Source organism: Pelophylax lessonae (genome assembly GCF_965119305.1).
Source record: "Pelophylax lessonae genome assembly, contig: HAP1_SCAFFOLD_486, whole genome shotgun sequence".
Lineage (NCBI taxonomy): Eukaryota > Metazoa > Chordata > Amphibia > Anura > Ranidae > Pelophylax > Pelophylax lessonae.
This window is the reverse complement of record NW_028119858.1, coordinates 45577-106779: the sequence shown is the minus strand read 5'-3', so window position 1 is coordinate 106779 and position 61203 is coordinate 45577. Positions and strand designations below refer to the sequence as shown.

Below are 61203 nucleotides of genomic sequence, written 5' to 3'. Positions count from 1 at the left end.
TATCCACTAACCAACCTCTCTCCCCTCCACTAACCCGAGAACCCCTCCCCCCAGGACAGAGACAAGGGGTGGGCAGGAGGGTCGGTTACCCCGGATGAATGGTTTATTACAGGGATGGGGGCGCCCCGACCCTGAGAGAAGAAAAGGGGGGAGATGCAATTTAGCATCTTTACCCCAACGCTGCCCTCCCCCCCCCTCCAATAATCATCAATATTCCCTCCCCCCCAACATAGACCCTCCCTCTACAACCCACCCCCCCCCCCCCCACTGACTGACCTACCGCTCTCCCTCCCCCGGCAGATTACATAGAAATGGTGGGTGTATAATTTTATCATCAGTGTATTTTATATGATGGAGACAGAAAATTACCCAAAAATCCAGAAAAATCACATGATACAAATGTTATAAAAGGAGTTCAGGGAGTAAAATAAGTATTTCATCCCCAAGCAGAAAATCCGGGAGGGTGAGAGATCTATAGATGGCGGGACGGTGAGAGGTCTATAGATGGGGGGACGGTGAGAGGTCTATAGATGGAGGGACGGTGAGAGGTCTATAGATGGAGGGACGGTGAGAGGTCTATAGATGGAGGGACGGTGAGAGGTCTATAGATGGGGGGACGGTGAGAGGTCTATAGATGGGGGGACGGTGAGAGGTCTATAGATGGAGGGACGGTGAGAGGTCTATAGATGGAGGGACGGTGAGAGGTCTATAGATGGAGGGACGGTGAGAGGTCTATAGATGGGGGACGGTGAGAGGTCTATAGATGGGGGGACGGTGAGAGGTCTATAGATGGAGGGACGGTGAGAGGTCTATAGATGGGGGGACGGTGAGAGGTGTATAGATGGGGGGACGGTGAGAGGTCTATAGATGGGGGACGGTGAGAGGTGTATAGATGGAGGGACGGTGAGAGGTGTATAGATGGAGGGACGGTGAGAGGTCTATAGATGGAGGGACGGTGAGAGGTCTATAGATGGGGGGACGGTGAGAGGTGTATAGATGGAGGGACGGTGAGAGGTGTATAGATGGGGGGACGGTGAGAGGTGTATAGATGGAGGGACGGTGAGAGGTGTATAGATGGAGGGACGGTGAGAGGTCTATAGATGGAGGGACGGTGAGAGGTCTATAGATGGGGGGACGGTGAGAGGTGTATAGATGGGGGGACGGTGAGAGGTCTATAGATGGAGGGACGGTGAGAGGTGTATAGATGGGGGGACGGTGAGAGGTGTATAGATGGAGGGACGGTGAGAGGTGTATAGATGGAGGGACGGTGAGAGGTCTATAGATGGAGGGACGGTGAGAGGTCTATAGATGGGGGGACGGTGAGAGGTGTATAGATGGGGGGACGGTGAGAGGTCTATAGATGGAGGGACGGTGAGAGGTCTATAGATGGAGGGACGGTGAGAGGTGTATAGATGGGGGACGGTGAGAGGTCTATAGATGGAGGGACGGTGAGAGGTCTATAGATGGAGGGACGGTGAGAGGTCTATAGATGGGGGGACGGTGAGAGGTCTATAGATGGAGGGATGGTGAGGGGTCTATAGATGGGGGGACGGTGAGAGGTCTATAGATGGGGGGACGGTGAGAGGTCTATAGATGGGGGGACGGTGAGAGGTCTATAGATGGGGGGACGGTGAGAGGTCTATAGATGGGGGGACGGTGAGAGGTCTATAGATGGAGGGATGGTGAGGGGTCTATAGATGGGGGACGGTGAGAGGTCTATAGATGGGGGGACGGTGAGAGGTGTATAGATGGAGGGACGGTGAGAGGTCTATAGATGGAGGGACGGTGAGAGGTCTATAGATGGGGGGACGGTGAGAGGTCTATAGATGGGGGGACGGTGAGAGGTCTATAGATGGGGGGACGGTGAGAGGTCTATAGATGGAGGGACGGTGAGAGGTCTATAGATGGGGGGACGGTGAGAGGTCTATAGATGGAGGGACGGTGAGAGGTCTATAGATGGAGGGACGGTAAGAGGTGTATAGATGGAGGGACGGTGAGAGGTGTATAGATGGGGGGACGGTGAGAGGTGTATAGATGGAGGGATGGTGAGAGGTGTATAGATGGGGGGACGGTGAGAGGTGTATAGATGGAGGGACGGTGAGAGGTGTATAGATGGAGGGACGGTGAGAGGTCTATAGATGGAGGGACGGTGAGAGGTCTATAGATGGGGGGACGGTGAGAGGTGTATAGATGGGGGGACGGTGAGAGGTCTATAGATGGAGGGACGGTGAGAGGTCTATAGATGGAGGGACGGTGAGAGGTGTATAGATGGGGGGACGGTGAGAGGTCTATAGATGGAGGGACGGTGAGAGGTCTATAGATGGAGGGACGGTGAGAGGTCTATAGATGGGGGGACGGTGAGAGGTCTATAGATGGAGGGATGGTGAGGGGTCTATAGATGGGGGGACGGTGAGAGGTCTATAGATGGGGGGACGGTGAGAGGTCTATAGATGGGGGGACGGTGAGAGGTCTATAGATGGGGGGACGGTGAGAGGTCTATAGATGGGGGGACGGTGAGAGGTCTATAGATGGAGGGACGGTGAGAGGTCTATAGATGGGGGGACGGTGAGAGGTCTATAGATGGAGGGACGGTGAGAGGTCTATAGATGGAGGGACGGTGAGAGGTCTATAGATGGGGGGACGGTGAGAGGTCTATAGATGGAGGGACGGTGAGAGGTCTATAGATGGGGGGACGGTGAGAGGTCTATAGATGGGGGACGGTGAGAGGTCTATAGATGGGGGGACGGTGAGAGGTCTATAGATGGAGGGACGGTGAGAGGTCTATAGATGGGGGGACGGTGAGAAGTCTATAGATGGGGGGGGATCTCAGTTTTAGGGTGGAATTCTCCTTTAACCGGAGTTCTTTGATTCGCCTCCCAAATCCTCCAACATTTACACAAATTTCTGATGGAAGTTTCCAAAGTTATAGAACTTTTCTGGGTTATCTGGAAATAATATTTCCATGGATTGGTTTTACTCCATCCTTCAATTTCTGAATATTACCCAATGAGGAGAAACCGTCACTGAAGTGTCTGCCCCATCCCCCACTACCTGGATTGTGCTGCCATAATGTGTCCAGGTTTTTGTTTTAACCACTTAAGCCCCAGCCCTATTTCGGCCACTTTTTGTTCACAAGTTAAAATCAGTATTTTTTTCCTAGAAAACTACTTAGAACCCCCAAACATTATATATATTTTTAGCAAAGACTCTGGAGAATCAAATGGCGGTCATTGCAATATTTTTTGTCATGCGGTATTTGCGCAGCGGTCATTAAAACGCCATTTTTTTGGTAAAATTACGAAAAATCACATTTCACTGCATTTACAAAATACTTAACAGTAAAGTTAGCCCATTTTTTTTGTATATTGTGAAAGATGATGTCACGCCGAGTAAATAGATACCCAACATGTTACGGTTTAAAATTGCGCACACCCATGGAATGGCGACTGTGACGAACGCCCATTTGTTGGAAAGTTCGCCACGGGCTACTGGAGGAGTGTGGACGCCAGCCTCCTGCCCACGGACTATAGCCCTGGCTTGTAGGGGAGTGCGGCTCTGGTTGGGGGTGTATGTGGGGGACCCTTGGAGTACTGTTACTCTGAATTCAAGTCCCTGTCACCCCAAGCGACACAGACTTTGGGCCTAAGCTGCAAAGGACTTCACACCATGAGAGACTAAACAGATGCTAATGACATAAGACTCCGCTTTGGTATACTGGGGGGATGTGTATTGACCGTTCTACTAAGGTGTGTTGTATATGTAGACGGGCTGTCTGAGAGCCGATGTCTTCTGCTTTCATCTGTTTAGAGGTGGAGTGTGTTCACACTTCTAGGAATGCGTGGCTATGGTTTGGGCTTGTGGTTTGTTGAATTAATTATGATAATGTTGCAGTCTCATTCTCCTGTGTCTGTCCAGATGGCCAGGTATGATAATTACTGGATATATATTGCAAGTGAGTTGGTGAATAAAGTGTCATTTGTTTTACCCTTCATCGAGCCGAGGCTGATGTTTGGGGGGAATTGAGGGGCCAGGACTGCATCACTGGAGATTCTGGGGACCTAAGACAGAAATACTTGGTCCAAGTATTGGGGATCTGTTACAGCGACAAACTACGGTCAATAGAAATCCCAATAGGCGACGCTTTAAATTTTTTTAACGGTTACCAGTTTAGAGTTAGAGTGTAGCTCTTTTTTTAAAATTATTGCTCACGCTCTGGTGATCGCGGCGATACCTCACATGTGTGGGTTGAACAGCGATTTAATTCGTGGCTCGACTTCCGTATACGTTTTTTTTTCGTGCGCGAGCTAGTGGTGATGGCGGCGGCTAAAATTTTGTTTTAAGTCTCTGTACAGCGCTGCGATATATGTAAGTGATATATTAAGGTGGGAATGGTTGATGTGATTGGTGGTTTTTCCTTCAGATCTCCTCTCCTGGCGGTGCTCCCCGGCTCTCCTCTCCTGGCGGTGCTCCCCGGCTCTCCTCTCCTGGCGGTGCTCCCCGGCTCTCCTCTCCTGGCGGTGCTCTCCGGCTCTCCTCATGGTTCTCTGACAGATCGGTTGGTTGTTGCGGCATGATGAGCGTCCCGGAGGTGGAAGATCATATCTCCCAGAAATACGACATCAAGAAGCGTCTGGGGAAAGGGGTAAGTGACAACATGAACCCGACCTCTGACCCTGCACTCTCCTTAGGGAATTGGCAAGCAGAACTGTAAGGGCCTCCATATATCCCCTCCCACTGTCTGGTGTCCCCTCCCACTGGCGGGTATCCCCTCCCACTGGCTGGTATTCCCTCCCACTGGTGGGTATTTTCTGCTCCAACTTGTAACGTCTATCCTGGTGGCTGATGCAGTTTCCGGGGGTTCTAGGCACACTACTTTGACCGTCCCGGACCCCACCGTAGAAGATGCTGGTAAAGTTGCTTTGGGCCCCCGGACCCTGCATTGTGTCACGCATAGCGGCTTCTATACAGGTTAGGGCAGTGGGGATCCCCGCAGGTGTGACCCAATCTCTGATGACCCCTTTAGGGGTAAACTCTTCTGAAGCCAGGGAAGTCGGGGGGCTGCATTTCCCCCAAAATATTCCAGTTCTTTCACAGGTTGGTGAGGAAGGGACCTGCCGTTTGTATCCCATTGCTAATCCCCTCCTGCCTATATGGGGGATGGGTATATATTTTTTTGTGTTGGAGGTAGTCCATATATACACCGATCGGCCATAACATTCTGACCCCCCCCCCCCCCTCCTCACCATGGACCCCACCAGACCTCTGAAGGTATGCTGTGGCATCAAGCCTTCACTAGCAGATCCTAGAATTCCAATTGGATTGAGATCTGGAGAAGTTGGAGGCCAGGTCAAAACCTCCATCTCCTTGTTGTGTTCCTCAACCATGCTTGGATTCCTCGGCCCAGGCCTCCTTCTGCCATGAGCCCACAAGCAAACTAGACTAAAACTTTTCCCCTGCTGTTCAACACTGGGGCCTCCAAATTCCATCCAACCAAAAGTTACCAGCATGGCCTCCAAGAAGGCTCCTAACCTGAAATCCACCCCTAACCCCCAAGCCCAACCCTACCCTTAACCCTAAAACTGGAACCTCTGGATTCCATCCAACCAAATGTTCTCAGCATGGCCTCCAAGTAGGCTCCTAACCCCAACCCCGCTCCTAACCCTAAAACTGGAGCCTCCAAATTCCACCCAACCAAAAGAGACCAACATAGTTACATAGTAGGTGAGGTTGAATAAAGACGATAGTCCATCCAGTTCCCCTGTGTAGGTGTGTGTGGCTGTAATCATCTCTCATACCCCTGAATGTTCTGATCCATGAGATGTAAGTCTAAGAGTCTTATAGAAGTAGCCATACTTCCCGCAGAAACCACCTCTTGTGGTAGAGAATTCCACACTCTTGTAGCCCTAACAGTAAAGAACCCCCCGCGTTGCCTGAGGTTAAAACGCTTCTCCTCTAATCGCATTGTATGCCCTCGAGTCCTCATGCAATCCCTTCAAATGAACAGCTTTTTTTCTAAGCTGAGATCTCCATTAAGATATTTATAAATTTCTATCATGTCACCTCTCAGGCGTCTCTTCTCCAGGGAGAATAAATCGAGCGATTGCAGACGCTCTTCATAATTAAGGTCCTCCAATCCCCTAATTAGTTTAGTTGCCCTTCTCTGGACTCTCTCCAGCTCCAACACATCCCTCCTGAGGACTGGCGACCAGAACTGGACAGAATACTCCAGATGCGGTCGGACCAGAGTTTTATAAAGTGGAAGGATTATAGTCTTATCTCTGGAATACATCCCTTTCTTTATGCATGCTGATATTCTGCTGGCTTTGGAAGCTGCCGCTTGGCATTGCATGCTGTTGCCTAATCTATCATCAACCAAGACTCCCAGATCTTTCTCCATTCTTGATTCCCCCAAGGGTTCCCCTCCTAACGTGTATTGTGCTTTTATGTTTTTAGTCCCCAAGTGCAAAACCTTACACTCCTACTGTAACCCCCAAGCCTAACCCTAAAACTGGAACCTCCGGATGCCATCCAACCCAAAGTTACCAGCTTGGTCACCAAGAAGGCTCCAAACCCCACCCCTAACCCTAAAACTGGAGCCTCTGTATTCCATCCAATCAAAAGTTACCAGCATGGCCTCCAAGAAGGCTCCTAACCCCATCCCTTATGTCCTGTGTACTTCTATTCCCTTATGCCTAATCCCACTCCAGGCTGCAGCAGCTCGGCATCCTGTTTGTATGGGACAAGCAGACTCCGGACAGTCCCATGCATCCGTCTCCCTTGGCCTGCTTCTCCCTGACTTAGTGGATTTCCAGCATTGGAGTCAGGGAAGTAGCTTCTCCCAATGACTTGGAGGATCTCAGGATGGATGACTGTCCCAATGGGAGGAGTCCTCGGAATGTTGGCTGTTCAGGGAACCTGGTCAGTGGAAGAATCCAGAATAAAGATGTAGCGGCAATTCATTGGTCCCCTGACACTGGAAGCCTCTGCTTTAGGGATCTCCAATGCGGGTTCAGTCAGACAACTCCATGGCTGTAACCTACAACAACCATCAAGTTGAAGAGAAAAGGAAGTGAGAAGAATTGTGAGCTGCCAGGGCCCCACCTCCCGGCCCGACCACAGAACGCATTCCAGGTGTATAAAACCGGCGACTTCCGCAGCCATCAGCTTCTGGTTCAGAGTGGTCTCTTCATCCAGAGGTCGTTCGATGGGGGATCCCGGATCTGTTCATATCCCAGTTCATCAACAAACCAATCAGGTTCAGAGATCCTCGGGGGAGGTTCCAATGAGCCTGTGGGATCTGTGCCACCCCACCTATGCTTTTCCTCCCCTGAATCTCCTTCCATGGCCACTCTGCAGGATCCGAGTCAGAGGTCATTCCAGTGATTCTTGTGGCACCAAACTGGCTCAGGATGGTTTGGTATTCGGACACGCTCCTGCCTTCTGGCAGACTTCCATTGGCCTCTTCCAGATCGCAGAGACCTTTTGTCTGAAGGCCGATCTACCATCCTGGTTCTCCATCATTGGTCCTGAGAGACAGAGGCTGATTAGATTTGGTTATCCCAACACTTTTCTATGTTGGAAAGTCGACTTTCTTCCAGGTTGGAAGCCTTGCTTTGTATGGTGCAAGGAGAGGAAGATTCGTTGTAGACGAGTCAATGGAATGCATTGTGGCCTTTTCTCCATTTGGGCCTGGATCTGCATCTGGCCTTGAGTGCCCTCAATGGGGAACTGTTGTCCTTGGCTCCCCTCAATGGGGAACTGTTGTCCTTGGCTCCCCTCAATGGGGAACTGTTGTCCTTGGCTCCCCTCAATGGGGAACTGTTGTCCTTGGCTCCTCACAATGGGGAACTGTTGTCCTTGGCTCCCCTCAATGGGGAACTGTTGTCCTTGGCTCCCCTCAACGGGGAACTGTTGTCCTTGGCTCCTCTCAACGGGGAACTGTTGTCCTTGGCTCCCCTCAACGGGGAACTGTTGTCCTTGGCTCCCCTCAACGGGGAACTGTTGTCCTTGGCTCCCCTCAACGGGGAACTGTTGTCCTTGGCTCCCCTCAACGGGGAACTGTTGTCCTTGGCTCCCCTCAACGGGGAACTGTTGTCCTTGGCTCCTCTCAATGGGGAACTGTTGTCCTTGGCTCCTCTCAATGGGGAACTGTTGTCCTTGGCTCCTCTCAATGGGGAACTGTTGTCCTTGGCTCCTCTCAACGGGGAACTGTTGTCCTTGGCTCCCCTCAACGGGGAACTGTTGTCCTTGGCTCCTCTCAATGGGGAACTGTTGTCCTTGGCTCCTCTCAATGGGGAACTGTTGTCCTTGGCTCCTCTCAATGGGGAACTGTTGTCCTTGGCTCCTCTCAATGGGGAACTGTTGTCCTTGGCTCCTCTCAATGGGGAACTGTTGTCCTTGGCTCCCCTCAACGGGGAACTGTTGTCCTTGGCTCCCCTCAACGGGGAACTGTTGTCCTTGGCTCCTCTCAACGGGGAACTGTTGTCCTTGGCTCCCCTCAATGGGGAACTGTTGTCCTTGGCTCCCCTCAATGGGGAACTGTTGTCCTTGGCTCCCCTCAATGGGGAACTGTTGTCCTTGGCTCCTCTCAATGGGGAACGGTTGTCCTTGGCTCCTCTCAATGGGGAACGGTTGTCCTTGGCTCCCCTCAATGGGGAACTGTTGTCCTTGGCTCCTCTCAATGGGGAACGGTTGTCCTTGGCTCCTCTCTTCCAGTGTCCTCCCTGGCCTTTGTGCAGGGACCTCCTCATTGAGCTCCTCCTAGTTTTGGGGATCTCAGTCTGGTATTTATGGCTCTTCAGAAGCCAGGGGATTTTCCGGTCGCTGAGCTCACCTGGAATCTGTTTTTTCTTGTTGCCATTACTTCTGTTCAGCAAGAATGGGACTTGGGGGCCTCGTCCTGTAAGGACCCTTTCCTCGTGCTGCTAAGGAATATGGCTGTTCTGAGATAGACGTTCCAATCGTGGGTGGGCAATCTGTGCCAAGCTGATCGATCAACTCGGTACAAACAGCCTGCTGGATTTTGCATTTGATTATCGCTGGCTGCTGTCTTCTCCTGGCGGGGACTTTTCCAGCGTCACCGGCGTCACCGTTCCACAGAAGGCAACAGTGAGGGTCACACAGACCAAAATCCGCCCAACCCCCGCGGAACCGGCTGACTTTCCATCTGTCCCTGTCCTGTGCTCCATGATTCGGGTCCTGCAGGTAATGTCCCCCGTTCACACCTGAGCCTTCGGGGAACCGCGGTGCGGAGACCTGCAATATCTGCTCCCCCCCCCCCCCCCCCGCACTGCGTCTGTACACCCCGTCCGCTCTACCGCATAGAACTGAATGAAGGTCAAACTGTGAAATTTGAATAAAGTTATAAAAAAATAAAATAAACAGAGCTCCGCCAATTAAAAGTACGAAGCTCCGCCCACCTGAGCGATAAACCCGACATATTACTGTGCAGGTGATGTGGGCGGGGGCACCCCACAGTGGGCGGGGACACGGCCAGGATAAGGACAGGTGGTTTGGCTAATGTTCTACTTCTGCTTTGTCTGGACAGGCGTACGGCATTGTGTGGAAAGCCATCGATCGGAAGACGGGGGAGATTGTCGCCGTGAAAAAGATTTTTGATGCATTCAGGAATCGGACGGATGCTCAGGTAAGAAGACCCCCCCCCCCCCCCTGCGTCCGCCATTGTGAATATGTGCTGTCCTTCCATCTCACCGACCGCCATCTGCCCCCCCCCCATCTCACTGCCCACACTGTGTCCTCCTCCCCCCCCCCCCCATCACTGCCCACGCTGTGTCCTCCCCTCTGCCCCCTTATCTCACGACCGCCATCTGCCGCTCCCCCCCCCCCTCCCCCCCGTCACTGCCCATGCTGTGTCCTCCCCTCCACCCCCCCTTGTCTCACCGACCGCCATCTGCCGCCCCCCCATCTCACTGCCCACACTGTGTCCTCCTCCCCCCCCCGTCACTGCCCATGCTGTGTCCTCCCCTCCACCCCCCCTTGTCTCACCGACCGCCATCTGCCGCCCCCCCATCTCACTGCCCACACTGTGTCCTCCTCCCCCCCCCATCACTGCCCATGCTGTGTCCTCCCCTCCACCCCCCCTTGTCTCACCGACCGCCATCTGCCGCCCCCCCATCTCACTGCCCGCGCTGTGTCCTCCCCTCCCCCCATCACTGCCCACGCTGTGTCCTCCCCACCCCCCTTCTCACTGCCCGCGCTGTGTCGTCCCGCCCCTGTCACCGCCCATGCTGTGTCGTCCCCTCCTTCCCCCCCCTTTCACTGCCCGCGCTGTGTCGTCCCGCCCCTTTCACTGCCCATGCTGTGTCCCCCCCCCCCCCCATCACCTCCCGCACCATGTCTCCCCCCGTCACTACACACGGTGTGTCCCCCCTCCCAGTCACCACCTGCACAGTGTCCCCCTAGTCGCCGCCCGCACTGTGTCTTCCCGCCCCTGTCACCGCCCGCACTGTGTCTTCCCCATTTCGCTGACCACATTCTGCTCTTCTCTTGCAGAGGACCTTCCGGGAAATTATGTTCCTTCAGGTGAGTGATTCCCATTGGCTGTTATCCCTCTGAGGTGCGGGGGGGGGCTTCCATCCATCCAAAGCTGGCAATAGATGGATGGAGGAATCCCCCCCCCCCCCCCCACTCACAATACTCTGATCACCGATTGGCTGCACCGCTGATTGAACAAAAATTTTACAATAAGCCGTTCCTGAGAAGTCGATCATCAGTGAGATATATATATATATATATACCCTCTACCCATCCCCCATGTATATACACTCAGCGGACACTTTATTAGGTACACCTGTTCAGTTGCTTGGTAACACAAACTGCTAATCAGCCAATCACATGGCAGCAACTCAATGGTGGTGTAATGGTGTGTGGGGGGGGGGAGGTAATGGTTCAGGCTGGGGGAGGGGGGTTATCGGTTCAGGCTGGGGGAGGGGGGTTATCGGTTCAGGCTGGGGGAGGGGGGGTAACGGTTCAGGCTGGGGGAGGGGGGGTATCGGTTCAGGCTGGGGGAGGGGGGGTATCGGTTCAGGCTGGGGGAGGGGGGTAACGGTTCAGGCTGGGGGAGGGGGGGGTAACGGTTCAGGCTGAGGGAGGGGGAAACAGTTCAGGCTGGTGGTGGTGTAGGGGATGGGGGGGTATCGGTTCAGGCTGGGGTAGGGGGGTATCGGTTCAGGCTGGGGGAGGGGGTAATGGTTCAGGCTGGGGGAGGGGGGGTAACGGTTCAGGCTGGGGGAGGGGGAGTAACGGTTCAGGCTGGGGGAGGGGGGTAACGGTTCAGGCTGGGGGAGGGGGGTAACGGTTCAGGCTGGGGGAGGGGGGGTATCGGTTCAGGCAGGGGGAGGGGGGGTAACGGTTCAGGCTGGGGGAGGGGGGTAACGCTTCAGGCAGGGGGAGGGGGGTATCGGTTCAGGCTGGGGGAGGGGGGGTATCGGTTCAGGCTGGTGGTGGTGGAGGGGAGGGGGGGTAACAGTTCAGGCTGGGGAGGGGGGGTATCGGTTCAGGCTGGGGGAGGGGGGTAACGGTTCAGGCTGGGGGAGGGGGGGTAACAGTTCAGGCTGGGGAGGGGGGTATCGGTTCAGGCTGGGGGAGGGGGGAAACAGTTCAGGCTGGTGGTGGTGTAGGAGGGGGGGGGGTAACGGTTCAGGCTGGGGGAGGGGGGGTATCGGTTCAGGCTGGGGGAGGGGGGAAACAGTTCAGGCTGGTGGTGGTGTAGGGGAGGGGGGGGGTAACGGTTCAGGCTGGTGGTGATGGTGTGGGGGGGATCTTGGCACACTTTGGGCCCCTTTAGAACCTATTGAGAATGATATAAACCCCACCCCCTACCTGAGTATTGTTGCTGACCATGTCCATCCCTTATTATTGGGTGACCAGTCTGTCCCCAGATTGCAGGGACGGCGCTAGGTGCAGGGCCAATTGTGGGCGGGTGCTGAGGCAGGGGGGGGTGCCGAAGAAAGTGGCATACCAACAGGGGGCTGTCCGCCCCAGATGCCACACATTGGGGGGGAGGGGGGGTGTCAGGCGCTGTGTCAGCTTTACCTTGAATAACTGGGCGCCCCCCATCACCCAGTGTCCCGCCTCCTGGTTTGGCTCCTTTGATAGACAGACGGCACACTTGTCCAATGCCGGGACGTGTGCGGTCTACCATAGGTAGGAGCCGATCCAGGAGGCGGGACTTGTGTGATGGGGGGCGCCCAGTTATTCAAGGTAAAGCTGACACAGCGGGCGACGCCTATCTGTGTGATGATCCGGCTGGCTCTCCTCTTCCTCTCTTCTCTCTGATCCCCGACACTGGTGAGGCTGCATTGGATGGGCACTGGTGAGGCTGCATTGGATGGGCACTGATGAGACTGCATTGGATGGTGGGCACTGGTGAGGCTGCATTGCTGGGCACTGGTGAGGCTGCATTGCTGGGCATTGATGAGGCCCCAATGCTGGCCACTGGTGAGGCTGCATTGATTGATGGGCACTGGTGAGGCTGCATTGATTGATGGGCACTGGTGAGGCTGCATTGGATGATGGGCACTGGTGAGGCTGCATTGGATGGGCCCTGGTGAGGCTCCATTGCTGGGCCCTGGTGAGACTGCATTGGAAGGGCACTGGTGAGGCTGCATTGGAAGGGCACTGGTGAGGCTCCACTGCTGGGCCCTGGTGAGGCTGCATTGATTGATGGGCACTGGTGAGCCTGCATTGATTGATGGGCACTGGTGAGGCTGCATTGGATGATGGGCACTGTTGAGGCTCCATTGGAAGGGCACTGTTGAGGCTCCATTGCAAGGGCACTGGTGAGGCTCCATTGCTGGGCCCTAGTGAGGCTGCATAGGATGGGCACTGGTGAGGCTGCATAGGAAGGGCACTGGTGAGGCTCCATTGCTGGGCTCTAGTGAGGCTGCATTGGGTGGGCACTGGTGAGGCTGCATTGGATGGGCACTGGTGAGGCTGCATTGGATGGGCACTGGTGAGGCTGCATTGTATGGGCACTGGTGAGGCTGCATTGGATGGGCCCTAGTGAGGCTGCATTGGATGGGCCCTAGTGAGGCTGCATTGGATGGGCACTGGTGAGGCTCCATTGTTGGGCCCTAGTGAGGCTGCATTGGATGGGCACTGGTGAGGCTGCATTGGATGGGCACTGGTGAGGCTGCATTGGATGGGCACTGGTGAGGCTGCATTGGATGGGCACTGGTGAGGCTCCATTGTTGGGCCCTAGTGAGGCTGCATTGGATGGGCACTGGTGAGGCTGCATTGGATGGGCACTGGTGAGGCTCCATTGGATGGGCACTGGTGAGGCTCCATTGGATGGGCACTGGTGAGGCTCCATTGGATGGGCACTGGTGAGGCTCCATTGTTGGGCACTGGTGAGGCTGCATTAGATGGGCATTCCTGAACTCTGCACTCTGTTTTTTCTCTATCTTATCTTCATAACATTTTATAGTCGTATCTCAAAAAATTCTAAGGAGTTTCTTCTTCTTCTTCTATCTGATGGAGGAAATGTGAGAAATCCTCCAACGCGTTTCTAGAATTATATGTGGGGGATGTATATGGGGAGGTGTTATGTGGGGGGTGTATATGGGGGGGTGTATGTGTGGAGTGTATGTGAGGGGTGTATGGGGGGGTGTATTTGGGGGGGTGTATGTGTGGAGTGTATGTGAGGGGTGTATGGGGGGGTGTGTATATGGGGGTGTATACTGACCGCACTCGGTGTTGTCTCCTCTTGCAGGAATTTGGGGAGCATCCGAATATTATCAAACTGCTGAATGTGATCCGAGCGCAGAATGATAAGGACATTTACCTCGTCTTTGAGTACATGGGTAAGGTCACACCCCTGTCTCCAACCCCCCCCCTTCTGTGCCCTCGCCTATCCCCCCCTGTTTGTGCCCTCACTGCCTTGTCCCCCACCCCCCCACCCCCGTCTGGGCCTTCACTGTCTGTCCCCTGCCCCACTGCCTGTCCCCACACTGCCTGTCCCCACACTGCCTGTCCCCACACTGCCTGTCCCCCCCCCCCCCCCCCGTCTGGGCCTTCACTGTCTGTCCCCTGCCCCACTGCCTGTCCCCACACTGCCTGTCCCCACACTGCCTGTCCCCACACTGCCTGTCCCCCACCCACCCCCCGTCTGGGCCTTCACTGTCTGTCCCCCTCCCTGTCTGTGCCCCACTGCCTGTCCCCACACTGCCTGTCCCCCGCCCCCCCGTCTGGGCCCTCACTGCCTGTCCCCCACCCTCCCTGTCTGTGCCCTCACTGCCTGCTCCCTGCCTGTCCCCCACCCCCGTCTGGGCCCTCACTGCCTGTCCCCTGCCCCCCCCCCCTGTCTGGGCCCTCACTGCCTGTCCCCCGCCCCCCCTGTCTGGGCTCTGCTGCCTTTCCCCTGCCCTTCCTTGTCTGTGCCCTGCTGCCTGTTCCCCGCCCCCCATCTGTGCCCTGCTGCCTGTCCCCCGCCCCCCCCTTTCTGTGCACTCACTGCCTGTCCCCCGCCCCCCTGTCTGTGCCCTGCTGCCTCTCCCCCGCCCCCCCCTGTCTGTGCCCTCACTGCCTGTCTGTGCCCTGCTGCCTTTCCCCCACCCTCCCTGTCTGTGCCCCGCTGCCTGCCCCCACCCCTGAGCTCTCTCTGTCCCTGGTCCTATACATTGGACAGTGTGGAGTCTTTTGTGTCCCACAGAGACGGATCTCCATGCCGTCATAAAGAAAGGGAATCTGCTGAAGGACATTCACATGAGATTCATCCTCTACCAACTACTGAAATCCACCAAATTCCTCCATTCCGGGAACGTCATCCACCGAGACCAGAAGGTAAGAAACCCCCCCCCTACCAAGACCACCACTGACCAACCCCCACCTGAGACCACCACTGACCAACCCCCACCTGAGACCACCACTGACCTCCCTTCACCGAGACCAGAAGGTGAGAGACCAGCACTGACCAATCCCCCCTACCGAGACCACCCATGAGCAGCCCCAACCCTCCGAGACCAATAAGACCACCTCCCACCATGACCAAAAGGTGAGACACCATCACTGACCAATCACCCCTACTGAGACCACCACTGACCAACCCCCACCACTGACCACCCCTTACCGAAACCAGAAGGTGAGAGACCACCACTGACCAATCCGCCCCTACCAAGACCACCACTTACCACCCCCCCACCATGACCAGAAGGTGAGAGACCACCACTGACCAACTCACCACCCCCCACCCCCACCGAGACTACTACTAACCAACCCCCCCCCGAGACTAGAAGGTGAGAGACTACCAGACTACCAATGACCAACCTCCACCCCGCACAGAGATCAGAAAGTGAGAGACCACCACTGACCTACCCCCACCCTGCACGGTGACTAGAAGGTGAGGGACCACGTGGGGGGGTGCAGTCTCTCTCTCTCTGACTGTCTCTTTCTATGTGCAGCCGTCTAATATCTTGCTGGATGCGGACTGTCTGGTGAAGTTGTGTGACTTTGGTTTGGCGCGTTCTCTGTATCAGATCCAGGAGGATTCTGGGAATCCGGCTCTCACTGAATATGTGGCAACTCGCTGGTACCGAGCGCCGGAGATCCTGCTGGGTTCTCACCGGTATGTTGGGTAGTGGCGAGGCGGGGAGGTTGCTCGGGGATTGGGGCAGCAGGGAGGTCACTTGGGGACTGGGGCAGTGGAGAGATTGGGCAGTGGGGGGGCGAGGAGGTCGTACAGCCAGTGGGGTGGGAAGGTTGCTCTGGCCGGGCCATGGGGTGGCGAGGAGGTTGTACAGGCAGTGGAGAGGTCGCTCGGGCCAGGTAGTGGGGTGGTGGGCAGTTGGGCTGGGCAGTCGGGTTGTATGGGCACTGGGGCGTGGAAGTCGTATGGCCGGTGGGAAGATCAATTGGGGAATGGTGCGGTGGGAAGGTGGTACAGGCAGTGGGGTGGGGAGGTCGTTGTTTGGGAAATTGAGCGGCAGGGAGGTCGCTCAGGCCGGGCAGTGGGGGGGGAGCAGATCAGCCGGGTGGCGAGGAGGTCGCTTGGGCAGTGGAACGGCGGGGAGGTCGCTTGGGCAGTGGAACGGCAGGGAGGTCACTTGGGGAATGAGGTGGGAGGGGGTTGCTCAGGCAGTGGGAAGGTCACTTGAGGCAGTGGGGTGGTGGGGAGGTTGCTCGGGGAATGGTAAGGCGGGAATGTTGCTCGAGGAATGGAGCGGTGGGTAAGTGTCTCTCATTCTCCGCCCTCTCTAGGTACACGAAGGGGGTGGACATGTGGAGCGTGGGAAGGGGGCGGTGGGGAGGTCGCACTGGGAATGTTGCTCGGGCAGTGGGGAGGTGGCTCGGGGAATGGTGAGGCGGGAATGTTACTCGGGGAATGGAGCGGTGGGTTAGTGTCTCTCATTCTCCGCCCTCTCTAGGTACACGAAGGGGGTGGACATGTGGAGCGTGGGAAGGGGGAGGTGGGGAGGTGGCTCGGGCGGTGTGGAGGTGGGGAGGTTGCGCGGGGAATGGTGAGGCGGGAATGTTGCTCGGGGGTGGAGCGGTGGGTAAGTGTCTCTCATTCTCCGCCCTCTCTAGGTACACGAAGGGGGTGGACATGTGGAGCGTGGGAAGGGGGAGGTGGGGAGGTGGCTCGGGCAGTGGGGAGGTGGCTTGGGCAGTGGGGTGGTGGGGAGGTGGCTCGGGCAGTGGGGAGGTGGCTCAGGCAGTGGGGTGGTGGGGAGGTGGCTCGGGGAATGGTGAGGCGGGAATGTTGCGGTGGGTAAGTGTCTCTCATTCTCCGCCCTCTCTAGGTACACAAAGGGGGTGGGCATGTGGAGCGTGGGAAGGGGGAGGTGGCTCGGGCAGTGGGGAGGTGGCTCGGGGAATGGTAAGGCGGGAATGTTGCTCTAGGAATGGAGCGGTGGGTAAGTGTCTCTCATTCTCCGCCCTCTCTAGGTACACGAAGGGGGTGGACATGTGGAGCGTGGGAAGGGGGCGGTGGCTCGGGGAATGGTGAGGCGGGAATGTTGCTCGGGGGTGGAGCGGTGGGTAAGTGTCTTTCATTCTCCGCCCTCTCTAGGTACACGAAGGGGGTGGACATGTGGAGCGTGGGAAGGGGGCGGTGGGGAGGTGGCTCGGGTGGTGGGAATGTTGCTCGGGGAATGGTGAGGCGGGGGTGGAGCGGTGGGTAAGTGTCTCTCATTCTCCGCCCTCTCTAGGTACACAAAGGGGGTGGGCATGTGGAGCGTGGGAAGGGGGAGGTGGCTCGGGCAGTGGGGAGGTGGCTCGGGGAATGGTAAGGCGGGAATGTTGCTCTAGGAATGGAGCGGTGGGTAAGTGTCTCTCATTCTCCGCCCTCTCTAGGTACACGAAGGGGGTGGACATGTGGAGCGTGGGAAGGGGGCGGTGGCTCGGGGAATGGTGAGGCGGGAATGTTGCTCGGGGGTGGAGCGGTGGGTAAGTGTCTTTCATTCTCCGCCCTCTCTAGGTACACGAAGGGGGTGGACATGTGGAGCGTGGGAAGGGGGCGGTGGGGAGGTGGCTCGGGTGGTGGGAATGTTGCTCGGGGAATGGTGAGGCGGGGGTGGAGCGGTGGGTAAGTGTCTCTCATTCTCCGCCCTCTCTAGGTACACGAAGGGGGTGGACATGTGGAGCGTGGGCTGTATTCTGGCGGAGATGTTGCTGGGGAAGCCGCTGTTCCCGGGGACGTCCACCATTAATCAGATTGAACGCATCATGAGTGTCATCCCCCCGCCCACCCAGGAAGGTAAGTCCCAGCACAGAGGTGTAAGGGGTGGAGTCAGAGTTAAAAGTTTTTCAAAATGTAATCTGAGGACCCCCAATGACCACGCCCCCCCCCCCCTTATTTTTTACCCTGAAAAAATTGGTCACAGACTTTTGAAACCAGAGGCAGAAATTCGAGGTATAGAGACAAAATATCTCAGGGGTGGGGATTAGGTGAGGCGCAGGGTTCCAGGGCCGGAATTGGGTGAGGCGCAGGGTTCCAGGGCCGGAATTGGGTGAGGCGCAGGGTTCGGGGGTGGGGATTAGGTGAGGCGTAGGGTTCGGGGGTGGGGATTAGGTGAGGCGCAGGGTTCCAGGGCCGGAATTGGGTGAGGCGCAGGGTTCGGGGGTGGGGATTAGGTGAGGCGTAGGGTTCGGGGGTGGGGATTAGGTGAGGCGCAGGGTTCCAGGGCAGGAATTAGGTGAGGCGCAGGGTTCGGGGGTGGGGATTAGGTGAGGCGTAGGGTTCGGGGGTGGGGATTAGGTGAGGCGCAGGGTTCCAGGGCAGGAATTAGGTGAGGCACAGGGTTAGGGGGTGGGGATTAGGTGAGGCGCAGTGTTTAGGGGTGGGGATTAGGTGATGTGCAGGGTTCCGGGGCGGGAATTGGGTGAGGCGCAGGGTTCGGGGGTGGGGATTAGGTGAGGCGCAGGGTTCGGGGGTGGGGATTAGGTGACGCGCAGGGTTCCGGGGCGGGAATTGGGTGAGGCACAGGGTTCGGGGGTGGAGATTAGGTGAGGCGCAGTGTTTAGGGGTGGGGATTAGGTGATGTGCAGGGTTCCGGGGCGGGAATTGGGTGAGGCACAGGGTTCGGGGGTGGGGATTAGGTGAGGTGCAGAGTTTGGGGGTGGGGCTTAGGTGAAGCACAGAGTTTGGGGGTGGGGATTAGGTTACATAGTTACATAGTTAGTGAGGTTGAAAAAAAGACATCAGTCCATCCAGTTCAACCTATGATGTGTGTGTTTGCTGGTAACCGTACATTGTATACCCCTGTATGTTGTACATTGTATACCCCCTGTATGTTGTACATTGTATACCCCTGTATGTTGTACATTGTATACCCCCTGTATGTTGTACATTGTATATCCCCTGTATGTTGTACATTGTATACCCCTGTATGTTGTACATTGTATACCCCCTGTATGTTGTACATTGTATACCCCCTGTATGTTGTACATTGTATACCCCTGTATGTTGTACATTGTATACCCCCTGTATGTTGTACATTGTATATCCCCTGTATGTTGTACATTGTATACCCCTGTATGTTGTACATTGTATATCCCCTGTATGTTGTACATTGTATATCCCCTGTATGTTGTACATTGTATACCCCTGTATGTTGTACATTGTATATCCCCTGTATGTTGTACATTGTATATCCCCTGTATGTTGTACATTGTATACCCCTGTATGTTGTACATTGTATACCCCTGTATGTTGTACATTGTATACCCCCTGTATGTTGTACATTGTATACCCCCTGTATGTTGTACATTGTATACCCCCTGTATGTTGTACATTGTATACCCCTGTATGTTGTACATTGTATACCCCCTGTATGTTGTACATTGTATACCCCCTGTATGTTGTACATTGTATACCCCCTGTATGTTGTACATTGTATACCCCCTGTATGTTGTACATTGTATACCCCTGTATGTTGTACATTGTATACCCCTGTATGTTGTACATTGTATACCCCTGTATGTTGTACATTATATACCCCTGTATGTTGTACATTGTATACCCCTGTATGTTGTACATTGTATACCCCCTGTATGTTGTACATTGTATACCCCCTGTATGTTGTACATTGTATACCCCCTGTATGTTGTACATTGTATACCCCTGTATGTTGTACATTGTATACCCCTGTATGTTGTACATTGTATACCCCTGTATGTTGTACATTGTATACCCCTGTATGTTGTACATTATATACCCCTGTATGTTGTACATTGTATACCCCTGTATGTTGTACATTGTATACCCCTGTATGTTGTACATTGTATACCCCTGTATGTTATACATTGTATACCCCTGTATGTTATACATTTTATACCCCCTGTATGTTATACATTTTATACCCCCTGTATGTTATACATTTTATACCCCCTGTATGTTATACATTGTATACCCCTGTATGTTGTACATTGTATACCCCCTGTATGTTGTACATTGTATATCCCCTGTATGTTGTACATTGTATATCCCCTGTATGTTGTACATTGTATACCCCCTGTATGTTGTACATTGTATACCCCTGTATGTTGTACATTGTATACCCCTGTATGTTGTACATTGTATACCCCTGTATGTTATACATGTTATACCCCCTGTATGTTGTACATTGTATACCCCTGTATGTTATACATTTTATACCCCCTGTATGTTATACATTTTATACCCCCTGTATGTTGTACATTGTATACCCCCTGTATGTTATACATTGTATACCCCTGTATGTTATACATTGTATACCCCTGTATGTTGTACATTGTATACCCCTGTATGTTGTACATTGTATACCCCTGTATGTTGTACATTTTATACCCCCTGTATGTTGTACATTGTATACCCCTGTATGTTGTACATTGTATACCCCTGTATGTTGTACATTGTATACCCCTGTATGTTGTACATTGTATACCCCCTGTATGTTGTACATTGTATACCCCTGTATGTTATACATTTTATACCCCCTGTATGTTGTACATTGTATACCCCCTGTATGTTGTACATTGTATACCCCTGTATGTTGTACATTGTATACCCCTGTATGTTGTACATTGTATACCCCCTGTATGTTGTACATTGTATACCCCCTGTATGTTGTACATTGTATACCCCCTGTATGTTGTACATTGTATACCCCCTGTATGTTGTACATTGTATACCCCCTGTATGTTGTACATTGTATAGCCCTGTATGTTGTACATTGTATATCCCCTGTATGTTGTACATTGTATACCCCCTGTATGTTGTACATTGTATACCCCCTGTATGTTGTACATTGTATATCCCCTGTATGTTGTACATTGTATATCCCCTGTATGTTGTACATTGTATACCCCTGTATGTTGTACATTGTATACCCCCTGTATGTTGTACATTGTATACCCCTGTATGTTGTGGTCTTTAAGGTGTCCATCTAATAGTTTTTTGAGACTATCGATGCTCCCCGCTGATACGACTGCTTGTGGAAGAGAATTCCACATCCTTACCGCTCTTACAGTGAAGAACCCCTTACGCACTTTAAGGTTAAACCGCCTTTCCTCTAGTTTTAGTGAGTGGCCACGTGTCTTATTGTATCTCCTTTCTCTGAATAGTTTGTTCCTTATGCTAGGGTCGCCAGTACAATATTTGTACATTGATATCATATCCCCCCTCAAGCGTCTCTTCTCCAGAGAGAATAAGTTCAGTGCTTGTAGTCTTTCCTCATAGCTGATGTCCTCCATCCCCCTAATTATTTTTGTTGCCCTTCTCTGGATTCTCTCCAGTTCCAGCACATCCTTCCTGAGGACCGGTGCCCAGAACTGGACAGCATACTCCAGATGTGGCCGGACCAGAGTCTTGTAGAGCGGGAGAATAATCTCTTTATTTCTGGAGTGAATCCCCTTTTTTATACATCCCAGTATTCTGTTGGCTTTGCTTGCGGCGGCTTGGCATTGCATGCCACTGCCAAGCCTGTTGTCTACCAGTACCCCCAGGTCCTTTTCCATCCTAGACTCACCCAGAGGTTCCCCCCCTAGTGAGTAGCTTGCTTTCTGGTTTCTGGCCCCCAAGTGCATTACTTTACATTTATCAACATTAAATCTCATCTGCCATGCAGAGTTTGGGGGTGGGGATTAGGTGAGGCGCAGAGTTTGGGGGAGGGGATTCGGCAAGGCGCAGAGTTTGAGGGTGAGTTGCAGAGTTTGGGGGTGGGGCTTATATGAAGCACAGAGTTTGGGGGTGGGGATTAGGTGAGGCGCAGAGTTTGGGGGAGGGGATTCGGCAAGGCGCAGAGTTTGAGGGTGAGTTGCAGAGTTTGGGGGTGGGGCTTATATGAAGCACAGAGTTTGGGGGTGGGGATTAGGTGAGGTGCAGAGTTTGGGGGTGAGGTGCAGAGTTTGGGGGTGGGGATTAGGCGAGACGCAGGATTCGAGGGTGGGGATTAGGTGAGGCGCAGAGTTTGGGGGTGAGGCGCAGAGTTTGGGGGTGGGGCTTATATGAAGCACAGAGTTTGGGGGTGGGGATTAGGCGAGGTGCAGAGTTTGGGGGTGGGGATTAGGCGAGGTGCAGAGTTTGGGGGTGGGGATTAGGCGAGGTGCAGAGTTTGGGGGTGGGGATTAGGCGAGGTGCAGAGTTTGGGGGTGGGGATTAGGCGAGGTGCAGAGTTTGGGGGTGGGGATTAGGCGAGGTGCAGAGTTTGGGGGTGGGGATTAGGTGAAGCGCAGAGTTCGAGGGTGGGGATTAGGTGAGGCGCAGGGTTTGGGGGTGGGGATTATGTGAAGCACAGAGTTTGAGGGTGGGGATTAGGTGAGATGCAGAGTTTGGGGGTGGGGATTAGGTGAGACGCAGGGTTTGAGGGGGAGGTGCAGAGTTTGGGGGCGGGGATTAGGTGAGGCGCAGAGTTTGGGGGTGGGGCTTAGGTGAAGCACAGAGTTTGGGGGTGGGGATTAGGCAAGGTGCAGAGTTTGGGGGTGGGGATTAGGTGAAGTGCAGAGTTTGGGGGTGGGGATTAGGTGAGGTGCAGAGTTTGGGGGTGGGGATTAGGCGAGGTGCAGAGTTTGGGGGTGGGGATTAGGTGAAGCGCAGAGTTTGGGGGTGGGGATTAGGCGAGGTGCAGAGTTTGAGGGTGAGGTGCAGAGTTTGGGGGTGGGGATTAGGTGAGACGCAGGGTTTGGGGGTGAGGTGCAGAGTTTGGGGGTGGGGATTAGGTGAGGCGCAGAGTTTGGGGGCGGGGATTAGGTGAGGCGCAGAGTTTGGGGGCGGGGATTAGGTGAGGTGCAGAGTTTGGGGGCGGGGATTAGGTGAGGCGCAGAGTTTGAGGGTGGGGATTAGGTGAGGTGCAGAGTTTGGGGGCGGGGATTAGGTGAGACGCAGGGTTTGGGGGTGAGGTGCAGAGTTTGGGGGCGGGGATTAGGTGAGGCGCAGAGTTTGGGGGTGGGGATTAGGTGAGACGCAGGGTTTGGAGGTGAGGCGCAGAGTTTGGGGGCGGGGATTAGGTGAGGTGCAGAGTTTGGGGGCGGGGATTAGGTGAGGTGCAGAGTTTGGGGGCGGGGATTAGGTGAGGTGCAGAGTTTGGGGGTGAGGTGCAGAGTTTGGGGGGGGGGTTAGGTGAGACGCAGGGTTTGGGGGTGGGGTGCAGAGTTTGGGGGTGGGGATTAGGTGAGGTGCAGAGTTTGGGGGTGGGGATTAGGTGAGGCGCAGAGTTTGGGGGCGGGGATTAGGTGAGGCGCAGGGTTTGGGGGCGGGGATTAGGTGAGGCGCAGGGTTTGGGGGCGGGGATTAGGTGAGGTGCAGAGTTTGGGGGCGGGGATTAGGTGAGACGCAGGGTTTGGGGGTGAGGTGCAGAGTTTGGGGGCGGGGATTAGGTGAGACGCAGGGTTTGGGGGCGGGGATTAGGTGAGGCGCAGGGTTTGGGGGCGGGGATTAGGTGAGGTGCAGAGTTTGGGGGCGGGGATTAGGTGAGGCGCAGGGTTTGGGGTACCCAGTATGTCATGACCTTGTTATCGGGGTGCATCTACCATGACAGGTGAAGGTTGGCTCTGAGTTTCTGGCAGGGCCGGCCCACAATGACATCACAGGGCGTGTCTCCACATGCACAGGCGGCATTATTGGTTCTCCTGGGTGTCACCCGGCAGACCACGCCTTCCTCTGATGCCTGGACTCAGGAATGGCGGCACGGTGCCCATTATTAGAAGCCCCCCCTCCTCACTTTTATGTGGTAAAAGGGGGGGGGGGTCTCTTTAGAGCCACAGAAGGGGGGGAGGGGGGGTTTTCTTTTGCAGCTCTGGGGTTTCATGGGGTCATCTGACCGCCCCGGAAGGGAAGAATTCTCGCCGTTTTGGTTCCCAAGCTGAGGTGTTCAGCCTATTGAGGGTTTCCATAAGACCGTTGTGGTCCTGCAGTAGAGAATTGCCGGTCTGTGATGTCACCATTCGGTCTGTGATGTCACCATTCGGTCTGTGATGTCACCATTCGGTCTGTGATGTCACCATTCGGACTTTTCTTGGCTCCCGGATTGCTTTGTGTTACCGCCGGTTCTTGGGTTGTTTTGAGCTCTGGGTATCCCATTGCCCATCACCCGCTTCTTGGGTAGGAATGGTCCTGGAAAGGTCTGAATAGGCAGTGACTGCAGTGCTCCTCTCAGATGAAGTCTCTGAGGTCTCTGAGGTCTCCATGAAGGTGCTGGACTAAGGTTGGTGCCTTCCATGTGGAGTCACTCCAAGCCCTCACCATTGGATGTGCCAGGCTGGCTGTGGATTGGTGGACTGCCATGCAGATGCTGGCATTGTCTGGAGGTCATGAGGGGCGCCCCCTGCTGTACCAGGATTGGCTGTTATAGGACTAGAGATCAAGTCACATGGTCAGTCCCTTACAACAGAAGGCAGTGAGTACCCTGAGAATCCGGCTCTCCGGGGTCCTATACATCACTGCTTTCTACTACACCAGAAGAAAGAGGTTCAGGGGACCCCATAACTTCAGAGGACCGGGACAAGTAGGGGACCCCATAACTTCAGAGAACCGGGACAGGTAGGGGACCCCATAACTTCAGAGGACCGGGACAGGTAAGGGACCCCATAACTTCAGAGGACCGGGACAGGTAAGGGACCCCATAACTTCAGAGGACCGGGACAAGTAGGGGACCCCATAACTTCAGAGGACCGGGACAGGTAAGGGACCCCATAACTTCAGAGGACCGGGACAGGTAAGGGACCCCATAACTTCAGAGGACCGGGACAGGTAAGGGACCCCATAACTTCAGAGGACCGGGACAGGTAAGTCTTCTCTGGTATGAACCCTGCTGTAAGGGTTGTCACCAGACATCTCAGCGCAGAGAGAGGACAGGGAGAGCAACCACTGACAGTGTCATATTTCATGGGTCATCCGACTCCCAGACCTATCAGAACGTGGGGAGAAATCAGCCCCAGAGAATGGGAGTCTGGGAGTGTACAGGAGCCAGATTGGTTGGGGTGACGATGGCTACACCAATGACTATGGGAGGCAGCAGACTGGACTGAGCCCAGTGGAGGGAAATCCGGCACTATAGAGGGCCCCAGGACGGGGCCCCCAGGAAGGGGCCCCAGGATGGTGCCTCAGGACGGGGCCCCCAGGACGGGGCCCCAGGATCTTTATCAGATGAGATCAGAAATGCAAATATTGTCTGAATTCTAAACCCACCAATGACCGTCCTCCTCTTCTCTGCAGACATCCTGGCTATAAAGTCGGAGTACGGCGCCTCCGTGATCAGCAGGATGAATGGGCGGTGAGTACAGAGAGCCGGCATTGATGTGACTGGGGGATATGGGGGGGGGGGGGTGAGTGGGGCACATGGTACAGACATTGGGGTGAATGAAGCATATTGTATATGGGGGGGGGGGGGCACAGATATTGGGGTGAATGAAGCATATTGTATATGGGGGGGGGCACAGACATTGGGGTGAATGAAGCATATTGTATATGGGGGGGGGTACAGACTTTAGGGTGAATGAAGCATGCTGTATAGGGGGGGGGGGTACAGACATGGGGGTGAGTGGTGCTCATGGTACATTGGGGGGGTACAGACATGGGGGTGAGTGGTGCTCATGGTACATTGGGGGGTACAGACATGGGGGTGAGTGGTGCTCATGGTACATTGGGGGGGTACAGACATGGGGGGTGAGTGGAGCTCATGGTACATTGGGGGGGTACAGACATGGGGGTGAGTGGAGCTCATGGTACATTGGGGGGGTACAGACATGGGGGTGAGTGGAGCTCATGGTACATTGGGGGGTACAGACATGGGGGTGAGTGGAGCTCATGGTACATTGGGGGTGAGTGGAGCTCATGGTACATTGGGGGGGGGGGGGGCACAGACATGGGGGTGACTGGTGCTCATGGTACATTGGGGGGGTACAGACATGGGGGTGAGTGGTGCTCATGGTACATTGGGGGGGTACAGACATGGGGGTGAGTGGTGCTCATGGTACATTGGGGGGGTACAGACATGGGGGTGAGTGGTGCTCATGGTACATTAGGGGGGTACAGACATGGGGGTGAGTGGTGCTCATGGTACATTGGGGGGGTACAGACATGGGGGTGAGTGGTGCTCATGGTACATTGGGGGGGGGTCACAGACATGGGGGTGAGTGGAGCTCATGGTACATTGCGGGGGGCACAGACATGGGGGTGACTGGTGCTCATGGTACATTGGGGGGGGCACAGACATGGGGGTGAGTGGTGCTCATGGTACATTGGGGGGGTACAGACATGGGGGTGAGTGGTGCTCATGGTACATTGGGGGGTGCACAGACATGGGGGTGAGTGGAGCTCATGGTACATTGGGGGGGTACAGACATGGGGGTGAGTGGAGCTCATGGTACATTGGGGGGGTACAGACATGGGGGTGAGTGGTGCTCATGGTACATTGGGGGGGTACAGACATGGGGGTGAGTGGAGCTCATGGTACATGGGGGGGGGGGTACAGACATGGGGGTGAGTGGTGCTCATGGTACATTGGGGGGGTACAGACATGGGGGTGAGTGGTGCTCATGGTACATTGGGGGGTACAGACATGGGGGTGAGTGGTGCTCATGGTACATTGGGGGGGTACAGACATGGGGGGTGAGTGGAGCTCATGGTACATTGGGGGGGTACAGACATGGGGGTGAGTGGAGCTCATGGTACATTGGGGGGGTACAGACATGGGGGTGAGTGGAGCTCATGGTACATTGGGGGGTACAGACATGGGGGTGAGTGGAGCTCATGGTACATTGGGGGGTAAAGACATGCGTATGGAGTATGGGGGTGAGTGGAGCTCATGGTACATTGGGGGGGGGGGGGGCACAGACATGGGGGTGACTGGTGCTCATGGTACATTGGGGGGGTACAGACATGGGGGTGAGTGGTGCTCATGGTACATTGGGGGGGTACAGACATGGGGGTGAGTGGTGCTCATGGTACATTGGGGGGGTACAGACATGGGGGTGAGTGGTGCTCATGGTACATTAGGGGGGTACAGACATGGGGGTGAGTGGTGCTCATGGTACATTGGGGGGGTACAGACATGGGGGTGAGTGGTGCTCATGGTACATTGGGGGGGGTACAGACATGGGGGTGAGTGGAGCTCATGGTACATTGCGGGGGGCACAGACATGGGGGTGACTGGTGCTCATGGTACATTGGGGGGGGCACAGACATGGGGGTGAGTGGTGCTCATGGTACATTGGGGGGGTACAGACATGGGGGTGAGTGGTGCTCATGGTACATTGGGGGGTGCACAGACATGGGGGTGAGTGGAGCTCATGGTACATTGGGGGGGTACAGACATGGGGGTGAGTGGAGCTCATGGTACATTGGGGGGGTACAGACATGGGGGTGAGTGGTGCTCATGGTACATTGGGGGGGTACAGACATGGGGGTGAGTGGAGCTCATGGTACATGGGGGGGGGGGGCACAGACATGGGGGTGAGTGGTGCTCATGGTACATTGGGGGGGTACAGACATGGGGGGTGAGTGGAGCTCATGGTACATTGGGGGGGTACAGACATGGGGGTGAGTGGAGCTCATGGTACATTGGGGGGGTACAGACATGGGGGTGAGTGGTGCTCATGGTACATTGGGGGGTACAGACATGGGGGTTAGTGGAGCTCATGGTACATTGGGGGGGTACAGACATGGGGGTGAGTGGAGCTCATGGTACATTGGGGGGTACAGACATGGGGGTGAGTGGAGCTCATGGTACATTGGGGGGTAAAGACATGGGGGGTGAGTGGAGCTCATGGTACATTGGGGGGGGGGGCACAGACATGGGGGTGACTGGTGCTCATGGTACATTGGGGGGGTACAGACATGGGGGTGAGTGGTGCTCATGGTACATTGGGGGGGTACAGACATGGGGGTGAGTGGTGCTCATGGTACATTGGGGGGTACAGACATGGGGGTGAGTGGTGCTCATGGTACATTAGGGGGGTACAGACATGGGGGTGAGTGGTGCTCATGGTACATTGGGGGGGTACAGACATGGGGGTGAGTGGTGCTCATGGTACATTGGGGGGGGCACAGACATGGGGGTGACTGGTGCTCATGGTACATTGGGGGGGGCACAGACATGGGGGTGACTGGTGCTCATGGTACATTGGGGGGGGCACAGACATGGGGGTGAGTGGTGCTCATGGTACATTGGGGGGGTACAGACATGGGGGTGAGTGGTGCTCATGGTACATTGGGGGGTGCACAGACATGGGGGTGAGTGGAGCTCATGGTACATTGGGGGGGTACAGACATGGGGGTGAGTGGAGCTCATGGTACATGGGGGGGGGGGGCACAGACATGGGGGTGAGTGGTGCTCATGGTACATTGGGGGGGTACAGACATGGGGGTGAGTGGTGCTCATGGTACATTGGGGGGGTACAGACATGGGGGTGAGTGGAGCTCATGGTACATGGGGGGGGGGGGGCACAGACATGGGGGTGAGTGGTGCTCATGGTATATTGGGGGGGTACAGACATGGGGGGTGAGTGGAGCTCATGGTACATTGGGGGGGTACAGACATGGGGGTGAGTGGAGCTCATGGTACATTGGGGGGGTACAGACATGGGGGTGAGTGGAGCTCATGGTACATTGGGGGGTACAGACATGGGGGTGAGTGGAGCTCATGGTACATTGGGGGGGTACAGACATGGGGGTGATTGGAGCTCATGGTACATTGGGGGGGTACAGACATGGGGGTGAGTGGAGCTCATGGTACATTGGGGGGGTACAGACATGGGGGTGAGTGGAGCTCATGGTACATTGGGGGGGGGGGCACAGACATGGGGCTGACTGGTGCTCATGGTACATTGGGGGGGTACAGACATGGGGGTGAGTGGTGCTCATGGTACATTGGGGGGGTACAGACATGGGGGTGAGTGGTGCTCATGGTACATTGGGGGGGTACAGACATGGGGGTGAGTGGTGCTCATGGTACATTGGGGGGTACAGACATGGGGGTGAGTGGTGCTCATGGTACATTGGGGGGGTACAGACATGGGGGTGAGTGGTGCTCATGGTACATTGGGGGGGGTACAGACATGGGGGTGAGTGGAGCTCATGGTACATTGGGGGGGGCACAGACATGGGGGTGACTGGTGCTCAAGGTACATTGGGGGGGTACAGACATGGGGGTGAGTGGTGCTCATGGTACATTGGGGGGGTACAGACATGGGGGTGAGTGGTGCTCATGGTACATTGGGGGGTGCACAGACATGGGGGTGAGTGGAGCTCATGGTACATTGGGGGGGTACAGACATGGGGGTGAGTGGAGCTCATGGTACATTGGGGGGGTACAGACATGGGGGTGAGTGGAGCTCATGGTACATTGGGGGGGGCACAGACATGGGGGTGAGTGGTGATCATGGTACATTGGGGGGTACAGACATGGGGGTGAGTGGTGCTCATGGTACATTGGGGGGTACAGACATGGGGGTGAGTGGAGCTCATGGTACATTGGGGGGGTACAGACATGGGGGTGATTGGAGCTCATGGTACATTGGGGGGTACAGACATGGGGGTGAGTGTGGAGCTCATGGTACATTGGGGGGGTACAGACATGGGGGTGAGTGGAGCTCATGGTACATGGGGGGGGGGGCACAGACATGGGGGTGAGTGGTGCTCATGGTACATTGGGGGGGTACAGACATGGGGGTGAGTGGTGCTCATGGTACATTGGGGGGGTACAGACATGGGGGTGAGTGGTGCTCATGGTACATGGGGGGGGGGGGCACAGACATGGGGGTGAGTGGAGCTCATGGTACATTGGGGGGTACAGACATGGGGGTGAGTGGAGCTCATGGTACATTGGGGGGGTACAGACATGGGGGTGAGTGGAGCTCATGGTACATTGGGGGGGTACAGACATGGGGGTGAGTGGAGCTCATGGTACATGGGGGGGGGGGCACAGACATGGGGGTGAGTGGTGCTCATGGTACATTGGGGGGGTACAGACATGGGGGTGAGTGGTGCTCATGGTACATTGGGGGGGTACAGACATGGGGGTGAGTGGTGCTCATGGTACATTGGGGGGGGCACAGACATGGGGGTGAGTGGTGCTCATGGTACATTGGGGGGGTACAGACATGGGGGTGAGTGGTGCTCATGGTACATTGGGGGGGGTACAGACATGGGGGTGAGTGGAGCTCATGGTACATTGGGGGGTACAGACATGGGGGTGAGTGGTGCTCATGGTACATTGGGGGGGGCACAGACATGGGGGTGAGTGGTGCTCATGGTACATTGGGGGGTACAGACATGGGGGTGAGTGGTGCTCATGGTACATTGGGGGGGGCACAGACATGGGGGTGACTGGTGCTCATGGTACATTGGGGGGGTACAGACATGGGGGTGAGTGGTGCTCATGGTACATTGGGGGGGTACAGACATGGGGGTGAGTGGAGCTCATGGTACATTGGGGGGGGTACAGACATGGGGGTGAGTGGAGCTCATGGTACATTGGGGGGGGTACAGACATGGGGGTGACTGGTGCTCATGGTACATTGGGGGGGTACAGACATGGGGGTGAGTGGAGCTCATGGTACATTGGGGGGGTACAGACATGGGGGTGAGTGGTGCTCATGGTACATTGGGGGGGTACAGACATGGGGGTGAGTGGTGCTCATGGTACATTGGGGGGGTACAGACATGGGGGTGAGTGGAGCTCATGGTACATTGGGGGGGTACAGACATGGGGGGTGAGTGGAGCTCATGGTACATGGGGGGGGGGGGGCACAGACATGGGGGTGAGTGGTGCTCATGGTACATTGGGGGGGTACAGACATGGGGGTGAGTGGTGCTCATGGTATATTGGGGGGGTACAGACATGGGGGTGAGTGGTGCTCATGGTACATTGGGGGGGTACAGACATGGGGGTGAGTGGTGCTCATGGTACATTGGGGGGGGCACAGACATGGGGGTGAGTGGTGCTCATGGTACATTGGGGGGGTACAGACATGGGGGTGAGTGGAGCTCATGGTACATTGGGGGGTACAGACATGGGGGTGAGTGGTGCTCATGGTACATTGGGGGGGGCACAGACATGGGGGTGACTGGTGCTCATGGTACATTGGGGGGGTACAGACATGGGGGTGAGTGGTGCTCATGGTACATTGGGGGGGTACAGACATGGGGGTGAGTGGAGCTCATGGTACATTGGGGGGGGTACAGACATGGGGGTGACTGGTGCTCATGGTACATTGGGGGGGTACAGACATGGGGGGTGAGTGGAGCTCATGGTACATTGGGGGGTACAGACATGGGGGTGAGTGGAGCTCATGGTACATTGGGGGGGGTACAGACATGGGGGTGACTGGTGCTCATGGTACATTGGGGGGGTACAGACATGGGGGGTGAGTGGAGCTCATGGTACATTGGGGGGGTACAGACATGGGGGTGAGTGGTGCTCATGGTACATTGGGGGGGTACAGACATGGGGGTGAGTGGAGCTCATGGTACATTGGGGGGGGTACAGACATGGGGGTGACTGGTGCTCATGGTACATTGGGGGGGTACAGACATGGGGGGTGAGTGGAGCTCATGGTACATTGGGGGGTACAGACATGGGGGTGAGTGGAGCTCATGGTACATTGGGGGGGTACAGACATGGGGGTGAGTGGTGCTCATGGTACATTGGGGGGTACAGACATGGGGGTGAGTGGTGCTCATGGTACATTGGGGGGTACAGACATGGGGGTGAGTGGTGCTCATGGTACATTGGGGGGGTACAGACATGGGGGTGAGTGGTGCTCATGGTACATTGGGGGGTGCATTGTACAGAACATTGGGGTGACTGTACCCCGCTCTCCTCAGGCACAAGATGTCCCTGGCAGATCTCCTCCCCCCGGCGTGTCCTCCTGAGGCGGTGGATCTTCTGCACAGACTTCTGATCTTTAATCCGGAGAAGAGGCTGACAGCAGAGGGCGCTCTGGATCACCCGTATGTACGCAGGTAAGTCCTCCCCATGATTCCTCCTCATAGAGCTCCTCCCCCTATGTACGGAGGTAAGTCCTCTCCATGATTCCTCCTCATAGAGCTCCTCCCCCTATGTACGCAGGTAAGTCCTCTCCATGATTCCTCCTCATAGATCTCCTCCTGATCCCCATCTTCACCTCCCCCACGTCTGTCCACAGATTTCACTCTCTGGCCCGGGAGCCCGCCTTAGACTATGATGTCATCCTGCCTGTTGATGACGACATACAATTGTCTGTAGCCGAATATCGGAACAAACTCTACGAGGTGAGTGATGTCATCACGTCTTGTGTAGCTCCTCCTCCTGTACAGTCACATGCCCTGTGTAGCTCCCCCCTCGCCCTGTGTAGCTCCTCCTGTACAGTCACATGCCCTGTGTAGCTCCCCCCTCGCCCTGTGTAGCTCCCCCCTCGCCCTGTGTAGCTCCCCCCTCGCCCTGTGTAGCTCCGCTCTCACCCTGTGTAGCTCCTCCCAATGCAGAGGGATGGGTAGGGCGATGGTGGGAATGCGGACAGATGGGGCGCTCAGCTGAGGACGTCCTCTATTGGTGACATGTTCTGAAGGAAGTGGGAGGAGCTATGGTCAGAGGCGGAGTCTTCCTCTTCCATCGTGTTCTCTGGTGTCTCTGCAGATGATCCTGGAGAGGAAGGTGAACGCTCGCCGACACAAACGGGAAAAGGAAAGCGCCAACCCCAAACCTTCCTCTGAGAAGAAAGAGGCGGAGCCAACTTCCTCAGGGGCCGTCCAGGAGAACTCCGGGCAAACCGCGCCTGCCGACCCCCTCTCCAAATCTCTACCTGCTGACAGCTGTACACCGGGACCCGGGGCCGCTCATCCGGGGCCCAAACCAACATCTCCTGTATATAACCCCATCACCCACAGCGTCATCCCGGGTATGTATGGAGTATGTCCCCTGTGTGTGGCCGGGAGGAGGGGTTATATAGTGTCCGGGGAGGAGGGGTTATATAGTGTCTGGGGAGGAGGGGCTATATAGTGTCCGGGGAGGAGGGGCTATATAGTGTCCGGGAGGAGGGGCTATATAGTGTCCGGGGGGAGGGGTTATATAGTGTCCAGGGGGAGGGGTTATATAGTGTCCAGGGGGAGGGGTTATATAGTGTCCAGGGGGAGGGGTTATATAGTGTCCGGTGTATACGGGGTATACAGGGGTGTATATACAGTCAGGTCCATAAATATTGGGACATGGACACAATTCTAATCTTTTTGGCTCTATACACCCCCCTCCCCCTCTCTATACACCACCACAATGGATTTGAAATAAAAAACAAGATGTGCTTTACCTGCAGACTTTCAGCTTTAATTTGAGGGAATTTACATCCAAATCAGGTGAATGGTGTAGAAAATACAACAGTTTGTATATGTGACTCCCACTTTTTAAGGGACCAAAAGTAATGGGACAATTGGCTGCTCAGCTGTTCCATGGCCAGGTGTGTGTTATTCCCCCATTATCCCATTTACAAGGAGCAGATAAATGATCCAGAGTTCATTTCAAGTGTGCTATTTGCATTTGGAATCTGTTGCTGTCAACTCTCAATCTGAGCTCCAAAGAGCTGTCACTATCAGTGAAGCCATCATTAGGCTGAAAAAACAAAACAAACCCATCAGAGAGATAGCAGAAACATTAGGTGTGGCCAAATCAACTGTTTGGAACATCCTTAAAAAGAAAGAATGCACCGGTGAGCTCAGCAACATCAAAAGACCCGGAAGACCGCGGAAAACAACTGTGGTGGATGACCGAAGAATTCTTTCCCTGGTGAAGAAAACACCCTTCACAACAGTTGGCCAGATCAAGATCACTCTCCAGGAGGTAGGTGTATGTGTGTCAGATGAAGAACACTCTCCAGGAGGTAGGTGTATGTGTGTCAGATCAGGAACACTCTCCAGGAGGTAGGTGTATGTGTGTCAGGTCAGGAACACTCTCCAGGAGGTAGGTGTATGTGTGTCAGATGAAGAACACTCTCCAGGAGGTAGGTGTATGTGTGTCAGATCAGGAACACTCTCCAGGAGGTAGGTGTATGTGTGTCAGATCAGGAACACTCTCCAGGAGGTAGGTGTATGTGTGTCAGATCAGGAACACTCTCCAGGAGGTAGGTGTATGTGTGTCAGGTCAGGAACACTCTCCAGGAGGTAGGTGTATGTGTGTCAGATGAAGAACACTCTCCAGGAGGTAGGTGTATGTGTGTCAGATCAGGAACACTCTCCAGGAGGTAGGTGTATGTGTGTCAGATCAGGAACACTCTCCAGGAGGTAGGTGTATGTGTGTCAGATCAAGAACATTCTCCAGGAGGTAGGTGTATGTGTGTCAGATGAAGAACACTCTCCAGGTGGTAGGTGTATGTGTGTCAGATCAAGAACATTCTCCAGGAGGTAGGTGTATGTGTGTCAGATCATGAACACTCTCCAGGAGGTAGGTGTATGTGTGTCAGATCAGGAACACTCTCCAGGAGGTAGGTGTATGTGTGTCAGATCAGGAACACTCTCCAGGAGGTAGGTGTATGTGTGTCAGATCATGAACACTCTCCAGGAGGTAGGTGTATGTGTCTCAGATCAGGAACACTCTCCAGGAGGTAGGTGTATGTGTGTCAGGTCAGGAACACTCTCCAGGAGGTAGGTGTATGTGTGTCAGATCAGGAACACTCTCCAGGAGGTAGGTGTATGTGTGTCAGATCAGGAACACTCTCCAGGAGGTAGGTGTATGTGTGTCAGATCATGAACACTCTCCAGGAGGTAGGTGTATGTGTGTCAGGTCAGGAACACTCTCCAGGAGGTAGGTGTATGTGTGTCAGATCAGGAACACTCTCCTGGAGGTAGGTGTATGTGTGTCAGATCAGGAACACTCTCCAGGAGGTAGGTGTATGAGTGTCAGATCAAGAACACTCTCCTGGAGGTAGGTGTATATGTGTCAGGTCAGGAACACTCTCCAGGAGGTAGGTGTATGTGTGTCAGATCAGGAACACTCTCCAGGAGGTAGGTGTATGTGTGTCAGATCATGAACACTCTCCAGGAGGTAGGTGTATATGTGTCAGGTCAGGAACACTCTCCAGGAGGTAGGTGTATGTGTGTCAGATCAGGAACACTCTCCAGGAGGTAGGTGTATGTGTGTCAGATCAAGAACACTCTCCAGGAGGTAGGTGTATGTGTGTCAGATCATGAACACTCTCCAGGAGGTAGGTGTATGTGTGTCAGATCAGGAACACTCTCCAGGAGGTAGGTGTATGTGTCTCAGATCAGGAACACTCTCCAGGAGGTAGGTGTATGTGTGTCAGGTCAGGAACACTCTCCAGGAGGTAGGTGTATGTGTGTCAGATCAGGAACACTCTCCTGGAGGTAGGTGTATGTGTGTCAGATCAGGATCACTCTCCAGGAGGTAGGTGTATGTGTGTCAGATCAGGAACACTCTCCAGGAGGTAGGTGTATGTGTGTCAGATCAGGAACACTCTCCAGGAGGTAGGTGTATGTGTGTCAGATCAGGATCACTCTCCAGGAGGTAGGTGTATGAGTGTCAGATCAGGAACACTCTCCAGGAGGTAGGTGTATGTGTGTCAGATCAGGAACACTCTCCAGGAGGTAGGTGTATGTGTCTCAGATCAGGAACACTCTCCTGGAGGTAGGTGTATGTGTGTCAGATCAGGAACACTCTCCAGGAGGTAGGTGTATGTGTGTCAGATCAAGAACACTCTCCTGGAGGTAGGTGTATGTGTGTCAGATCAGGAACACTCTCCAGGAGGTAGGTGTATGAGTGTCAGGTCAGGAACACTCTCCAGGAGGTAGGTGTATGAGTGTCAGGTCAGGAACACTCTCCAGGAGGTAGGTGTATGTGTGTCAGATCAGGAACACTCTCCTGGAGGTAGGTGTATGTGTGTCAGATCAGGAACACTCTCCTGGAGGTAGGTGTATGTGTGTCAGATCAGGAACACTCTCCAGGAGGTAGGTGTGTATGTGTCAGATGAAGAACACTCTCCAGGAGGTAGGTGTATGTGTGTCAGATGAAGATCACTCTCCAGGAGGTAGGTGTATGTGTGTCAGATCAGGAACACTCTCCAGGAGGTAGGTGTATGTGTGTCAGATCAGGAACACTCTCCAGGAGGTAGGTGTATGTGTGTCAGATCAGGAACACTCTCCAGGAGGTAGGTGTATGTGTGTCAGATGAAGAACACTCTCCAGGAGGTAGGTGTATGTGTGTCAGATGAAGATCACTCTCCAGGAGGTAGGTGTATGTGTGTCAGATCAGGAACACTCTCCAGGAGGTAGGTGTATGTGTGTCAGATCAGGAACACTCTCCAGGAGGTAGGTGTATGTGTGTCAGATCAGGAACACTCTCCAGGAGGTAGGTGTATGTGTGTCAGATCAGGATCACTCTCCAGGAGGTAGGTGTATGAGTGTCAGATCAGGAACACTCTCCAGGAGGTAGGTGTATGAGTGTCAGATCAGGATCACTCTCCAGGAGGTAGGTGTATGAGTGTCAGATCAGGAACACTCTCCAGGAGGTAGGTGTATGAGTGTCAGATCAAGAACACTCTCCAGGAGGTAGGTGTATGTGTGTCAGATCAGGAACGCTCTCCAGGAGGTAGGTGTATGTGTGTCAGATGAAGATCACTCTCCAGGAGGTAGGTGTATGTGTGTCAGATCAGGAACACTCTCCAGGAGGTAGGTGTATGTGTGTCAGATCAGGAACACTCTCCAGGAGGTAGGTGTATGAGTGTCAGATCAGGATCACTCTCCAGGAGGTAGGTGTATGAGTGTCAGGTCAGGAACACTCTCCAGGAGGTAGGTGTATGAGTGTCAGGTCAGGAACACTCTCCAGGAGGTAGGTGTATGTGTGTCAGATCAGGAACACTCTCCTGGAGGTAGGTGTATGTGTGTCAGATCAGGAACACTCTCCTGGAGGTAGGTGTATGTGTGTCAGATCAGGAACACTCTCCAGGAGGTAGGTGTGTATGTGTCAGATGAAGAACACTCTCCAGGAGGTAGGTGTATGTGTGTCAGATGAAGATCACTCTCCAGGAGGTAGGTGTATGTGTGTCAGATCAGGAACACTCTCCAGGAGGTAGGTGTATGTGTGTCAGATCAGGAACACTCTCCAGGAGGTAGGTGTATGTGTGTCAGATCAGGAACACTCTCCAGGAGGTAGGTGTATGTGTGTCAGATCAGGAACACTCTCCAGGAGGTAGGTGTATGTGTGTCAGATGAAGAACACTCTCCAGGAGGTAGGTGTATGTGTGTCAGATGAAGATCACTCTCCAGGAGGTAGGTGTATGTGTGTCAGATCAGGAACACTCTCCAGGAGGTAGGTGTATGTGTGTCAGATCAGGAACACTCTCCAGGAGGTAGGTGTATGTGTGTCAGATCAGGAACACTCTCCAGGAGGTAGGTGTATGTGTGTCAGATCAGGAACACTCTCCAGGAGGTAGGTGTATGAGTGTCAGATCAGGAACACTCTCCAGGAGGTAGGTGTATGAGTGTCAGATCAGGATCACTCTCCAGGAGGTAGGTGTATGTGTGTCAGATGAAGATCACTCTCCAGGAGGTAGGTGTATGTGTGTCAGATCAGGAACACTCTCCAGGAGGTAGGTGTCTGTGTGTCAAAGTCAACAATCAAGAGAAGACTTCACCAGAGGGAATACAGAGGGTTCACCACAAGATGTAAACCATTGGTGAGCCTCAAAAACAGGAAGGCCAGATTAGAGTTTGCCAAACAACATCTAAAAAAGCCTTCACAGTTCTGGAACATCCTATGGACAGATGAGACCAAGATCAACTTGTAGCAGAGTGATGGGAAGAGAAGAGTATGGAGAAGGAAAGGAACTGCTCATGATCCAAAGCATACCACCTCATCAGTGAAGCATGGTGGTGGTAGTGTCATGGCGTGGGCATGTATGGCTGCCAATGGAACTGGTTCTCTTGTATTTATTGATGATGTGACTGCTGACAGAAGCAGCAGGATGAATTCTGAAGTGTTTCGGGGAATATTATCTGCTCATATTCAGCCAAATGCTTCAGAACTCATTGGACGGCGCTTCACAGTGCAGATGGACAATGACCCGAAGCATACTGCGAAAGCAACCAAAGAGTTCTTTAAGGGAAAGAAGTGGAATGTTATGCAATGGCCAAGTCAATCACCTGACCTGAATCCGATTGAGCATGCATTTCACTTGCTGAAGACAAAACTGAAGGGAAAATGCCCCAAGAACAAGCAGGAACTGAAGACAGTTGCAGTAGAGGCCTGGCAGAGCATCACCAGGGGCGAAACCCAGCGTCTGGTGATGTCTATGCGTTCCAGACTTCAGGCTGTAATTGACTGCAAAGGATTTGCAACCAAGTATTAAAAAGTGAAAGTTTGATTTATGATTGTTAATCTGTCCCATTACTTTTGGTCCCTTAAAAAGTGGGAGGCACATATACAAACTGTTGTAATTCCTCCACCGTTCACCTGATTTGGATGTAAATTCCCTCAAATTAAAGCTGAAAGTCTGCAGGTAAAGCACATCTTGTTTGTTTCATTTCAAATCCATTGTGGTGGAGTATAGAGAGGGGGAGGGGGGTGTATAGAGCCAAAAAGATTAGAATTGTGTCCATGTCCCAATATTTATGGACCTGACTCTAGTGTCCGGTGTACACAGGGTATGCGGGGGGTATATAGTGTCCAGTGTATACGGGGGGTATATAGTATACGGGGGGTATATAGTGTCTGGTGTACACGGAGGGGGGGGGTATATAGTGTCCGGTGTATACGGGGGGTATATAGTGTCCGGTGTATACGGGGGGGTATATAGTGTCCGGTGTATACGGGGGGTATATAGTGTCCGGTGTATACGGGGGGGTATATAGTGTCCGGTGTATACGGGGGGTATATAGTGTCCGGTGTATACGGGGGGTATATAGTATACGGGGGGTATATAGTGTCTGGTGTACACGGAGGGGGGGGTATATAGTGTCCGGTGTATACGGGGGGTATATAGTGTCCGGTGTATACGGGGGTATATAGTGTCCGGTGTATACGGGGGGTATATAGTGTCTGCAGTAATGTGGTGGGTATCTTACTGGGTAGGGAAGACTTCTGCAGAGAGGTCCAGTGAAAGGTGAACTGGTTTGTATGGTTTGGATCTAAGGTGAACTGGTTTGTATGGTTTGGATCTGGGGGGGAGGGGGAGTCACGGCTCCGTTTTCTCAGGTTTGTGATGGATTTTCGGGGGATGGAAGGGACAATATGGAGAATTCACACAGAAAGTGAGCGGGAAAAGAGAAAGCCGTCTGTATGGGCCGAAGTCTTGGAGTTCAGTTTCCTACCTGCAGACCGATTAATACTCAGGTTGGGTCGGTCGATGGTGCAAATAGAAGGGGGAGGGTAGCTCTGACGCATTGCGCTGGTGATGTGGAAGGAGATATCCGATAGGTTGAGGTAAATTGTGGAGATTCAGGACACCGTGTGACGAAGTGTCACCTCCCGTCCATAGATAGGAAGAGAAGGGCTGAGGAACCACGCCCACCTTCTTATGTCTCCTCCTTCACCTGCTGGTAAAGTTCCTCCCATTCAGGTTCTTCTTCTCTGTCTAGGGGGATCGGCTCATTGGAGGAGTAAGAAGGGGCAGCTGAGCCAGGAGCATATGGCCACCTCCCAGCCTGGGACACAAGGGGTGAGTACACCAGTATGGATGGGGGATGGGATTATGGACCCATATAAGGGTACATAGGGACTAGTATGGATGGGGGTGGGATTATTGGACCTGTATAGGGACACATGGGGGTGGGATTATGGGACTGGAATGTGGTCACATGACCAGTATAGGAGTGACTTGTATGGAGGTCATGTGATCACATCCAGGTTATCTAACATTGGATTCTCCATTTACTTAAAGGTGAATAAAATGGGAGAACCGCGAGGGAAAACGGCCCCGGTCACCCGGACGCGCTCCTTCTCTCTCACCCAGCAGGCCCGGGCAGCCGCCCCCAACAATCCGCTCATCCGGAAGGAGGCCGCAACCCCCGGAGCAGTGGGCGTGGCAGCAGTCAGCGCCAGACTGGTGAGTAGAACGGAGGAGCTCTGCAGGTGGAAATACTAAATGTCTGGCTTCAGGACCTACAAGAAGTCTGTAGATGAGACCTTTGAATCCGCGCCAATATGGCCCTGCCCATCCCCCTCTGTCCTCTCTTGTCGCGCCCCTGCCCTCACCAACCCTCTTCTGTCCCCCACCCATCTTCCTCTATCCTTCCTATACCCCTCTCCCCCCCCTCTATCCTTTCCCTGCCCTCACCCGTCCCCCTCTATCCTCGCCGCCCCCCCTCTGTCCTTGCCTGCCCTCACCCGTCCCCCCTTTGCCCTCTCCCATCCCCCCTCTAGTCTCACCCGTCCCCCCTTTGCCCTCTCCTGTCCACCTTTTACTCTCTATTCTCACCCGCTCGCTCCCTGCCGTCCGCCCTCTCCTTTTCCCCCCTCTATCCTCACATCCTCTCTCCTCCCCCCCCCTCTGTCCTCGCCTGCCCTCTCCCACCCCCCCTCTATCCTTGCCCACCGCCCCCCTCTGTCCTCACCCGTCCTCTGCCCCCCCCCCCCTGCTCTCTCCCATCCTTCCTCTGTCCTCACCCACCCTCTCCCGCGCTCTGTCTTCTACTGTTCCTTTTCTCTGCCCTTGCTCCCCCTCCATCCGTCCTAGCCCTCTCTGGCCGCGCCCGTCCCTGCTCCCCCTCCATCCTCGCCCATCCCCCCCTCTGTACCCCCTGCCCTCTCATTTCCCCCCTCTGTCCTAGCCTGTCCCCCAACTGTTCTTTCCCCCCCCCATCCTCTCCTGTCCCACCTCTATCCTCGCCGTCCCCTCTCTGTCCTCGTTCTCCCTCACCCTCTCATGTCCCCCTCTGCCCCCCCCGCCTTCCCTTGCCTGTACCCCTCTATTCCCACCTGCCCTCGCCCGTCGCCCCCTCACCTTGTCCTCGCCAGTCGCTCCTCATCCGTCCCCCTCTATTCTTGCCTCCCCCCCCCCCCACTGTTCTCTCCCATCCCCCCCTATCCTTGCCCTCTTTCATCCCCTCTCTTCCCCCAATATCCTTGCCCCCCCACCTGTCCTCGCCCATCCTCCCTGTCCCCCCCCCCTCCTATCCTCACCTTTCCTCCTCCTCCTACCCTCACCTTTCCCCTCTCTGTCCTCTTCCCCCCCCCCCCCCCCTCCTATCCTCACCTTTCCCCCTCCTCCTACCCTCACCTTTCCCCTCTCTGTCCTCCTCCCCCCCCCCCCCCCCCGTTGTCAGTAAGGTAGAAGAGGTCACACATCCTCTTGTTTCGCTGATGATGAGAGCCAGGAAATCAGCATTGCAGAATGAGAAGAGAAATGGCCGCCTCCAGGTCTCAGGAAAAGCCACAATTCCCATAATAGCCAAGCAGGTCAGAGGTTGGTGATTGGCATGTGTGGGGTCAGTGATTGGAGGTAGATGTGCAGGGTGGGATACGGTGAGGTAGGTGGGGGGGGGGGTAGGGGTGCAGGACGGGATACGGTGAGGTAGGTGATTGGAGGTAGGGGTGCAGGGCGGGGGATACGGTGAGTTAGGTGATTGGGGGTAGGGGTGCAGGGCGGGATACGAGGAGGTAGGTGGGGGGGGGGTGTGCAGGGCGGGATACAGTGAGGTAGGTAATTGGGGGGTAGGGGTGCAGGGCGGGATGTGATTGGAGGTAGGGGTGCAGGGCGGGGGATATGGTGAGGTAGGTGATCGGGGGTAGGGGGGCAGGGCGGGATATGGTGAGGTAGGGGTGCAGGGCAGGATACGGGAGGTAGGTGATTGGGGGGTAGGGGTGCAGAGCGGGGGATATGGTGAGGTAGGTGATTGGAGGTAGGGGTGCAGGGCGGGATGTGATCGGGGGTAGGGGTGCAGGGTGGGATACGGTGAGGTAGGTGATCGGGGGTAGGGGGGCAGGGCGGGATATGGTGAGGTAGGTGATTGGAGGTAGGGGTGCAGGGCGGGATGTGATTGGGGGTAGGGGTGCAGGGCGGGATGTGATTGGAGGTAGGGGTGCAGGGCGGGATGTGATTGGAGGTAGGGGTGCAGGGCGGGATGTGATTGGAGGTAGGGGTGCAGGGCGGGATGTGATTGGAGGTAGGGGTGCAGGGTGGGATGTGATTGGAGGTAGGGGTGCAGGGCGGGATGTGATTGGAGGTAGGGGTGCAGGGTGGGATATGGTGAGGTAGGTGGGGGGGGTAGGGGCGCAGGGCGGGATACGGTGAGGTGGGTGATTGGAGGTAGGGGTGCAGGGCGGGATACGAGGAGGTAGGTGATTGGGGGTAGGGGTGCAGGGCGGGTGAGGTAGGGGTGCAGGGCGGGATACAGTGAGGTAGGGGATTGGGGGTAGGTGTGCAGGGCGGGATACAGTGAGGTAGGTGATCGGGGGTAGGGGTGCAGGGTGGGATATGGTGAGGTAGGGGTGCAGGGCGGGATACGAGGAGGTAGGTGATTGGAGGTAGGTGTGCAGGGCGGGGGATATGGTGAGTTAGGTGATTGGGGGTAGGGGTGCAGGGCGGGATATGGTGAGGTAGGTGATTGGGGGTAGGGGTGCAGGGCGGGATACGAGGAGGTAGGTGGGGGGGGGGGGGGTGTGCAGGGCGGGATACAGTGAGGTAGGTGATCGGGGGTAGGGGTGCAGGGTGGGATATGGTGAGGTAGGTGATTGGGGGGTAGGGGTGCAGGGCGGGATGTGATTGGAGGTAGGGGTGCAGGGCGGGGGATATGGTGAGGTAGGTGATCGGGGGTAGGGGTGCAGGGTGGGATACGGTGAGGTAGGTGATCGGGGGTAGGGGTGCAGGGTGGGATACGGTGAGGTAGGTGATTGAAGGTAGGGGTGCAGGGCAGGATACGGGAGGTAGGTGATTGGGGGTAGGGGTGCAGGGCGGGATGTGATTGTAGGTAGGGGTGCAGGGCGGGGGATACGGTGAGGTAGGTGATCGGGGGTAGGGGTGCAGGGTGGGATACGGTGAGGTAGGTGATTGGAGGTAGGGGCGCAGGGCGGGATATGGTGAGGTAGGTGATCGGGGGTAGGGGTGCAGGGCGGGGGATACGGTGAGGTAGGTGATCGGAGGTAGGTGTGCAGGGCAGGATACGAGTAGGTAGGTGATTGGGGGTAGGGGTGCAGGGCGGGATGTGATTGGAGGTAGGGGTGCAGGGTGGGGGATATGGTGAGGTAGGTGATCGGGGGTAGGTGTGCAGGGTGGGATATGGTGAGGTAGGGGTGCAGGGCGGGATACGAGGAGGTAGGTGATCGGGGGTAGGGGTGCAGGGTGGGATGTGATTGGAGGTAGGTGATCGGGGGTAGGGGTGCAGGGTGGGATGTGATTGGAGGTAGGTGATCGGGGGTAGGGGTGGGATGTGATTGGAGGTAGGTGTGCAGGGTGGGATGTGATTGGAGGTAGGTAATCGGGGGTAGGGGTGCAGGGTGGGATGTGATCGGGGGTAGGGGTGCAGGGTGGGATGTGATTGGAGGTAGGTGATTGGAGGTAGGGGTGCAGGGTGGGATGTGATTGGAGGTAGGTGATCGGGGGTAGGGGTGGGATGTGATTGGAGGTAGGTGTGCAGGGTGGGATGTGATTGGAGGTAGGTGATTGGGGGTAGGGGTGCAGGGTGGGATGTGATTGGAGGTAGGTGATCGGGGGTAGGGGTGGGATGTGATTGGAGGTAGGTGTGCAGGGTGGGATGTGATTGGAGGTAGGTGATCGGGGGTAGGGGTGCAGGGTGGGATGTGATCGGGGGTAGGGGTGCAGGGTGGGATGTGATCGGGGGTAGGGGTGCAGGGTGGGATGTGATTGGAGGTAGGGGTGCAGGGTGGGATGTGATCGGGGGTAGGGGTGCAGGGTGGGATGTGATCGGGGGTAGGTGTGCAGGGTGGGATGTGATTGGAGGTAGGGGTGCAGGGTGGGATGTGATCGGGGGTAGGGGTGCAGGGTGGGATGTGATCGGGGGTAGGGGTGCAGGGTGGGATGTGATTGGAGGTAGGTGATCGGGGGTAGGTGTGCAGGGTGGGATGTGATCGGGGGTAGGGGTGCAGGGTGGGATGTGATTGGAGGTAGGTGATTGGGGGTAGGGGTGGGATGTGATCGGGGGTAGGGGTGCAGGGTGGGATGTGATCGGGGGTAGGGGTGCAGGGTGGGATGTGATTGGGGGTAGGGGTGCAGGGTGGGATGTGATTGGGGGTAGGGGTGCAGGGTGGGATGTGATTGGAGGTAGGGGTGCAGGGTGGGATGTGATTGGAGGTAGGTGATTGGAGGTAGGGGTGCAGGGTGGGATGTGATTGGAGGTAGGTGATCGGGGGTAGGGGTGCAGGGTGGGATGTGATCGGGGGTAGGGGTGCAGGGTGGGATGTGATCGGGGGTAGGGGTCCAGGGTGGGATGTGATTGGAGGTAGGTGATCGGGGGTAGGGGTGCAGGGTGGGATGTGATTGGAGGTAGGTGATCGGGGGTAGGGGTGCAGGGTGGGATGTGATTGCAGGTAGGTGATCGGGGGTAGGTGTGCAGGGTGGGATGTGATTGGAGGTAGGTGATTGGGGGTAGGGGTGGGATGTGATCGGGGGTAGGGGTGCAGGGTGGGATGTGATCGGGGGTAGGGGTGCAGGGTGGGATGTGATCGGGGGTAGGGGTGCAGGGTGGGATGTGATCGGGGGTAGGGGTGCAGGGTGGGATGTGATTGGGGGTAGGGGTGCAGGGTGGGATGTGATTGGGGGTAGGGGTGCAGGGTGGGATGTGATTGGAGGTAGGTGATCGGGGGTAGGGGTGGGATGTGATTGGGGGTAGGGGTGCAGGGTGGGATGTGATCGGAGGTAGGGGTGCAGGGTGGGATGTGATCGGGGGTAGGGGTGCAGGGTGGGATGTGATCGGGGGTAGGGGTGCAGGGTGGGATGTGATCGGGGGTAGGGGTGCAGGGTGGGATGTGATTGGAGGTAGGTGATCGGGGGTAGGGGTGCAGGGTGCGTTGTGATTGGAGGTAGGTGTCTGTCCAGGACATGCAGGTTATCAGACTCCCTTCTCCTCCACAGAACCCCCGCACTCCGGTCCCTCAGAGCCGCGATTTGCGTTCCGCTCAGAAGTTCAGCCGGAAGATGTTCCAGGGGACGGCGAATGTCGGGGCGGCCGGTGACCCCAAGGCGTCCCTCCACAGCTACAGCCAGGCCTACGGGACGATCAGTAAATCGGCTCTGCAGAGTTTACAGACAGACAAGTCGTGAGGGACACAAGCTGTGAGCTGCTGGGACCCTCCTCAGGGGCCCGAGTATTCCAGGTGTGGGGCCCGAAGCCGGACCCGCCCCCTCTGTTCAGACCACATATGTGCCTTGTACGTCGCCTGACCCGGGACCAGCCAACCGGCAATAAATAAAGTGCAATAAGGCAAATTCTGGACTTTGTGGCCCCGGAGCCGCCAGGGGCCCTTCCTCTAATTTGTTTCTTTTTTTTACTCTTCATTCCACCCACAATACAGACTATTTATTCAGTGCTGTGTCAGCTCATTATTGACTTCACCATGAGAGGGCGCCACCTCTTCCCCAACATGGCTGCCAGCGGACCCGCCCTGTGCAGTGAGAATCTGCTCACTTCCTGTTCCGGTGACACCATTTGTGAAAAGTCTTCAGGACAGGAAGTGAGGGGAGATCTCCCCTCCCCCGTCCATTCACTACTGAGTAATATTAGGCAGAGCCACAAATCAGCACAGAACAATGCGATCCATAAATGGGGGGGGGGGGGGGGGGTAGTCCATCCAGTCCTGAGATTTACACAGCTATGTCCCCTCTCCACCCCCAGCCCGTGATTGGATAACGAAGGAGGAGGAACAGAATGGGGGAGGACACCTGATTGGCCCCAAGTCTGACCCCTCCCCCTCCCATTCTGTTGGCTGCCATACTGGGGACATGAAGAGGCGGATATGAGTTCAGAGTCCCTTAAAGTGACAGTGCCTCCTGCATCTCACCTGCACCCCCCCCCCCCCCCTCCATTGGTGATATCTATATCTCTAGAACACGATGTGATGATGGGAGTGAGGGACAGATACTGGGGGGAATCGGCTACAAGGGATTGCTATGTCCTCCATACTCCCTTAGATAATCACTGAGCTCTTGTAAGATCTTTGTTCCTGTTCTTGTTCTGCTGCCCTCTCTGGGGAAAGAGAGGGTCACCCACAGGAACCTGGAGCCTTGTCGTAGGTCCAGGGTGGGTGGGAGACGGCAAGACCCTAACCAAGGCGGTTCGTGGGGTCTGAGGTGGTTATGGTGTCTGGAGGAGTGCTTGGAGCCCTCGGGAAGCACTAGGAGCGTCTGTCAACGGAGGTACCTGGTCTGGTGGGGGCCAGTTGATCCGTTACAGCGCCCCTATGGGTACTCGGGGGCTGGCGCAGGAAATATGATTTTCTCTTTTGTCATTGGACACCTCCCTCCAATCAACTCAGAGAAATGAATTTTACTGTAAGTATAAAAATCCTATTTCCCCATCAATGTACAGACTGGGCCCTACATGAGGATCGGCCGAATCCTGAAAGACTAAAATCTATCCAATGGAAATGGTCTCTTCCGGTAGTGGATCCGGACATTCTCCACCCAGAAGCGCAGAACCCCCACCTGTTTATGATTTGTACACCGTATGGTTATCAGTCCTGGTACTAGCAGCATCTGGGACCTTCTGTCTAGACAGCGCAGGACTCACCACTCCCTTGGATCCTGACATTCCTTCCTCGATGAACACCCCAGGATGTTCCCTCCCCTGAGGATTCAGCTGATTGGTGTTTTGATGCCTCTGTCCTTGCAGGTCCACCAATCACTGCCTTGTCTGTCTGCTGATCTGTAATTGGACGGATGAATAGAGACCATGGCTGCAGGACAGGATTGTGGTGAAAAGTCTGCCTGTAAGAAGCCCCTCCTCCGCCTGCATCACTCTACTGCGATTTATATAAAGTATTACTTCTATCTACATTTCTAGGGTCACATATATATATATATATATTCCTACGGCTACATTTCTAGGGTCACATATATATACAGTGGGTACGGAAAGTATTCAGACCCCCTTAAATTTTTCACTCTTTGTTATATTGCAGCCATTCTTCTTCCTCATGAATGTACACATAGCACCCCATACTGACAGAAAAACACAGAATTGTTGACATTGTTGCAGAAAAACTGAAATATCACATGGTCCTAAGTATTCAGACCCTTTGCTCAGTATTTAGTAGAAGCCCCCTTTTGATCTAATACAGCCAGGAGTCTTTTTGGGAAAGATGCAACAAGTCTTTCACACCTGGATTTGGGGATCCTCTGCCATTCCTCCTTGCAGATCCTCTCCAGTTCTGTCAGGTTGGATGGTAAACGTTGGTGGACGGCCATTTTTAGGTCTCTCCAGAGATGCTCAATTGGGTTTAAGTCAGGGCTCTGGCTGGGCCATTCAAGAACAGTCACGGAGTTGTTGTGAAGCCACTCCTTCGTTATTTTAGCTGTGTGCTTAGGGTCATTGTCTTGTTGGAAGGTAAACCTTCGGCCCAGTCTGAGGTCCAGAGCACTCTGGAGAAGGTTTTTGTCCAGGATATCCCTGTACTTGGCCGCATTCATCTTTCCCTCGATTGCAACCAGTCGTCCTGTCCCTGCAGCTGAAAAACACCCCCACAGCATGATGCTGCCACCACCATGCTTCACTGTTGGGACTGTATTGGACAGGTGATGAGCAGTGCCTGGTTTTCTCCACACATACCGCTTAGAATTAAGGCCAAAAAGTTCTATTTTGGTCTCATCAGACCAGAGAATCTTATTTCTCACCATCTTGGAGTCCTTCAGGTGTTTTTTAGCAAACTCCATGCGGGCTTTCATGTGTCTTACACTGAGGAGAGGCTTCCGTCGGGCCACTCTGCCATAAAGCCCCGACTGGTGGAGGGCTGCAGTGATGGTTGACTTTCTACAACTTTCTCCCATCTCCTGACTGCATCTCTGGAGCTCAGCCACAGTGATCTTTGGGTTCTTCTTTACCTCTCTCACCAAGGCTCTTCTCCCCCGATAGCTCAGTTTGGCCGGACGGCCAACTCTAGGAAGGGTTCTGGTCGTCCCAAACGTCTTCCATTTGAGGATTATGGAGGCCACTGTGCTCTTAGGAACCTTAAGTGCAGCAGAAATCTTTTTGTAACCTTGGCCAGATCTGTGCCTTGCCACAATTCTGTCTCTGAGCTCTTCAGGCAGTTCCTTTGACCTCATGATTCTCATTTGCTTTGACATGCATTGTGATCTGGAAGGTCTTATATAGACAGGTGTGTGGCTTTCCTAATCAAGTCCAATCAGTATAATCAAACACAGCTGGACTCAAATGAAGGTGTAGAACCATCTCAAGGATGATCAGAAGAAATGGAAAGCACCTGAGTTAAATATATGAGTGTCACAGCAAAGGGTCTGAATACTTAGGACCATGTGATATTTCAGTTTTTCTGCAACAATGTCAACAATTCTGTGTTTTCTGTCAGTATGGGGTGCTATGTGTACATTCATGAGGAAGAAGAATGGCTGCAATATAACAAAGAGTGAAAAATTTAAGGGGGTCTGAATACTTTCCGTACCCACTGTATATTACTACGGCTACATTTCTAGGGTCACATATATATATATATATATATATTCCTACGGCTACATTTAGGGAAAGATTCCTGACTCGGCCATTCTTCTATGGCTGTCACCTCTACCTTTCCGCTCTCACCAGACCCCAACACCAAGGCATAGAACTTCCTTTCATCACAACCTTTGCCCCCCTAAGTCCACCAAGCCTGCCCAAATCCTCCACAATGAAGGGCGCACAGACTCCTGGGAGTGGGTTGGGGGGGGGGGGCACTTGCACTAATCTGGATCTAAGAAGTCCTGGCCTTCTGGGTCCAATCTGTCATTTCAAAGAGGCACAAAAACAGAATTTGTCCCCCCCCCTCCTCCACTTTCTACCCCCCAATCTCTCTGGGTCAGCTCAAAAACAAACAGGTTTGCAGCTTCAGTCACAAGGAGGGGTTACAGCTCCAGTCCCAAAAACAATTGGGGCCACCCCCCCCCCCCCATACTGAACTTATTTGCATGATCTGTCATTGCTTCTCCCAGGAATGGGGGCTTTCCGGCATCAGTAGAAATACCGGTTAGCCTTACTTCCACTAACCCGAGGGTTGGGATGAATGCAGCTACCTTCAGGTGTATTGAAACTGGTATAAAGAAGGGGCGTCCCCCTATATAACCCCTCCCACTCTCCTATAAAGCTTCACTTTTTGGGGGGTTGGGGCATTTTCTGTATTCGTTCAGTCAGCCCCAATCTGTGTCTCTTCCTTCCTCTATGGCCTCCTTCACCCCCCCCCATGGCTTGTAAATGGAGGAGGTCTCAGCCACCATGTCTGAGTTTATGGCCTTTTGGGGTGAATCTGAGGATTTCATACAGGAGGAAGATAAATCCGCTAATATCTCTACAAGCGTAAGGACATCATGTTGGTCGTATTGCCCTAGAACCCCCTGCGTCAGCTCACCCAAAGGTAACCAGTATGGGCTCCCTAAAAATGCCGAACCCGGCACCCCCTTCTCCAATCCGACCTGGAGCCTGTGTTGTATGGCGATTGGCTGCACCCTGAAAAGATCTTCACTTATCCCAAGTGTTTTGCTCAGCAATACCCTATTGAGGGGGGTTTTCTAAGGAATGGGCGTGTCCAATGGTGGATCCCGGTTTACCCCAATGGTCCTTGTTGATAATATCTCTGGTTTTAAGGACTCTGTACACAGTAGGTTTGAAACCCTCTTCAAAGCCTTATTTTCTCAGCTACCCTTGCTGTCTGAAGGAAAGACATAGTGGGAGTGGTTCCAGAGGGAGAGGGGGCTTTCCGCTGACTCCTTGGACACCAATATGAAGAAGTCACAGGCGGTAGGAATTCTATTTTGCCAAAGAAATATAGAGAAATAAACTCTTCTGGAAATGTTCCTTTGGTTTCTCACAGCCCTCAATCGCCCTCTAAGTCCAAGCCCAGCACCTTGTTCCACTATAAACCTTGGTTGTTCAATCCTGCTAAATCCAGGATCAAGCCTTCATCAATGAGGAGAGAAAGGGGAAGGGCCGCGGCTCTGTGTCTGAATGGACTCGGGGAGCTGTGGCTCGGGTGCCCCATAGTAAGCTGCTTGCCATGGGGGCATTTAACAGGAGGATTGGGGCTGCTCTGTGCAAAACCATTACAGAGATGGTAAGTATGACATGATTGGTATTTTTTACTAAATAAAAAACAAGACTTTAGTATCATTTCAACGCTCAAGTGCTAAACGCGCCCCTCGTGGTAATGTGCGTTTACTGATGTTTCCCTGCATTTAGGCGCGTCAAGCAAAATGCTCCTCTCCTGAATGCGCTGGCCCTGGGGTTTTTTCTGCCTTAACTGCCTGTAAACATCTATGTGTGCAAAGACACAAAGGGTGACACAGGGGGGGGGGTGTAGAGGCAGAAAAAACAACAACCATCAAACACCCCTAAAAGTGTTGTTTTTGAAGACCAGTGTGCATGAAGGCTTAGGAGTATCTGGACCTAGTTATGGATATGGCCTTGGCTAGAATCTTCCTTCCCCTGGAGAAGTTCCCATCCCTCCACTTTCTCCCTTGGACCAATTAGTCCAAGAGGCAATCCTTCATTTTTTTTTTTTATAATCTTTATTTAAGCAATTTCAAAACATTAACAGAAAAAGAGTGAATAATACAGAAAGAAGAGGATTAACAGAATAAATCAGCTCTGAGGAAGGGGGCTTGACTCTCGAAACGCGTTAGCGGTCCTGACTTCAAGGACATGTTCCTGTTTATGCATGGTGGATGCTTGTAACACGCTTTTATTATCTTCATGTCTGTGAGTATGCATTTGGCATTTTATTAAAATTATTAACAGTGACCACGGGTAATGCACTAGGTGTTTGCGCCTCCTTTCTCTCTTTTTCTTATGTAACATGAAGATTGTGCCTATCGGCCAAATAGAGGTAACCCTCATGTAACTCCCGTCCGAATGTCAGTACCAGGAAGGAGCCCCCGGCGCATCCCGGAGAGTACATGATCTCCATCAACCGAAATCTACCGGTAAAATTGCCACCCAGCTTATACTCCATAGGAAGAATCAGGAAGAGAGAACGAGAACAGAGAAAAAGGAAGAAGATAGCGCTCCATGGAGCCAGCAAAGTATCAGGAACAGAAAAAGGGGGAAGAAGGAAGAAACCTCCTAGGGAATTCACAGATCCCAGGGAGCATGTGCCCCGAAGGTGAGGTATAGAGAGCACCTCCAGTTCTTTAGCTTACCCCAACCAAGCTATAGATCAGGGATCTCCTCCGAGTAAAACATCCATCCCATCCAAGTATTCATAAAGCGAGATTGTTGCCCCCTACACAACACCCTCCTTTCCGCCTCCATGATCCAGTTAACCTCCCATTTCCATTCGGCTAGAGTGGGAATCGTGGATTGCTTCCAGTGCCTGGGAATCAGGCATTTGGCAGCATTCAGTAGAAAGGGGATAACACTACATTTATATCTCTTCACAGAGGATTGGGTGGTATTGAAGGGGAGTGCGGCCAGGTGGGGAGATGGCTAAATTCTATATCCAGGGATGGATTGCATCCCAGAAAGGTTGAATGAGTGGGCAATCCCACCAAATATGGAGGAACCAACCAACCTGGCCGCATCCTCTCCAACAGTGTGGGTCAGCTGTGGGGAACATCTTCACCAGCTTGAACGGAGTCCTATACCATCGTGAAGAAGTTTGTAGGAGGATTCCTGAATCCGGGTACAAATTGAAGAGACATGGGCTAGATGCATGATCTTGGTCAATTGCGGAGGGGAGAATTCTACTCCCAATCCCTAACATAATAGGGAACCGTGCATGAGACTGCACTTAGGACTAGACTATGCATGTGGGACAGCAGGCGTCGGGACTCCGGGGGCTGAACAACCCATTTCTCTAAGGGAGAAAGTTGGCTGATCGGGCGAGGGGGCGCAAAGAGTCTAGCCAAAAAATCATCTGCCTGTGTCGCCACGCCGACATAGGGAAATCCCCAAATCGTTCACATAGGGCAGTCAGCGATAGGAGTTGTCCGTCAGGTGCAAATTTGCCACAGTATGTCTTCCCATCATCTTCCCAGGAATGGAAGAAGCGGGAATCTTCACCCGGCTGGAACCAAGGGAGCAAGTGGGGACACCCCAGGGGAGAAATCACCCTCTGCATTGAGACCATCCCAGACACGAAGAGTGGCCCTCGTGAGTGGGGATGCCCACTCCGAAAGCCCACGGTCACCCCTCGGAATCCACGGTGTGCTCACCAGATTCCGATCCGCCATGGTCTTCTCCAGGGTCACCCAGGGTTTGCTTGCAGCGTCATGCGTCCAGTTCAGCAGGCAGACTAGGGCCATTGCCTTATAGTATAGTGAAACGTCAGGCAAGCCCACCCCCCCCTCCCCCTCCTTTTTCTGTCTCAGAAGAGTAGCGTATGCCAGGCGAGGGTTTTTGCCATGCCAGACAAATTTCAGAAAAGCACAGTGGAGGTGTGTTGAGGCAACTGGATAGGAACCGTGTTGAGTATATAAACCAGTCTGGGTAAGATAGTCATCTTAATGACGTTAACACGACCGAACCAAGTCAGGGGGTACAGCGCCCACGAGTCTAGGTCCGCTGTAATGTGAGTCAGTAATTTGCCATAGTTCCGATCGTAGAGGGCTTTCAGGTCAGGGGAGATGTGGACTCCCAAATACGGGAGGGAGACCTCCCTCCATTTGAAGCAAAAAGACCGGCGTAATGAGTCCGCCATGGTGGGGGGGGGGGGGGGCGTGGATGGGGAGCAGTTCTGACTTATCATAATTTATCTTAAAATTGGAGACCTCACCAAACAAGCGCAACTCACGCACTAGGACCGGCAGAGAGAGCTTGGGTTGGGCAATGTAAAATAAGAGATCGGCGTAGGCCAAAAGTTTGTGTTTCACAGATCCCACAGTGATCCCAGCGACATCCGGCGTGTCTCTAACCTTCCTCAAGAACGGCCCAGGGCCAGGGTGAAGAGCACAGGGGATATCGCTGTCTCATACCATTAAAGATGTGAAAGGTGTCCAAGAGTAGGCCATTCACCCTGACCCTGGCTCCCGGACCTGCATATAGTGCCAAGATCCAACTCAGCATCCGGTGTCCTAGGCCCAGGGCCCCAAGGACCTCCAACAAGTACAGCCAGTCAACTCTGTTGAAGGCCTTTTCGGTATCTAGCGACAGGACTAGACTCAGAGCCCCATGCGGGCCCTGCTGTGCCCAGTGCAGAATATGCAAGGCCTGCATGGTATTGTCACAGGCCTCCCGATTGGGCATGAAGCCCGCCTGGTCCGGGTGGATCAAAGCAGCCACATGGTCCTGAAGGCGCAACGCCAGCACCTTAGCCATAATCTTGGTGTCAGGGGTTGTGTCACGTACCTTGTAGCAGAGCCTGACGTGCAGAGGGAGACCTCTCGTACAGCCCTGGCTGAGGCACCACTGGAGTTGCAACAGTGGATGCAAGAGCGCAGTGAGGTAAGAGTGCCTGCGCTGGTCTTCTGTTGGCAGCTGAGAAGAGTAGCTGATAAGTCACTGAACACGGCTGGATTGCTGAGCAGCAGGAAGAAGCAGGTAAAGAGGTGCAGATGCAGGACAGCGTCTCCAGACACTGGAAGGAGCTGGATGGGCAAAGACTGGAGCAGGGTCAGACAAGCCGGTTTCAGACACAGGTAATCAGATACAGTTCAAGCAGCAGGCAGAGAGTAGTCGGTGTACAGGCAGGGGTTGGCAGCAGGATATCAGGCAGGAAGCAGGTATAGCAGAGTCAAAGCAAGCCGGGGTCAGGACTGGAGATAGCAACGAAGTCAGACAAGCCAGGTCAATACAGGAATCAATACAAGCACAGGAACAGAACTCAAAGTAAAGCTGCAGATCAGACAGCAATGACACAGTGCTTCTGAGGTGTTTAAATAGGGCAGCCTGTTGCCAATCATTGCAATTAGTCTGCACAAAGTTAACCCTTAGGTGGCAGACCCATGACATTGCCCCCTCCTGACGGGCAGCCTCCGGATGCCTAGCTGGTTTTCTTTTTCTGGATGGGCACGGAAAAAGGCACGAACTAGCTCTCTGGCATGGACATTACATTCTGGTTCCCAAGAGTTCTCCTCAGGACCATAACCTCTCCATTTAATTAGATACTGCAATTGGTTCCTCCTCCTTCTGCAGTCTAACACTGCTCCCACCTCATATTCCTCTTCTCCATCAACCAACACGGGTTCAGGTGGGCCCGCCCCCCTATTAGGAAAAGGTTTCAGAAGTGACACATGAAATACAGGGTGAATTTTAAACGAGTCAGGTAAGGATAGTTCATACGATACCTCGTTCAATTTCCTCTTCACCGGGAACGGACCAATAAACTTGGGTGCAAGTTTCTTGGAAGGACACGCCAATCTGAGGTTTGCCATAGATAGCCATGCTTGATCGCCCAACTGAAGACTTAGTTCCCCTCTTCTTTTCTTGTCAAATGCTCTCTTGTTGTCTGCCTGGGCTTTTCTTACTGCTTCTTGTAGTACTTGGTTATTGCGTTTGAGGAAGTCCACTGTGCTCTGGACAGCTGGAACTGTAGATTCTGGAATAAAATCGGGCAAAAAAGACAAATGAAAACCATAATTGGCATAAAATGGTGATTGTCCTGTAGCTGAGTGACTGGCATTATTATAAGCAAATTCTGCTAATGGTAATGAAGACACCCAGTCGTCTTGAACGAAGGAAGTGAAACATCGAATGTACTGTTCGAGTGTCTGGTTAGTCCTTTCTGTTTGCCCATTAGTTTGAGGGTGATAAGCTGAGGAAAGGGATAATTCAATCTTCAGGACCCCACATAAGGCCCTCCAGAAACGTGATGTGAACTGCACACCTCGATTAGACACGATATTTGCAGGGATTCCGTGCAACCTAACAATCTCTTTAATAAATACTTGGGCTGTTTCCAAGGCAGATGGTGTATTTTTTAAGGGCAGAAAATGGGCCATCTTAGATAACCGATCGACCACTACAAAGATTGCTGTGCAACCTTCAGAAGGTGGAAGTTCTACTACAAAATCCATAGAGATCATTTTCCAAGGCCTGTCAGGGACTGGCAAAGGCTTGAGTAAACCCCAAGCCCTGCTTCTTGCAGTCTTGCTTCGGATACAGACAGCACATGAGCTCACGTATCTCTTGCAGAACCCTTCCAGATCTGGCCACCAGAAGGTACGTCGTACCAAATCGAGAGTCTTATGGATGCCGAAATGGCCTACCAATGGATGATCGTGAAGTAGCTTTAAAACATTCACCCGTAAATTTTCTGGCACAAAAATCCAGTCTTCCTGTTACAACAACCCTTCCTTAGACGACAAAGTGATTCCGGCAGGGCCAGAGATGCCCACGGAGGCCAGTTTTATCTGTGAGAGGAGGTCAGACTGTATCATCAGGAAGTTACCTTCGGGTAAGATGGTATCTGGGGTTACTGATTCCTTGGGGTCATCATACATGCGGGATAAAGCATCTGGCCATTTCCGGTTCCGGTGCCGCATGGAGTAGTTGAGCACTACTCAGCTCCCGCGGTGTGACCCCTCAAATTGGCATAAAAAGCCCGCCCGACACCCCCAGCCCGCTCCATCGGCACTTCATCTGCCTGGAGAACCACCCCGGACCCGGCACAGAGATCCCTTTTGCTCCGCCATGGAGCGCTTCTTGGAAAAAGCGGCGGCGCGGCCTCCACCGGGTACGGCCCAAATCGAGGCCGCGGTCGCGGCCTACCCCGGGAAGGCGCCCGATCCAGCTGCCATGGACACCTCCAAGCAGCCCGAGGAGGGCATCCAGTCAACCTCTGCCTCACCCTCCACTGCTGCAGACCCTTCTACAGACCGGATTGCAAAGGCAGTGGTCGCTCTGCTCACCCCCACCATCACAGCCTCAGTGGAACAAGCGGTAGCTGCAGGCATGGCCTGCATCAGGAAAGAGCTGGAGTCTCACTCCCACCGCCTAAATGAAGCTGAAGGTAGAATTTCCAGCATAGAGGATGAAATCTACCAGATGCAGGGAACTGAACAGTCCCAGAACAAGCTCAACAGGGTGATTATGGACAAACTTGAGGATTTGGAGAACAGATCCAGGCGGAGCAACCTTCGGTTCATAGGGATCCCGGAATCCGTTGCTCCTTCGGCTATCCCTGAGCTGTGCACACGCAAAATACCAACTGCCTTGTGCCTGCAAGGGATATGTGTAGTGGAACGGGCTCACAGGATGGGAATCTAACCCCTCGCCCCATAATCGCAAAATACCTTAACTATGCGGACAAATCAGCCATCTTGCAGAAATTCCGCCAAACTCCACACTTCCAAATAGAAGGTATGAAAATACTGATCTTTGCAGACTATTCAGTCGACGTCGCAAAAAGACGCAAAGCTTTCCAGAACGTCTGTTCACAACTGCACAACGAACGTTTAAAATTTACCTTGGCCTACCTGGCGACGCTACGCCTTCGTGCCCCGAACGGCAACCAACTGTTCTTCCAGGACCCCTCGGAAGCAGAGAAATTTGTCCGATCCCTACATCATGGCGACTCGGGTCAGTCATCTGCGTCTAAATCGTCCTCCTTCCCCAGACCGAATCTACAACACAGCCCACGGAAGGAATCTCCAAAAAGGCAGCGATACGCGGATGTGGTTCGCTCTGGACCCCCTCACTGATTTTCCTCCTGCCTCCTTTGTGCTTCCTTATGTTTCAGGGGACTTCGGTGATCTTCTTCCGTGACCTGTCCCTGGATGACGCCTGCCGTCATACGGCAGATTCCGTAAGCCTGCCCTCCGCGAACTGGAGATAGTTAATGTGTTTATTACATGTCGATTATAGTTATCTAATCCCCTAATGTTTTATGCTCTCTCCTCTATGTTCCGCATTTGGTGCCATGGCTGCACCTTGCTCTGTCGTTCATCGCGACCCAGGTCTCACTTCAGACACGATCGTTTACAGGGCTTCATCCGCCCCGTGTCGTTGCTGGAGTTACGCTTGGGGAGCTGTGCTCTATCGCACACACATGCGGAAAAAAGTGAAGTTGTTGCTATTGTTTTGCTATGTTTATCTGTTCTATAGCTTTCGTTCCTTCCAGTTTTCCTATTCCTTGTCCCCTTGGCCTACCCCCCCCCCCCCCCCAAAGGTCGTCACCTCTCGAGCTTTAGTTCACACATGGAGCTTCCTTCTAATAACCCTTTAGCTTTTCCCAACGTGCTCTGGCGAAAATATCTCACATATTTGGGCGTAGTACACCATCATTGTCATGCATATCGACCATTTCTGTATGAGAAATGACGCTGATATCCTGGAACGTTAAGGGTCTCAGATCCCCGGCGAAGAGGATGAAAGTCCTGCGGCATCTTAAACGCCTCCGGGCAGACATAGCTCTTCTCCAGGAATCGCATCTTCCGGCGGAAGATATGAAACGCATGGAAAAGCTCTGGGTGGGTAAGGTGATAGAATCAGCTGCAGTGGGCCGCAAAGCCGGTGTCCTCATTCTTTTCCACAAACGTCTCTCAGCGGAGATCCTGTCAGTGGATACGGACGAGGAAGGCCATTATGTCTCCGCACATGTTCGCATTAACAGTAGGCAATTAGTCATATCCAATGTGTATGCTCCTAATGTATTCGACCGGTCCTTTTACTCGTCGCTATCGACACGAGTCCTAACCCTGCCACAGGTTCCGCGTCTGCTAGGGGGCGACTTTAATGCGGTTATGGACATAGTTATGGATAAATCCCTGCACCCTCAACCGCCCCGCTCCCGCACGACAGATACTCCTACCCCCCTGACCACACTTGTGGACTCTCTATCACTGACTGACGTGTGGCGACATTTCCACCCGACCGACCGCGAATTTACCTTTTACTCTCACCCTCACAAGACCTTCACGAGGATTGACTATTTTTTCTGTTCTGACTCTCTCCTCCCGCTGATTCAAGACGCAAACATTCATGATATGGCAATCTCTGACCACTCTCCCCTAGCCCTGTCCATTGACCTCGCGGGCTCCCCAGCGGTCCCAATTATTTGGCGGTTCCCCTCCTTCTTAGCTAAAAACGCTGACTTCCAGTCTTATCTCGAGCGAGAATGGCAGAACTACTCAGCATCCAATGCAGCACACTCATCCTCCCCTCATCTATTCTGGGAAGCGGGCAAAGCCTTCCTAAGAGGCCGCATAATTTCATATGCAGCAGCGTACCAAAGACACGCCAAAAGCGGTTACAAAGCAGCGAGCGAACGTTTGCGCGCAGCGCACAGGCACCTAATTCTCACAAATACCCCCAAGGCCACAGAAGCCTGGCTTCTGGCTAAGAAAGCTTTTAATGACTGGGCGGACAAAGTGGAACGCATCCACACTGCTCATTTAGCAGCGTCCTTGCACAGATTCGGCAACAAAGCGGGCAAATTGTTGGCGAGAATGTGCAAGGGTCGGCCTTCTCCCACGCACATAGGATCTCTTCGAGATCCCTCAGGCTTAGTAGACTCCTCTCCCGAAGGCGTGCAACACATTATGAGGGATTTCTTTTTTTTGGAAAATTCTTTTTATTGAAGTTTTCACACAAACAAAACATACAAAAATAATAGACCAGCTCACCCCAACATGGGGGAGTCACACAAACAGCAACATCAAAACGGTAAAGTTCCCCCCCCCCCACCCTGGCAACCAAACCCCCAAACACAGCCGGATTCCCTCCGAAAAAAGCAGGATAATGGGACCCGGAACGACTGAGCCCCGGTGTACCAGTGCCCAGCCGTCCCCGCTCCCAGCCCACACATAAAGGAAGCATCAGACAGTTAGGTGAACATTATCATAATAAATTACAAACGCTATCTACCGTACCGTAACAGGAGACTCCACCCATGCCCTCCACACTTTCTCAAATTTCTTGGGGCACCCCCGGGACAAATATGTTTCCTTATAAAGGGGCAACACGGCATTCACCAGACCCTTCCAGTACAGCAGGGAAGGCGGGGTCACCTTCTTCCAATGTAACAATATGGCCTTCTTGGCATAAAATAGCAATATAGTTAAAAGGGTTCTATGTGCCACCGAGGGAACCACCTCCTCCACCAAACCCAGCAGACAAACACTTGGAGTCAGCGGGACCGCAGTCATCAGCACCTCCCCTAAGCAGGTGGTAACTTCCGACCAGTAGCGCTGAATCAGCGGGCAATCCCAGAAAATATGGGACGCATCCGCCGGAGAGGCAGAGCATCGCCAGCATTCAGCGGAGGACGTGGGGTAAATTTTAGCTAGTCTAGCAGGAGTGTAGTATATCCTGTGGAGAAACTTGAACTGAATAAGTTTGTCTCTAGCAGCAACGAGGTGTTTGAATGGGTCAACCCACATGTCATCCCAGTCCTCCCCCTGAAGTTCAGGAATTTCAGCAGTCCAACGCTCCCTACACTTCACAATACTTGGTGGAGTCAGTCTGAATAAATCCTTGTAAACTGAAGATAGGGTTTTGGTAAGGTCAGGATTAGTTAGCATTAATTCCAGGTCAGATGGTACCGGTTCAATTTTGGCGTCAGAAAATTGGCATTGAAAGGCGTGACGCAGCTGTAGGTATCTGAAAAAATGAGTTGAGGGTAAGTCATGTCTTGTACGTAGGTTGTCAAATGATAGCAATTCTCCCTCTGTCGTTATGTCCCCTAACGTCTTCACCCCCACAGTAGCCCACACCATAGGGTCAGGTAAGCGGTAAAAATGAGGGAGCTTTGGATTCATCCAAAGAGGGGTAGACGGGGAAAGGCCAACATAGTTGGGGCAGGCCAGTCGTACAGTCTGGCTCCACGCCCTAATGGTAGCCTTCATTGACGCTGTCAACGGGAGGTCGGAACCCACCCCCCTGTGGAGAGCCAGACGGAGACTTTCATAGGAACCCAGGTGCGCCGCCTCTAGGACCGTAGCCGAGTCCTCCTCATCCGCCCGTAGCCATCGCCTCGCAAAAACCATTTGCCCAGCCAGATAATATTTCCGCCAATCAGGGAGAGCCAGACCCCCGCTACCCCAAGGCTCCTGGAGGGCCCGAAGGCCAATCCTGGGAACCCCGGGGGACCAGAGGAAGGAGCTGATAATACTGTCTAATCTGCTAAAAAACGTCTTTGGAACCCACAGTGGGGAGTGGCGCAAGAAATATAGAACCACAGGGAGAAACTTCATTTTAAGGAGGGCTATTCTTCCCAATAGGGAAAGTGGAATCTTCCTCCACACCTGCACCAGGCGCTGAAGCCTAGGCAGGAGGGGGAGGAGATTCAGGTTATAATAGTCCTTCGGATGCCTAGTTACCCGGACCCCAAGGTAGGTAAATGTGTCAACCCAACCCGGGAAGGGGCCATCTCCTACTAGTGCACCAGGCACTCCTGTGACAGACAACATCGAGGACTTTCCCCAATTCACCCGGAGTCCCGAATACTTGCCAAATTCATCCAAGATCCGTAAGACAGCCTGTAAGGAAGGACCAGGATCATTAAGGAAAAGAAGCATGTCATCAGCGTATAACGCCACACACTCCTTTATGGAGCCTACTCTGACCGCTTCAAAGCCCTGCGAGGAGCGCAATGCAATGGCAACCGGTTCGATGGTAAGCGCAAAAAGGAAGGGCGATAGGGGGCAACCTTGACGGGTCCCCCTACCCACCCTAAAATACACCGAGGTCAACAGACCTAAGCGAATGGCCGTACGAGGAGAAGAATATAGCAGTTTCACCCAGGTCCGGAAATTGGGGCCAAAACCCATGAGCGACAGGACCGTGTGCATATAGGTCCAGTCGACAGAGTCGAAGGCCTTCTCTATATCAATAGAGACCACTACGCGTTGCGAGGAGGCGGCCACCGGGAGTTGGAGGTGCGTAAACAGACGCCGAATATTGGTATCTACCGATTTCCCCGGCATGAAACCCGTCTGGTCAGGGTCAACTAAGGTATGTATGACTTTCGCCAGACGATTCGCAAGGACCTTGGTTAGGACCTTCAGGTCCGCGTTCAGCAGGGCTATGGGCCTGTATGAGGAACAGTCCTCAGGGTCTTTCCCCGGTTTTGCCAGGAGCACCATATATGCATCCATCATGGACGGCGGGAGAGCCCCCCCCCCTCCAGGCAGTGTTGAAACAGGGCACTCAGGCGCGGGGCCAACTGCTCCGAGAACTCCTTATAGAAGTCCGCAGGGAACCCATCCGGGCCCGGAGCCTTCTGCGGCGGGAAGGAGGCAATGGCCCCTTCCACCTCTAGG

General features: G+C 54.0%; 1 protein-coding gene across 1 annotated transcript; it reads left to right on the top strand.

Moving 5' to 3' along the window:
• The first annotated feature begins 4508 nt into the window (after positions 1-4508).
• On the top strand, positions 4509-45393 carry MAPK15 (mitogen-activated protein kinase 15). Its single transcript, XM_082276310.1, has 14 exons — positions 4509-4642; positions 9548-9646; positions 10513-10542; positions 13733-13823; positions 14672-14802; positions 15420-15583; positions 17574-17713; positions 25148-25205; positions 31760-31897; positions 32080-32185; positions 32550-32811; positions 39491-39570; positions 39793-39957; positions 44941-45393. The coding sequence occupies exons 1-14, from the start codon at positions 4571-4573 to the stop codon at positions 45127-45129; spliced, it is 1725 nt and encodes a 574-aa protein (XP_082132436.1). The 5' UTR covers positions 4509-4570; the 3' UTR covers positions 45130-45393.
• Positions 45394-61203: the final 15810 nt, after the last annotated feature.

Coding starts and splice junctions, on each gene's coding strand:
- MAPK15 (XM_082276310.1), top strand. CDS start 4,571: ATGATGAGCGTCCCGGAGGTGGAAGATCATATCTCCCAGAAATACGAC. Junction 14,803..15,419: donor TCATCCACCGAGACCAGAAG/GTAAGAAACCCC, acceptor TTCTATGTGCAG/CCGTCTAATATCTTGCTGGA. Junction 31,898..32,079: donor GATCACCCGTATGTACGCAG/GTAAGTCCTCCC, acceptor GTCTGTCCACAG/ATTTCACTCTCTGGCCCGGG.